Source organism: Peromyscus leucopus, chromosome 4 (assembly GCF_004664715.2).
Source record: "Peromyscus leucopus breed LL Stock chromosome 4, UCI_PerLeu_2.1, whole genome shotgun sequence".
NCBI classification, from domain to species: Eukaryota; Metazoa; Chordata; class Mammalia; order Rodentia; family Cricetidae; genus Peromyscus; species Peromyscus leucopus.
Genome location: NC_051066.1, coordinates 64,876,399 through 64,948,487, shown reverse-complemented (window position 1 = coordinate 64,948,487; position 72,089 = coordinate 64,876,399). Strand labels below are relative to the sequence as shown.

General features: G+C 39.0%; 2 protein-coding genes and 2 pseudogenes across 3 annotated transcripts; all 4 read left to right on the top strand.

Annotated features, from left to right (window-relative positions):
• Positions 1-21,248: 21,248 nt before the first annotated feature.
• On the top strand, positions 21,249-22,173 carry LOC114683696 (annotated as a pseudogene).
• A 15,484-nt stretch (positions 22,174-37,657) lies between these two features.
• On the top strand, positions 37,658-45,123 carry LOC114683669 (olfactory receptor 4C15-like). Of its 2 annotated transcripts, XM_028857980.2 has the most exons (2): positions 37,658-38,568; positions 45,026-45,123. In XM_028857980.2, the coding sequence occupies exons 1-2, from the start codon at positions 37,658-37,660 to the stop codon at positions 45,081-45,083; spliced, it is 969 nt and encodes a 322-aa protein (XP_028713813.1). In that variant the 3' UTR covers positions 45,084-45,123. The 2 variants fall into 2 exon arrangements, with proteins under 2 accessions (XP_028713813.1, XP_028713814.1); XM_028857981.1 differs by lacking the exon at positions 45,026-45,123 and having other exon boundaries at positions 37,658-38,593.
• Positions 45,124-45,404: 281 nt separating this feature from the next.
• On the top strand, positions 45,405-48,960 carry LOC114683711. The gene is given in 4 exon segments (XM_028858016.1): positions 45,405-45,582; positions 45,698-47,171; positions 47,173-48,668; positions 48,671-48,960. Coding segments are annotated over 4 exon segments (3,300 nt in total). The 5' UTR covers positions 45,405-45,542.
• Positions 48,961-64,258: 15,298 nt separating this feature from the next.
• On the top strand, positions 64,259-65,171 carry LOC114683709 (annotated as a pseudogene).
• Positions 65,172-72,089: the final 6,918 nt, after the last annotated feature.

Genomic DNA, 72,089 nt, shown 5'->3' with positions numbered 1-72,089 from the left:
GCATCACAATCCCTGACTTCAAGCTCTACTATAGAGGTACAGTAATAAAAACAGCTTGGTATTGGCATAAAAACTGACATGTGGACCAATGGAATCAAACTGAAGACCCTGACATTAACCCACACACCTATGAACATATAATTTTTGACAAAGAAGCCAAACGGGTACAATGGAGAAAAGAAAGTATCTTCAACCAATGGTGCTGGCATAACTGGATATCAATGTGTAGAAGGCTAGAAATAGATCCATATCTGTCACCATGCACAAAACTTAGGTCCAAGTGGATCAAGGACCTCAACATAAATCCAGCTACTCTGAACTTGCGAGAAGAGAAAGTAAGAAGGAGTCTTAACACATTGGCATAGGAGATCACTTCCTAAATATAACACCAGTAGCACAGACACTGAGAGAAACAATCAATTAATGGGACCTCTTGAAACTGAGAAGCTTTTTTAGAGCAAAGGATATGGTCAACAAGGCAAAGCGACAGCCTACAGAATGGGAAAAGATCTTCACCAACTCCACATCTGACAGAGGACTGATATCCAGAATATATAAGGAACTCAAGAAATTAGACATCAAAACGACCAACAGTCCAATTGAGAAATGGGCTTTAGAACTAAACAGAGAATTCTCAACAGAGGAAATTCAAATGGCTGAAAGACATTTAAGGAATTGCTCAACATCCCTAATCATCAGGGAAATGCAAATCAAAACATCTCTGAGATACCACTTTACGCCTGTCAGAATGGCTAAGATCAAAAACACTGAAGACACTTTATGCTGGAGAGGATGTGGAACTTGGGGAACTCTCCTCCACTGCTGGTGGGAATGCAAGCTTGTACAACCACTTTGGAAATCAAAGTGCTTTCTTAGAAAATTGAGAATCAATCTCCCCCAAGATTCAGCGGTACCACTCTTGGGCATATACCCAAGAAATGCTCAATCATACCACAAGAGCACTTGCTCAGCTATGCTTATATCAGCATTGTTTGTAATAGCCAAAACCTGGAAACAACCTAGATGCCCTTCAACTGAAGAATGGATAAATAAATTGTGGCACATATACACAATGGAATACTACTCAGCAGAGAAAAACAATGATATCATGAGGTTTGCAGGCAAATGGATGGATCTAGAAAAAATCATCCTGAGTGAGGTAACCCATACTCAGAAAGACAAATATGGTATGTACTCACTCATTGGAGGATGATAGATATGGAACAAGGATGACTGGACTGCTACTCACATCACCAGTGAGGCTACCTGGAAAACGGGACCGCAAGAAAGACACGGAGAAATGGATGAGATCTACATGAACAGCCTGGACATGAGTGGGAGCAATGAAGGGCAAGGGTTGAGGGAAAGAGAGTGGGAGATCCTTGCTGGATCAAGAAAAGAGAGGGAGAACAAGGAATAGGAGACCATGGTAAATGAAGACCACATGAGAAAAAGGAAGAAACAAAGAGCTAAAGAGGCCCACAGAAATCCACAAAGATACCCCCACAAAAGACTGCTGGCAATGGTTGAGAGACAGCCGGGACTGACCTACTCTGGTGATGGGATGGCCAAACACTCTAATAGTTGTGCCAGAAACCCCATCCAAGGAATGAGGAATCTGGATGCAGACATCCATGGCTAGGTCCCCAGGTGGAGCGCTGGGAGTCTAATTAGTGAGAAAGAGGAGGGTTTATAGGAGCGAGAATTGTTGAAACCAAGGTTGGATAATGCACAGGGACAAATAACCAAATGAATGGAAACACAGGAACTATGAGCCAAAGGCTGAGGGGCCCCCAACTGGATCAGGCCCTCTGAGTAGGTGAGACAGTTGATTGGCTTGATCTGTTTGGGAGGCATCTAGGCAGTGGTACCAGGTCCTGGGCTCATTGCATGAGTTAGCTGTTTGAAACCTGGGACTTATGCAGGGACACTTGGCTCAATGTGGGAGGAGGGGACTGGAACCTGCCTGGAATGAGTCTTTCAGGTCTATCCCAGTCCTGGGGGGGGGACCTTGATCTGGAGGAGGTGGGGATGGGGGGTGTGCAGGGGGGAAGGGGATGGTGGCAGGAAGGAAGAGAGAGAACAAGGGAATCTGTTGCTATTATGTAGAACTGAATAGTATTGTAAAATAAAAAAAATAAAAAAATAAAAATCCACTGGGGGGGAAAAAAACTCAAGAAATTAGACATCAAAATACCCAACAGTCCAAATACAAAATGGGCTATAGAGCTAAACAGAGACTCAACAGAAGAAACTCAAATGGCTGAAAGACATTTAAAGAATTTCTCAACATCCTTAGTCATCAGGGAAATGCAAATCGAAAGGACTCTGAGATACCATCTTACACCAGTCAGAATGGCTAAGATCAAAAACACTGAAGACAGCTTATGTTGGGGAGGATGTCGAGCAAGGGGAACAGTCTTCCACTGTTGCTGGGAAAGCAAACTTTTACAGCCACTTTGGAAATCAATATGGTGCTTTCTTTAGAAAATTGGGAATCAACCTTCCTCAAGACCCAGCTTACCACTCTTGGGCATATACCCAAGGAATGCTCAATCATATCACAAGGGCACATGCTCAACTATGTTCATAGCAGCATTATTTATAATAGCCAGAACCTGGAAACAACCTAGCTGCCCTATCTCGAATCTTTATTCTTGTCTGGGGAGGGCATAAGCTATAGAAAGGGACCTTCTAGTACCGTACCTTTTTGCTACATGCTCCTGTTGTCAAACTTTATTTTAATCATGTTTATATCAATAAATTAGAGCTGAGCTTGCCTTCCTCAAAAAAAAAATTAAAAACAATTAATGCTTAATTTTGAACTTTATTTTTTTGAGTTGGTTTTGTTTAGGCCTGATCATCTTGATATTTTTTTTAAAGTTTTGAGTCAATATAACTCATGATAAAATTCTCTTGGCTAATTTTAGCTACTAGAATCTTTTTCTCTTACTTTTTTTCTTTTTTGAGTTGAGGTTTCATTATATACATGACGAGTTTTATGTCAACTTTACATAAATTAGAGTCATCTGAGAGTAGGGAACATCAAATTAGAAAATGCCACCAGAAGATTAAACTGTAGTACAATTTTTTAATTAGTGATTCATGAGGGAGAACCCAGTCCACTATGGTGGTGCCATCCCTGGTCTAATGATCTTAGGTTCTATGAGAAAGCAGGCTGAGTAAACCATGGGTAGCAATCCAGTAAGCAGCATCCCTCCATGATCGCTGCATCAGGTCTTGACTTGAGGTTCCTGCCCTGTTTTATTTCCTGTCCTTGCTTCCTTCAGTGATGGACTACAATGTAGAAGTCTAAGACAAGTAAAGTCTTTCCTCCCTAATTTGCTTTTTGGTGATGGTTTTTCATCATAGCAATAGAAACCCCAAGATAACCCGCTGCTTTCCTGGAAGTGCCTATGTAGACCTGGCTGGTCTTGAAATCAGAAAGTTGTGCCTTTGTCTGCCTCTTGAGTATTAAGGTTAAAGAATTTGCCACCATAACATGTTTATAGTAATTTTGGAAAAAAATTGGTAGTGTTAAAATGAGAATAATGGTATGTATAGATATCCAAAGACCCCAGTAGATACTTCTTCCTAATTAAAAGAATAAAATTGTTTATAAAATGGTCTTAAAGTACAAATCAGATCAAAGCACTGTTTTTCTCAAAATCCTTTGTTTTTTTCTTCTAAACTATTGTGGTTTTACCATGGGTCATGAATCATCCTTAAACCCTCATAATCTCTCTCATCTACTAACTATCTTTCATCTCTGTCTCTTGGCAAAAATGTCATGATTTTCTTTTCTTCTTCATCTTCATACTTCAGTACATATATAAACTGTATAAATGATAACACCAATTGTTTTCCATAAATACACAAAATGAAATAAAATTTGGGACTGGGAAATTATTCAGTTGCTAGAGTTCTTGTTTCAAAGTTTGAGAATCCAAGTTCTGATTCCTAGCATGCATGTAAAAAGCCAGGAATGGTTCAGCATACCTAAAACCCTAGTGTTAGGAGTTGGAGACATGAAAATTCAAGTTCCTGGGGGAGATATAGGAATCAACAAATTAAGTAAGTAGCTGAATTGTTGGGCTTCAGAGTTAAGAAAACACATTAACTCAAAGAATAATGTGGAAATCTATAGAGGAAAGCACAGTCATGTTGACCTCTTACCTTTCAGTGCACACACATATCACACACATTCACAAAATAAATAAGTAAATGAATGAATAAAACATGAATATTGGGTTCATGATAAAAGAAAATAGAAGCAGAGAGACTTTAGTAATAAGAAATTTGCATTACAAGATATGAAAATGAGAAGTATGAGCATACTTTGATGAAAAAAATTAGCCCAAGCTTTAATGAAAACCCTAAAATGGTGTGTTTTTTTTCACCTTTATTCTTCTCATACATTGCATCCTGACTGCAGTTTTTCCTCCCTCCACACTTACTAGTCCCACCCCCACCTCCCCACCCCAAGATCAACTTCTCTTCTGTTTTCCTTCAAATAAACAAGACAAAATATAACCAAACAAAAATTATCGGGCCTCCAAGGTATACTCACCCAATGTTACCTAACAAAATGAACAAAATGCAATAAGTCATATTGTGGTTGGATATGGAAACCCAATAGGAGGAATAGAGTCCCAAGTGTAGACAGAAAAGTCAGAGACATTCCCCACTCCCATTGTTGGAAGTCCCACAAGAACATCGAGCTATACAACCCAAAGGTACATGCAGAGGGCCTACCTCAGACCCATACAGGGGTTTTGTGTTGGTCTCTTCAGTTACTGTGAGCCCCTGTGGGTTCTGCTTATTTGCATCTGTGGGATCTGTTCTTGTGTTGTGCTCCACCCTGTTGGGGATGTCTTTCTGTATACTGTAAATGTGTTGTTCTGATTGATTGATAAATAAAACACTGATTGGCCAGTAGCTAGGTGGAAAGTATAGTATAGGCGGGATAAACAGGGAGGAAAATTCTGAAAAATAATAGGCTGAGTCAGGAGACGCTGACAGCCCCTGCTGTCAGGAAAAGCAAAATGTAAAGAAACTGGTAAGCCACAAGCTATGTGGCAATGTATATATTCATAGAAGTAGACTAATTTAAGATATAAAAACTAGATAACAAGAAGCCTGCCATGACCATACAGTTTATAAGTAATATAAGCCTCTGTGTGTTTACTTGGGTCTGAGCGGCTGTGAGGTGGGAGGAACCAAAAAAAAAAAAAAAAAAAAAAAAAAAAAAACCACAACAACAATAGAAACAACAACAACAGCAACAAAAAAAAAACCCTCCATTTACAAATGGCACCCAATGTGGGGCAAATGTTTCCACCTAAAACCTGAGAGAGCTTTAAAAAAACAAAACAACAACAAAACTAAAACCAGCTTTCTAGTTGTCTCTCTAAAGTTAGTGACAGGACAGTCTGTGGCTTGAGCTACTCTATGGTGGCATGTGGCCTTGACCTACAACATGGCAGGAATGAGGCATCTACAAGCCACACATTACGCTGCATGATGGATTTATCCTTTGCTAGTACAGACAAAAAAAATTGAGGTTTCTGGGGCTACACACTGCTTTGATAGAATTGATAGAAGCACAGCCCACTGCTTCTGAGAGTTGATGGTATACATGGCTCCCAGACCCAGAGCTGGTGATAAATGTACCACTGCCATGTTGGAAAGCCAAGTTGGGCAGAGTCATTCAGTACTAACCACTGCAGTTTAAAACAATAGATTAACAATAGGACAGATTCAGATGGTATAAAGCTCTAAATGGTTTACAATGTGTGTAAAAATATATGTAGACATAAAAAATAATATATACCGTTATATAAAAAATAGATCATTCTAAAAAATAAAGTATTTAAAAAATAAAAGTAATATAAAAATGTCATATAAAGATAGATATGACACAAAAGAGTCTAGATTACTTTGTCTTTGGAATTTTTAACTACACAAAAACATTTGATTATAAAGGCTGCTCAATTAAACACACACACACACACACACACACACATATATATATACATATATATATATATATATATATATATATATATTTTAAAAGTACCTTGACTTCAAAATTTGGATCTAAGCATATGTTGCTTTGGAAAGGAGGCTCTGCTTTTGTTTCCACAGAAAGCAAGAGGCAATAGATTTGTTCCAGATTAAGATACATCAGGTTTGACAAGCCAAGACCCTCTAAAAGGCCTCCTATGACAGCATGGCCCAGATCATTCAATATCCAAAATCAATGTCATGACAATTGGCCCAGAAGATACAGCATCACTGGCTACTCCATTCAGGAATTGATCATAATCCTAAAACTTTCTTTATGTCGCCATAAAAATACAGTGTCCTCATCCAGCAAAATGTAGTATAAAAAGCTATGGCCAAATTCCCAAATATACCAAGCTTGCTTTAGAGATGAAACTGGCTCACTACTTCTTTAAACCCATGCATATTACTAAAAAAAAAAAAAAAAAAAAAAAAAAAAAAAAAGATTGAGAAATTCTTCTGTCCCATATAAAAAATCCCTCTGGTATGGACAAAAAAAAAAAAAAAAAAAAACTCAATATTTTAATTAAAACAGGTTGATTATAAATACAATCTCTTTCTAAAAATAATTGGTGGGGATAGTATAGATATAATAGGATAAAAAGGTAGAATAATGAACATTCTTTTAAAGAACAACAACTTGTTTAAAAATGTTTTACATTGCTATGGATTTTAGTTTACTGATAAAAATTTAAAGTTAATTTTGTTATACTGTTTTTATATTTCTACTCTTGTTTAAAGTGTTATGTTTATGCAGCTCATTGAAATTATACTAGATAATTAAAATACAGATTAATAATTAGTCTTCTATGATAGTCAAACTTATAGTCATGTTAAGTTTTCTAGGTATACATAGATATAATTCAATTAGGTAGGTAATCCTCAAACACTTCAAAGACCTACAAAATATGACATTTAAAATGTTCTAAAAATTTATAATTTCTGAACACAGAGATATGTCTGCTCCTGGCAGCGCTGATTTACTTCAGAGAGGAGGATGGGCATCAAAGACACTCTATATGGAATTTATCTTCTTCTTGACAAAAATAGCCATTTGGACAAAAAAAAAAAACTGTTCTTGCTTGATTGCCTGTGTATGCAAAACCCATAAGAAGGTGACCACTGAAATTTGCTTGGCAAAATGATCCTTCAGGTTCCTGCTTCACAGAGAAAACTGCCAAACATTCTCCAGAACACACACCCAGAAAATGGCTGAGAGACTCTAGGTCTGTGGGCTAAAGACAGACGCTCCAACTTTACAGAGGAACTTTGGATGATTGTCCAGGCTGTCAGCTGTTTCTGTCTACTCTCAAGACTCCCAAAAGTTGCTTGAGTCCCTCTCCCATTTCTCAAGTATTATTACATCCTTTTGAGGTCATTGATGTAGTTAAAGACTAGTTATAATTTCCTTAGTTATGGTAAAAGATAAGTTAGATATAAAAACTTAGATATCTTCTTTAATTTTTCCAAATACAAATAACAAGATATTGTAAATAAACTAGATATTGTAACTGTAATTCTTGCTTAATAATTGTTTTTGTTATATGTAATTTTACTATATAAAAGTTAAAACCTTCCTTTTTGAAAGAAAGTGGGGAGGAGTGCTAGGGATGACTTTCTGTATGCTATAAATGTGTAGCTCTGATTGATTAATAAATAAAACACTGATTGGCCAGTAACTAGGCAGATAGTATAGTATAGGCGGGATAAACAGAGGGAATATTCTGAAAAATAAAAGGCTGAGTTAGGAGATACTGCCAGACGCTGCCACCAGGAAAAGCAAGATGTAAAGAAACTGGTAAGCCACGAGCCACATGGCAAGGTATATATTCATAGAAAAGACTAATTTGAGATATAAAAACTAGATAACCAGAAGCCTGCCATGACCATACAGTTTATAAGTAATATAAGTCTCTGTGTGTTTATTTGGGTCTGAGTGCCTGCAAGCTGGCTGCAAACAAAAAATCTCCAGTTACACCACCCCACTGCCTCCAATCTTTTTGCCCCGTCTTCTGCAGGGTTCCCCTGGCTCCACATCATGTTGGGCTGTGGTTTTAACATGCAATTATATGATGAATGTGAGTCCACTAGTTACTCTGACTCCAAGTCACCCAGGGAAAGTGGAAAGGATTCCTTTTGACTGATGGTCATGAAAACAAGATTTGAAACTTAGCAAATTTCATTTGGTAATTATAAATTTGAAGATACAAAAACAATGCATTAACTTTTATTGTATGGTTTATCATTTTAGAACGAAAGACAGTGTGATATAACTAACTTAATCAATGTTCTGATTTCACTTTCATGCTCTAATAAAATCTTGGGAACAAAGCAACTTGGGAAGGAGAGTATATTTGGCTTAAAATTCCAGTGCAAAATCCTTTATTGAGGGAGGTCAGGGCAGGAACTCAGGGTACCAGAAACAGGGAGGGTGCTTGCTGCCTGTGTGTTTCACTTTCTTTCTGGCTTGAGCTAAGTTAGCTTCTTTTTTATTTTATTTTTTATTTTATTTTTTTATTTTACAACACCATTCAGTTCCACATAATAGCCACAGATTTTCCTGTTCTCCCCCTCTCGCCCCCCTCCCCCTCCCTCCAGCCCACCCCCTGTTCCCACCTCCTCCAGATCAAGGTCTCCCCCGAGGACCGGATCGACCTGGTAGACTCAGTCCAGGCAGGTCCAGTCCCCCCTTCCCAGACCTAGCAAAGCGTCCCTGCATAAGTCCCAGGATTCAAACAGCCTACTCATGCAACGAGCCCAGGACCCGGCACCACCACACAGCTGCCTCCCAAACAGATCAAGCCAAATGACTGTCTCACCCATTTAGAGGGCCTGATCCAGTTGGGGGCCCCTCAGCCTTTGGTTCATAGTTCATGTGCTTCCATTCATTTGGTTATTTGTCCCTGTACTTTATCCAACCTTGGCATCAAAAATTCTCGCTCATATAAACCCTCCTCTTTCTCACTAATTAGACTCCCAGTGCTCCACCAGGGGCCCAGCCATGGATGTCTGCATCCAGATTCCTCAGTCCTTGGATGGGGTTTATGGCACAACTATCAGGGTGTTTGGCCATCCCATCATCAGAGTAGGTCAGTTCCTGCCGTCTCTCGACCATTGCCAGCAGTCTTTTGCAGGGGTATCTTTGTGGATCTCCGTGGGCCTCCCTAGCTCTCTGCTTCCTCCCCTTCTCATGTGGTCTTCATTTACCATGGTCTCCTATTCCTTGTTCTCCCTGTCTTTTCTTGATCCAGCTAGGATCTCCCACTCTCTTTCCCTCGACCGTCGCCCTTCATTGCTCCCACTCATGACCAGGCTGTTCATGTTGATATCATCCATTTCTCTGTGTCTTTTTTGGGGTCCCCTTTTCCAGGTAGCCTCACTGGTGATGTGAGTAGCAGTCTAGTCATCCTTGTTCGACATCTAGCATCTTCCTATGAGGGAATACATATCATATTTGTCTTTCTGAGTCTGGGTTGCCTCACTCAGGATGATTTTTTCTAGATCCATCCATTTGCCTGCAAACCTCATGATGTCATTGTTTTTCTCTGCCAAGTAGTATTCCATTGTGTATATGGGCCACAATTTATTTATCCATTCTTCAGCTGAAGGGCATCTAGGTTGTTTCCAGGTTTTGGCTATTACAAACAATGCTGATATGAACATAGCTGAGCAAGTGCTCTTGTGGTATGATTGAGCATTTCTTGGGTATATGCCCAGGAGTGGTATAGCTGGATATTGGGGGAGATTGATTCCCAATTTTCTAAGAAAGCGCCATATTGATTTCCAAAGTAGTTTTACAAGCTTGCATTCCCACCAGCAGTGGAGGAGAGATCCCCTAGTTCCACATCCTCTCCAGCATAAAGTGTCTTCAGTGTTTTTGATCTTAGCCACTCTGACAGGTGTAAAGTGGTATCTCAGAGTTGTTTTGATTTGCATTTCTCTGATGATTAGGGATGTTGAGCAATTCCTTAAATGTCTTTCAGCCATTTGAGTTTCCTCTGTTGAGAATTCTCTGTTTAGTTCTAAAGTCCATTTCTCAATTGAACTGTTGGTCGTTTTGATGTCTAATTTCTTGAGTTCCTTATATATTCTGGATATCAGTCCTCTGTCAGATGTGGGATTGGTGAAGATCTTTTCCCATTCTGTAGGCTGTCGCTTTGCCTTGTTGACCATATCATTTGCTCTAAAAAAGCTTCTCAGTTTCAAGAGGTCCCATTGATTGATTGTTTGTCTCAGTGTCTGCGCTACTGGTGTTATATTTAGAAAGTGATCTCCTATGCCAATGCATTCAAGACTACTTCCTACTTTCTCTTCTAGCAGGTTCAGAGTAGCTGGATTTATGTTGAGGTCTTTGATCCACTTGGACTTAAGTTTTGTGCACGGTGACAGATATGGATCCATTTGCAGCCTTCTACACGTTGATATCCAGTTATGCCAGCACCATTTGCTGAAGATGCTTTCTTTTTTCCATTGTTCACTTTTGGCTTCTTTGTCAAAAATTATATGTCCATAGGTGTGTGGGTTAATGTCAGGGTATTCAATTTGATTCCATTGGTCCACATGTCAGTTTTTATGCCAATACCAAGCTGTTTTTATTACTGTAGCTCTATAGTAGAGCTTGAAGTCAGGGATTGTGATGCCTCCAGTTGTTTTATTGTACAGGTTTCTTTTAGCTATCCTGGGTTTTTTGTTTTTCCATATGAAGTTGAGTATTATTCTTTCCAGGTCTGTGAAGAATTGTGTTGGTATTTTGATGGAGATTGCATTGAATCTGTAAATTGCTTTTGGTAAAATTGCCATTTTTACTATGTTAACCCTGCCTATCCATGAGCATGGGAGATCTTTCCATTTTCTGACATCTTCTTCAATTTCTTTTTTCAGGGACTTAAAGTTCTTGTCATATAGGTCCTTCACTTGCTTTGTTAGTGTTACTCCAAGGTATTTTATGTCATTTGTGGCTATTGTAAAGGGTGATGTGTCTCTAATTGCCTTCTCAGCTTATTTGTCCATTGTATATAGGAGGGCTACTGATTTTTTTGAGTTGATCTTGTATCCTGCTATGTTGCTGAAGGTGTTTATAAGCTTTATCAGTTCCTGGGTGGAATCTTTGGGGTCACTCAAGTATACTATCATGTCATCTGCAAATAGGGAAAGCTTGACTTCTTCCTTTCCAATTTGTGTCCACTTAATCTCCTTATGTTGTCTTATTGCTCTGGCTAGAACTTCAAGTATTATATTGAATAAGTATGGAGAGAGTGGACAGCCTTGCCTCGTTCCTGGTTTTAGTGGAATTGCTTTGAGTTTCTCTCCATTTAATTTGATGTTGGCTGTTGGCTTGCTATATATTCCCTTTATTATGTTTAGGTATATTCCCTGTATTCCTGATTGCTCTAAGACTTTTATCATGAAGGGGTGTTGGATTTTGTCAAATGCCTTTTCTGAATCTGGTGAGATGATCATGTGGTTTTTTTCTTTGAGTTTGTTTATATGGTGTATTACATTGATGGACTTTCGTATGTTGAACCACCCTTGCATCCCTGGGATGAAGCCTACTTGATCATGGTGGATAATAGTTCTGATGTGTTCTTGGAGTTTGTTTGCCAGTATTTTATTGAGTATGTTTGCATCAATGTTCATGAGGGAGATCGGTCTGTAGTTCTCTTTCTTTGTTGCATCCTTGTTTGGTTTAGGAATCAGGGTAATTGTAGCCTCATAGAAGGAGTTTGTTAATGTCCTTCTGTTTCTATTATGTGGAACAATTTAGAGAGTATTGGTATTAACTCTTCTTTGAAGATCTGGTAGAATTCTGCACTGAAACCATGTGGTCCTGGGCTTTTTTTTTTTGTTTGGGAGACTTTTTTTTTTTTTGGTTTTTCGAGACAGGGTTTCTCTGTGTAGATATGAGCATTTCCTGGAACTCACTTCATAGCCCAGGCTGGCCTCGAACTCACAGAGATCTGCCTAGATCTGCCTCCCGAGTGCTGGGATTAAAGGTGTATGCCACCACTGCTGGGCTGTGGTTGGGAGAATTTTAATGAATGTTTCTATTTCCTTAGGGGTTATTGGACAATTTAAATACTTTATCCAGTCTTGATTTAAGTTAGGTATGTGGTACCTATCCAGAAAAATGTCCATTTCTTTTAGGTTTTCCAGTTTTGTGGAGTAGAGGTTTTTGAAATATGACCTTATAATTCTCTGGATTTCCTCAATGTCTGTTGTTATGTCCCCCTTTTCATTTCTGATTTTGTTGATTTGGATTCTCTCTCTCTCTGTCTTTTGGTTAGTTTGGATAAGGGCTTGTCTATCTTGTTGATTTTCTCAAAGAACCAACTCTTTGTTTCATTAATTTTTTTGTATTATTCTCTTAGTTTCTAATTTATTAATTTCACCTCTCACTTTGATAATTTCCTGGCATCTATTCTTCCTGGGAGACTTTGCTTCTTCTTGTTCTAGAGCTTTTAGGTGTGCTGTTAAGTCACTAGTGTGGGATTTCTCCAACTTCTTTATGTGGGCATTTAGTGCTATGAATTTCCCTCTTAACACTGCTTTCATAGTGTCCCATAAGTTTGGGTATGTGGTGTCTTCATTTTCATTGATCTCTAGGAAGTCTTTAATTTCTTTCTTTATTTCTTCCTTAACCCATTGGTGATTCAGTTGAGCATTATTCAGTTTCCATGAGATTGTAGGTTTTCTGTGGTTTTTGTTGTTGTTGAAGTCTAACTTTAAACCATGGTGGTCTGATAGAACACAGGAGGTTATTCGAAATGTTTTGTATCTGTTGAGATTTGCTTTGTGGCCAAGTATGTGGTCGATTTTAGAGAAAGTTCCATGGGGTGCTGAGAAGAAGTTTTATTCTTTCTTGTTAGGATGGAATGTTCTGTAGATATCTATTAGGTCCAATTGGATCATGACATCCGTTAAGTCCTTTATTTCTCTGTTAAGTTTCGATTTGGGAGATCTGTCTAGTGGTGAAAGTGGGGTGTTGAGATCTCCCACTATTAATGTGTGGGGTTTTATATGTGGTTTAAGCTTTAGTAATGTTTCTTTTACATATGTGGTTGCCCTTGTGTTTGGGGCATGAATGTTCAGAATTGAAACTTCATCTTGGTGGATCTTTCCTGTGATGAGTATGTAATGTCCTTCTTGATCTCTTTTGATTGATTTTAGTTTGAAGTCTATTTTGTTGGATATCAGGATGGCTACCCCTGCTTGTTTCTTAAGACCATTTGATTGGAAAGTCTTTTCCCAGCCTTTTATTCTTAGGTAGTATCTGTCTTTGAATTTGAGATGTGTTTCTTGTATGCAGCAGAAAGTTGGGTCCTGCTTTCATATCCATTCTGTAAGTCTATGTCTTTTTATAGGTGAATTAAGTCCGTTGATATTAATGGATATTAATGACCAGTGATTCTTCATCCCTGTTATTTTTGGTGGTAGTGTGTGTGTACTTCTCTTCTTTGGGGTTTACTGTTTTGGCTTTATCTATTTCATGTGTTTTCGAGTATGTATCTGACTTCCCTCGGTTGGAATTTTCCTTCTAGTGCTTTCTGTAGGGCTGTGTGTGTGAATAGGTATTGTTTAAATCTGGCTTTGTCTTCGAATGTCTTCTTCTCCGTCTATGATGATTGAAAGTTTTGCTGGGTATATTAGTCTGGGCTGACATCCATGGTCTCTTAGTATCTGCATTACATCTGTCCAGGTCTTTCTGGCTTTCAAAGTCTCCATTGAGAAATCGGGTGTTATTCTTTTTTTTTTTTTTTTTTTGGTTTTTTTCGAGACAGGGTTTCTCTGTGTAGCTTTGCGCCTTTCCTGGAGCTCACTTGGTAGCCCAGGCTGGCCTCGAACTCACAGAGATCCGCCTGGCTCTGCCTCCCGAGTGCTGGGATTAAAGGCGTGCGCCACCGGCTCGGGTGTTATTCTTATGGGTTTACCTTTATAGGTCACTTGGCCTTTTTCCTTGTCTGCTCTTAATATTCTTTCTTTATTCTGTACATTTAGTTGTTTAATTATTATGTGTCGAGGGGACTTTTTTTGGGGTCTAGTCTGTTTGGTGTTCTATAGGCTTCTTGTATCTTCATAGGCATTTCCTTCTTTAAGTTGCGAAAATTTTCTTCTATGATTTTGTTGAATATATTTTCTGTGCCTTTGAGTTGGTATTCTTCACCTTCTTCTATCCCTATAATTTGTAGGTTTCGTCTTTTCATGGTGTCCCAAATTTCTTGGACATTTTGGTTCATGACTTTGTTGGCTTTAGTGTTTCCTTCAACTGATGAAACTATTTCTTCTACTGTATCTTCAATGCCAGAAATTCTCTCTTCCATCTCTTGCATTCTGTTGGTTATACTTGCATCTGAAGTTCCCGATCTTTTACTCAGGTTTTCTATTTCCAGCATTCCCTCTGTTTGTGTCTTCTTTATTTTTTCAATTTCCCTTTTTAGGTCTTGGACTGTTTCCTTTGTTTGTTTCATTGCTTTTTCATGATTTTCTTTCAGTACTTTATTGTTTTCTTCCAGTACTTTATTGTTTTCTTCCAGTACTTTATTGTTTTCTTGCAGGACTTTATTGTTTTCTTCCAGGGCTTTATTGTTTTCTTGGAGGGCTTTATTGTTTTCTTCTAATTTGTTTGCCCTTTCCTCTAGTTGTTTACAGCGTTCTTCCAATTTTCTTGTCTTTTCCTCTACACAAGCCTCCACCTTCTTCCTGATGTTACTCATAAGGCTACTTTCTTCTGCTTCTTCCAATTTTTGATGTTCAGGTCTAGATGTTGGAGGCGGGCTAGGTTCTGGTGATGCTGTATTGCTCTTCATTTTGTTGTATGTACTTCTGCCTTGACGTCTGCCCATCTTCTTTTGGTTCCTTCTTGGTCTTATCAGTGTACTTGTTTCAGAAAGAGCTGACAGATTCAGGAAGTCTCTCTCTCGTCCAGATGGGAGTTCTCTTGTCCAAATGGGAACTCCGGGGCAGGATGGAAGCTCTTATCTGGAATGGAAATCTCTGGTCCAGAAGGGAGGTGGGGATCAGGATGGGAGCCAGATGGGAGTTCTCTTGTCCAAATGGGAACTCTGGGGCAGGATGGAAGCTCTTATCTGGAACAGAAGTCTCTGGTCAAGAAGGGAGATCAGGAGCAGGATGGGAGCTGGGGGCCGGTCTCTAATTCTCAGCAGGTGGCTGGGGTCTCGGGCAGATGGGCATGGGGGTCGGGCATGGAGATTACAGGGGCTGCTGGGGCACTTGGAGAAGGGGATCCCTCCTGGTGGGGCTAGAAGGGGACCTGCCCGGTGGCCAGAACCTAGGGCCAAGTTGGGCAGGTTTTCCCAGAGTGGCTGGTGCCCAGGGATGGTGTCCGGGTTGGGTGCGGATACTCACCTCTGGTCCAGAAGGGAAGTCAGGGGCAGGATATGTTAGCTTCTATAAAAATACCAGAATTGCCTGACTATGATTAATTTTGCCCACAGAGGTCTGGGGCTTTCCTCCATCAAGATATACCCCACAGACATGAATATAAGCCAATCATGTTCAGGGAATGTTTTAGCTAATATTTTCTGATGATGATACTGTACTGTGTCAAAATTACAATTGAAGCTAACCAGGACACCCATCTTTTTGTAAGGTATATCCCATACCAAGGGATTTCAGCTTCTCATAATTAAGAACACATTTCCTTCAGGTTGCCAGAGCTACTGTGTAATGTCTGATTCTGTTCTTACTACTTATCACTCAGCAATTCCACATTACATGCACAAGGGGAATCACCATTTCCACGATTGAATCTGGCTCCAGACATGTCAATTTGATTCCTATTGTTTGTCATTTTTGTTGATTTAGGACAAACTTCCTTCATGGACAGCACTGGTTAATCTTAAAGTCACCATTCTCCTTGACCTTCTAAGAACAGAGAATATAATCATGTGGCAACACAAATAGACATCAATTTATCTCTTACAGGATGCTTAGAAAGGTTTGCTCTCAATTTTTATTTTCGGGACATATAAATATTCAATGCCTTTCTTCATTTTAAAATGTTCACTTTAGATGGAAAATGGGAAACAAATTGTACATAGAATTTAGCACTCAATTATTAAATAAAATATCTCACAATGTAAAGGAACTGAACAATAGTAAAATTTGATTATATACTGTTCTGAATGTGAAAATTATTGGATCAGACAGACAAAAAATTCAGGCTGAGATTTCATGAGTACCAATATTATCAGTTACAATTGCAGAATCCTTTAAACAGAGCTTCAAAAGCCTTTATAGAGTTCATATCTTTACACAAGAAGAATGTTCCAAAGATAGATATGTCCTCTTCTCAAGTTTTCCAAATTCCCAACTTTTCAAAATTTATTTACTGCTTTTTTTTATTAAAAAAAATGGTGAGTATATAAAAATGTATAGTTTGGCATTGATAAAAAATGACAGCTATGGTTCATTAATGCAATGGATGAGTTACTGATTAAGAGTTTCAAAATCCCTAGCCCCATCTTACCCCTTTATTTCTGCTTCTTCTCCTAAGTGTCATGTTCCCCCATACTTCAGCCATGCTAACAATGGCTATGCCTTAAAATGTATCACAAAGTCTTATTCCCTAATGGTTCCCTATCTCACAGGTACTTGACATTTCCTCTATTCTGACTTCAGCTAGCCGTGTACATTGTAGACTAATAGACAAGGTCCAATACCGTCCTCATAAACAGCTACTTAAAACTGTGGTGGTAAAGCCTTGTGTCAATGGAGAAACAAGGTGCTGAAGAGAGCAGACCATGCAACATTGGCAGATGGAATTTCTGTCTATGGAATGGAGCCCAGACATGATATCCATTGCTGTGTTACAGTAGCAGTGCTGAAGCGATGCAGCTAACTAAACACTTTAGATCTCAGATATACATTGTAAGTCCAAGATACCAGATAAATTGGAGCTGAAGGATTTAGAGCTTACCGTTCTGACTTTTGCAAACACTTTTGAACAATCATGTTTTGCTATACACCATTCCCTTCTGGAATAGAAGTTTCGCTTGTGCAAATATATGTATAAGGCATCTATAACTTGTTTTTAATCTTTGTAAGCACTTACACTTAATAATTACTATATTCATCTCTGATGGCTAGATTTCATAGTTATAGAATATACTCTACAGTCAGTTTTTGAAGAAAACTCATAAAATATAAATATTTTAGCAAGCAACAGCATGGCATGCTGGATAATGTTCAAATAGGTAAGATATATTCACCGGTGCAGTAGAATCATGACTGTTTGGGGTAAAAATCCTTTGAGACTGAAGTTGAAGTATGGTCAATAGGAGGGAACACATACCTTGTACTGAAAACACACCCAAAAGCCTATGAAGAACAAGGTCACAAGCCCTAGGAGAGGATATATTACTATTGTTTTGCTAAATAAACATTGTGTCAGCTTTCTAAATATTCACATTAATATGGATAGTCTAGGGCCCATCTTAGTTATAAACAAAATAGCTCCTTTTTAAAAACTATTTCTTTATGCTTTGAGAATATAAAATAATTACATCTTTTTTACTTTCCCTTTCCTCCATCTGCAGGAAAGGCAGCTAAGTAATTCTGAGAATGGGAGAGATACTCTTCTCCAGGAAAAAACACACCAACTGGTTATCCTAAACCAATGATCATCCCAGACTAGCTTCTTTTTACAGTGTGTGGAAATTAGTGCATAGACTCACGTCTCTTCCAAGTACAGAAAATAAGTAACTCTTCAATGGTCAGTCCTAAATGGCACAGCTATATTACCTCCTCCAACATCTGGAAAATATTTTAAAGGGAGGCAGAAGGAATGAAAGACACTGGAAGCAAAAGGATGATGCTATGAAATGACTTGTACTGGATATGATAGAAAAATTGGAATCACACAATACTGGCACAAGATTCAATCCTGTAACATTGAATCATTGATAAGGAATGGACTCATGAGTTCTCTCCCTTCATTGAGGAGTTATTGACAGTTAAATGTTGCTTGATAAGAGGTATCACTTTCTTTAGGTATATAATAACATGAGTGAAGTTGAACAAACTCGAATAAATAATTCCTGGCCCAGGCTCATACAAGCAACCTTATAGTCTGTGGATCAGAAACAAAAGCAGCAGATACAGAAGGAGCAACTGAAAGGAAGTGGGGGGTTCATCAGAACAGGAAGGTAATATGTAGTCATATTATCATAATACCATATTTGCATTTTGACAATTGTGAAATTGTCAAAAAGCAAATAAAATAAAATATTCTTAGAGGGAATCAATACAGCTATTAATGAATGCAAACCTTGCTCATATTTTCCTAAAGCTAGACAAATTATCCTCATGAATTAATTGGTTGATTCCTCACGACAAAAATAGACTTTTATTTTTGTTAGTACACAAGCATTCTACTTAAATTCTGCACAGAGATGCTGCATTCCACACATTATATAATAGTGTTTTATTGCTTAGAGTAATAGTACCTTAAAGATTATCAGCTAGAAACATCTCCACCCCAATATTTTAAACATGATTTTGGTTGAGAAATGAAGTTTTTATAAACAATCAAATGAAAAAGTACATGAAATTGTGCCTTGGATACTCCTGGGACCATAAATTGTACAAACCCTGAGGTAGCCAAGAATAGGTCTCAAAGGTGGATCAGACACTCAAGAAACCCATATTAAATTCTATTCATTATTAAAGTGGAGCATTGGCTTTTATTTTGCTTTTATGCTTAAAACACAATGCAAAAAAATGTTAGAGAAGCATTGGTAACATTCTCTTCTGACACTGTGAGATTTGCTCTTCTCTATTACACATGGCAGGAAGCACTGGATACAAACTGCGTTTTGATGACCAGTGAATAGATTGCACTCCTCAGAAAATGGGGCATTGCTATCTTCAGGATTTTCATACAACTGACATAAGGTTAGACATATAAAGTAAACTTTTACATCTCCAGAGATGATTTAAATTGTGATAAAGCAATTTATAGTTTTGGTGTTGTGGTCAAGACTCTGTGTTTAAAAAAAAAACATTGATTTTTTTCATTTTATGAGTGTGTTTTTGAGAGAGTAATATAAACTCTAACGATCAATATCCTTATTCTAAATTGGAAATTTTATTATGAAAATTAGAGCATATAGAATGCAATAAAATGATACACATGGACTCTAGAAAATAAAAATACACATAAATATATCCACAAATATACACTTAATTGTAATAGTAATAGCCCACAAATATATACTTAAAGGTAATAATGACTCACATGTCCATAAAATACAGTCTCCAGATTGTACATTCTTTCCAGCCCTTCTTCCTCCCTTCCTATCCTACATGCACCATTTCTCCTCCTCCTCTATGTCTCTCCTTTCTGTGTCTCTGTCTCTGCTTCTCTCTTTCTCTCTCTCTCTCTCCTCTGCATTCTGTCTTCCTGGGCAGTTCTTACTTCCTTGTATTCCTGTCCTCTGATGATCATGCATTTCGTCAAGTTTACTGTAATCAATTATAATTTCACATTTCCACCTTTGTGGTGAAACCATATAATATAAAAAGACACCATATTTTGTGTTGTCTATTATCCATTCAATCATAATTTATTTTTTTCTAAATACATGATTATGATTATGTATGTATTATGTATACTCACCATTCTGATATTTGTATGTAAATGTTGTATGCTTTGAGGTTTTGTAAGGAATGCTGATAGGGTTAAGGCAGATTGAGGCTTTGTTATTCTCTATATAATATGGCAAATGAATATTAAAAAATGTGTACTATATCCACGACCTAACACTAAAACACGGCCCCACAAATAACCTTATGTTCAAAGTTACCTATGTTGCAAAACAAAGAGGCTTGTGATTTATGTCTACTTAAGTTCCCACAACATTAGGGTTTTTGCCTCAGAAATGTTTTAGGAAAATCTAAATTGAAGCTTTGAACTGCTTTAGGGCTGGTAGTCTGGCTTGATCATTCTTCCAAAATGAGCTGATTCACCGAAGTCATCAAAGAGGAGTTTCAGAAGTCCATTAGGAAGGATAGGAGAGGAAACAGAGAAAAGTGCTTTCTCCAATGTTTCAAAAATAGTAAAATAAGAAAGTTGAGACATTTAAGGACAATAGTAGATCAATACTGAGGGGAGAAAAAGAGGATTAGTTGTTGTTGGAGAGCATCTTTTCCAGAGAGCTGTAGAAAGAAATTTCCATTGACACACAGACAAGTAATACATCTTTTATTGGTAGCCTGAAAGTCTACATGAAAATATGGTGGATTGATGGACTTTAATAAGAGCAATTTCAATTAATATTAGAATTCAATGATTATCACTTGTAATAACAGTGTTTATTTTTTGAAATACATTTCAAAACAATCTCCTAGAATAATAACCAATGGCCAAGAGACAGCTGGGCCTGACTCACTCTGGTGATGGGATGGCCACACACCCTAATAGTTGTGCCAGAAATCCCATCCAAGGACTGAGGAATCTGGATGCAGAGATCCATGGCTAGGCCCTGGGTGGAGCACTGGGAGTCTAATTAGCGTGAAAGAGGAGGGTTTATATGAGCGAGAATTGTTGAAACCAAGTTTGAATAAAGCACAGGGACAAATAGCCAAATGAATGGAAACATATGAACTATGATCCAAAGGCTGAGGGCCCCCAACTGGATCAGGCCCTCTGAATAGGTGAGACAGTTGATTGGCTTGATCTGTTTGGGAGGCATCTAGGCAGTGGTACTAGGTCCTGGGCTCATTGCATGAGTTAGCTGTTTGAAACCTGGGATTTATGCAGGGACTCTTGGCTCAATCTGGGAGGAAGGGACTGGACCTGCCTGGACTGAGTCTATCAGGTCGATCTCAGTCCTCAGGGGAGGCCTTGTTCTGGAAGAGGTGGGAATGGGGGGTATCCTGGGGGGAAGGGGAGGGGGCAGGAAGGGAGAGAACAAGGGAATCTGTGGCTATTATGTAGAACTGAATAGTATTGTAAAATAAAATAAAATAATTAAAAAAAGTAAAAAACAAAACAAAACAAAACAAAAACAAATATTGTGTTACTAATAGAAATGAATTAAGATAATTTTGCATAAAGGCACACCAACTTGTTAGTAGTGATTCAGTAAACTGCATCAAGTATTTATTTCCTTCCAATTATAGATGTACTAGAAGACATCTTACTTTCTCATTATCTTGTGATCATGGAAAACCAGAGCTGTGTCACTGAGTTCATCTTCCTGGGCCTTTTACAGAACTCAAAAGTTGAGAAAATATTGTTTGTTGTATTTTCTTTGGTCTACCTTGCAACTCTTGGGGGCAACATGATGATTGTGGTGACCATAATCTCTAGTCCCACACTGCTGGGCTCCCCCATGTACTTCTTCTTGATATTCCTCTCCTTACTGGATGCATGCACTTCTTCTACTGTCACACCCAACATGATTGTAGACTTCTTCTATGAGAAGAAGACCATTTCCTTTGAATGTTGCATGACACAATTGTTTGCAGTCCACTTTTTTGCTGGGGCAGAAGTGATCATCCTGTCTGCCATTGCCTATGCCCGCTATCTGTCCATTTGCAAGCCCCTTCACTATTCTTCCATCATGAACAGGAGGGTATGTGGCATTCTGGTGGGAGTAGCCTGGGCAGGAGGCTTCTTGCATTCTATCATACATTTTGCACCTGTCCTTCTGTGGACCCAATGTCATTGATCATTACATGTGTGACTTGTTCCCATTACTGAAGCTTGCCTGAACTGACACACACATATTTGTCATTTTGGTATTTGCCAACAGTGGGTATATCTGCATCATAATCTTCTCTATTTTGCTAATCTCCTATGGTGTCATATTGTACTCTCTGAGATCCCACAGCTCTGAAGGGCGACTTAAAGCTCTCTCCACCTGTGGATATCACATTAGTGTTGTGGTTTTGTTCTTTGTCCCATGCATATTAACATATGCAAGACCAACATCTGCATTCTCCTTTGAGAAAAATGCTGTTGTATTTACTGCAGTCTTGACACCATTGCTTAATCTTATGGTTTACACTTTCAGGAATAAGGAAATGAAAAATGCCATCAGGAAAGTGTGGAAGATATTAATAGCAATTTCTGACAAATATTAAATATTACTCTTACTATGCTGTGGAAGTGGATTAGTGGATAGGAGCACTTCATGCTGTGCTAAAAGAAGGACATCAGTTCTGATTTCCAGCACCCATGTCAGAAGCTAGGCATCACAGGGCCCTTTAAGTTAGTGTTTGGTTAACAGAGATAAGTAGATCCCAGAAGTTCAGAGGACTGGTAATCTACTCAAACACAGAAATCTGAAAGTTCATTCCAAGCTTATGCCAAGGCAAGCAGGTAATGTGCAGTAGATGAACATGGTCAATGTGGTCCTATGTAATTGCACATATGTGCACATGCACAAACATTGTACTCTCCTCTTGTGTACAAACATGTATATGCTACACACCCACTTATTCATCCTATACAATTATCAACAAAAAGGGGCATAATTCAAGGATAATGGAATGATAAAGAAGTCAATATTTACCTACACAGCTATTATGTTATTTAGGTAATATACAGAATGAATTGACATTATTCTTTAGAGGGTTCTTCAATGTTCTATGTGAGAAAACATTGTTTTCTCTTTTTTGTGATTATAATTTAATACATTTTTTCTCTACTTTTTCTCCCTTCAAACTATCTCACATAAACCTCATTGTTCTCTTTCAAGGTTATGGCCTTTTTCAATAATTATTACTGTGTGCATATATGTACATGCATGTATTTTCCTACATATAACTGCCTCAATCTGTATAATGTTACTCATATGTATGTTTTCAGTGCTGAATATTTCATATTGGGTAACCAATAGGCATTCTCTTTCCTGAAGACTATTTCTCCCCCAGCCCCTGGTTATGGTGACACACACTGGTAGCATATGCTGAAGAGGCAGAGACAGGAGAGAACCAGGCCCTTCAGCCTTTCTGCCTGATGTCATCTTCTCTTTGGTCTTTGACCTCAAAAAAAATTTGTTTTCTGTAAAACAACAATGATTTGGGTTTGTTGTTTGGGGTTTTTATTTTGAGGCTGTGCAAGAACCTTTCATTGTCAGAACCAGTGAAGCTCCAGGTCCCTTATGGCAGTGTCTTGGACAAAGCTGGTAGGTGTTCAAGCTCCATGAGACAGATAGCTACCTTGTGGATGCACAGTAGCCTCTCATAGGTCCCTTTGAGTGGCTGTGGCAAGAGCTCGGCTATTCTGTGTGGATTCACCAAACTGTGAGGGTGGAACTGCCCCATGCCCACCTCCCAACCCCACCAGTTCCTGATGTTCCCTCCAGCACAGCCCATGTGTGAGATTGAAATTTTTGGAACTTTTTACAAATACAAGCAGAATGCCTCTTTGTTCTAATAAAAATAATACCCTCCCAAAAAAAAATAAAAACTAGAACTTCAAGTACTATATTGAATAAATATGGGTAGAGTGGACAGCCTTGTCTTGTTCCTGATTTTGTTGGAATCACTTTGAGTTACTCTCCATTTAATTTGATGTTGGCTGTCAGCTTGCTGTAAATTGCCTTTATTATGTTTTTGTATGTTCCTTTTATTCCTGATCTCTGTAGGACCTTTATCATGAATGGGTGTTGGATTTTATCAGAGGCTTTTTCAGCATCTAGTGGGATGGTTTTTTTTTTTTTTTTCAGTTTATTTATATGGGGTATTACACTGACAGATGTTTGTATGTTGAAACATCCTTACATCTCTGGGATAAAGTCTACTTGGTCATAGTGAATAAATTTTGATGTGTTCTTTCATTCAGTTTGCCAACATTTTATTGAGTATTTTTGCATCAATATTCATGAGGGAGATTGGTCTGTAATTCTCTTTCTTTATTGCATCTTTGTGTGGTTTGGTTATCAGGGTAATTGAAGCCTCATAAAAGGAGTTTGGTAATGTTCTTTCTGTTTCTATTGTGTGGAACAGTTTGAAGTGTATTGGAATTAGTTCTTTCTTGAAAATATGATAGAATTCTGCATTGAAAACATCTGGTCCTCGGCTTGGTTGGGAGACTTTTAATGACTCTTTCTATTTCCTAAGGGGTTATTGGTCTTTTTAAATTGTTTATCTGGTCTTGATTTAATTTTGGTATATGGTGATATTTTATTTGTACTGAAATGTGGTTTTACTTGTATGTTAATAAATAAAGTTGCCTGGGGTCAGAGCTAATTTAAGCCATAGCAGAAGTCTGGCAGTGGTAGCACATGCCCTTAATCCCGATCACATGACAGGCAGATCTCTATGTGTTCAAGGATATCACCAGCATGGAGACACATGCCTTTAATCTCAATAATAACCATAGAAGATCTGGAGGTCTTACAGATGGGCATCGATGAGGAGGTCATGTGGTTGGGTTTACAACCAATGAGAAGGCAGAATAGAAAGTCAATAAAAAGGACAAACACACAGGAAGTAGGTCTCTTGCAGAGAGGTAGGACAGCAGCGGCAGTGAAGGGTAGATTTTTAATCTCAGCTCTTAGCTATTGCTCTGACCTCCTGGCTTTTAACTCTGTTTGGCTCTGTGTTTCTTATTTAACAAGATGGTTACATTTACATTGGTATGTGGTACCTATCCAGAAAACTGTCCATTTATTTCATATTTTCCAATTTTATGGAGTACAAGTTTTTGAAGTATGACCTGATGATTCTGTGGATTTCCTCATTGTCTGTTGCTATATCTTCCTTTTCATTTGTGATTTTGTTAATTTGGATGCTCTCTCTCTGCCTTTTGGTTAATTCGAATAAGGGCTTGTCTATCTTGTTGATTTTCTCAAAGAACCAACTGTTTGTTTCATTGATTCTTTGTATTGTTCTCATTGTTTCTATTTTATTTATTTGAGCCCTCAATTTGATTTTTTCCTGGTATCTATTCCTCCTGGGTGAGTTTGCTTCTTCTTGTTCTAGAGCTTTCAGGTGTGCTGTTAAGTCACTAGTGTGAGATTTCTCCATCTTCTTTATGTGGTCATTTAGTGCAATGGATTTTCCTCTTAGCACTGTTTTCATAGTGTCCCATAAGTTCGGGTATGATGTACTGTCATTTTCATTGAATTCTTGGAATTCTTTAATTTTTTTTTTTATTTCTTCCTTTACCTATTGGTGATTCACTTGGGCATTATTCAGTTTCCATGAGATTGTAGGCTTTCTGTCATTTTTGTAATTGTTGAAAACTAACTTTATGCCATGGTGGTCTGATAAAATACAGGAGGGTATTCCAATTTTATTTTGTATCTGTTGAGACTTTCTTTGTGACTGAGCATGTGGTCAGTTTTAGAGAAGATTCCATGTGGTGCTGAGAAGAAGGTGTATTTTCTTTTTTTGTTAGAGTGGAATGTTCTGTCCTATCTATTAAGTCCATTTGAGTCATATTATCTTTCAGTTCCCTTATTTTTCTCTCAAGTTTCTGTCTGGCAGACCTCTCCATTTGGTGAGAGTGGGGTATTGAAATCTCCCACTACTTGTGTGTAGGGTTTGATGTGTGCTGTAAGCTTGACAAATGTGGTTCCCCTTATATTTGGTGCATAAATGTTCAGAACTGAAACTTCATCTTGTGGATTTTCTCTGTGATAAATATGTAATATCCTTCCTGATCTGTTTCAATTGATTTTAGTTTGAGGTCTATTTTATTGGATATTAGGATAGCTACACCAGCTTGCTTCTTAAGTCCATTTTATTGAAAATTCTTTTCCCAGACTTTTACTCTGAGGTAGTGTCTGTCTTTGAAGTTGAGGTGTGTTTCTTGTATTCAGCAGAAGGATGGATCCCGTTTTTGTATCCATTCTGTTGGCCTGTGTCCTTTTATAAGTGAGTTGAGACCATTGGTATTAATGGATATTAATGATCAGTGATTGTTAACTCCTGTTACTTTTTGGTGGTAGTGTTGTGTGTTTCTCTTCTTTAGTATTTGTTGGTGTGGGACTATTACCTGTGTTTTCATGGGTGTATCTAACTTACCTAGGTTGGATTTTTTTCATTCTAGTGTTTTCTGTAGGGCTGGATTTGTGGATACGTATTGTTTAAATCTAGTTTTATCATGGAATATTTTGTTTACTCTATCTATGGCAATTGAGAGTTTTGCTGGGTAAAATATTCTGGGTTGGCATCCATGGTCTCTTAGTGCCTGCATGCCTATCTGACTTTAAGAGGCTCCATTGAGAAGTCAGGTGTTATTCTTTTGGGTCTGCCTTTATATGTTATTTGGCCTTTTTCCTTTGCAGCTCTTAATATATTTTTCTTTATTCTTTATGTTTAGTGGTTAGATAATTATGTGGTGAGGGGCTTTTTTTTTTTTTTTGATCCAGTCAATTTTGTGTTCTGTAAGCTTTTTGTATCTTCATAAGCATTTCCTTCATTAGATTGGGAAAGTTTTCTTCTATGATTTTGTTGAATATATTTTCTGTGCCTTTGAGTTGGTATTCTTCTCCTTCTTCTATCCCCATTATTCTTATGCTTCGTCATTTCATTGTGTGACAAATTTCTTGGACGTTTTGTGTTATGACTTTGTTGGATTTAGTGTTTTCTTTGACTGACAAATCTATTTCCTTATCATATCTTCACTGCCAGATATTCTCTCTTCCATCTCTTGCACTCTATTGGTTAGCTTGCATCTGTAGTTTCTGTTCATTAACTCAGATATTCCATTTCCAGTATTCCCTCAGTTTGTATTTTTTTTATTGTGTCTATTTCATTTTTCAAATCATGAACCTTTTCCTTCACCTGTTTAATTGCATTTTCTTGTCTTTCTTTAAAGGGTTTATTGATTTCTTCCATTTTTTTCTTTTCCTTGATTTCTTTTTATTTTCTCTTTTATTTTATATTATTTTATTTTATTTGAGACAGGGTTTCTCTGTGTAGTTTTGGTGCCTGTCCTGGATCTTGCTCTGTAGACCAGGCTAGCCATGAACTCACAGAGATCCACCTGGTTCTGCCTGCCAAGTGCTGGGATTACAGGCATGTGCCACCACTGCCAGGTTAATCCTTGATTTATTTATGGGAATTTTTTATTTCCTCTTTAAAGACCTCTATTATCTTCTTAAAGTCATTTTTAAGGTCAATTTCTTCTGCTTTTTCTTCATTGGGCTATTCAGGTCTTGCTAATGTAGAACCACTAGGTTCTGATTGTGCCATGTTGGTATTTATGTTGTTGACTGTATTTTTGCACTGGCATCTACCCATTTCTTCCTCCACTCAATGTAAGCAGTGATTGTGTCTAAGGAAGCCTCTGTTGGTCTGATTGATACTCTTTGTCAAAAGGGAGCTCTTGGTCAAATCAGGACTCTTGGTACAATCACTGCTGATGGGCTCTGTGTTTCAGGAAACAGCCCTTAGTCCAATTGGCCCTAGTAGGGCTTGTCTCAGGGAGCAGCTATTCCCAATTGTTATAGGATGGGCTTATGTCTCTGGTGGTCACTTGTGCCACAGGGGATGGTTGGCTTGGCAAGGGAGTGGAGGAAGTGGCAGCTACGTGGTCCTTGGGTCTCCAATGGATGGGGTGAGGGCACAGAATGTGTCCCCCAGGCTTAGGGGCCAGAGACCTATTCGGCCCAGTCCAGAGATGGGGCCAGTTCCTGATTGCTACAGGGTAGGGTTATGGCTCTGTTGGTCACTGTTGCCACAGGGGATGCCTGGTTTGGTGAGTGGAGATGGGGGAGACTCTACTGCCCAGTCTCTAGGGCTTCACTGCCTGGGGGTTGGGAGGAGGGGCACAGAATGTGTGCCCAGGGCCTAGAGGACAGAAAACTGCCCTGCTCAGTCTGGAAATGGGGCATTACCTATTCCCAATCAGTGCAGGCTGTAGTTTAATTCTTATGATGTTTCTATCTACCAAAAATATTGTTACTTTTACCTTGGCCATGAATCATTTTCACAACTTCAAACTTTCTATCTGCTGATTATTCTTCTCTCTGTCTCTGTGTTAAAATACCATTTTCTTTTTCTCCTGGTTCTCTAACTTCAATAAATATAAAAACTATAAAAATAATAGCACCAAGTAATTTGTATAAATATACAAAATAAAATGAAAGCTGAGGTCTGCAAGATAGCTCAGTTGCTATCATACCTGTTGGTATTTCTGGGACTTTTAAGTTCAAATCCCTAGTAGCCATTTAAATACCCAGGATAAGAACAATAGCCATGCCTATAACCATAGTTCTGGGAAGACTGGATTCAGAAATACATGGAATACACTTGCCCGTGAGTCAAGCTAAATAGTAGAGGTACATGTTCAGTAAAAGACTCTGCCACAAAAGTTATAGGGGAAAGAGGAAGAGACACTAAGGAATACCTCTTGCCAATGCATGCATGTGTTGCCCAAACACACATTATACATTACACAAATTAATTAATTATATTATTTGAGTCAATGAGGAGAAGAATTAGAAGCAAACAATCTTTAATAATAAAGTATCTGAAATGACAAGCATGAAAATGAGAGGCATGAGTGTCTTTGTAATGAGAAAAATTAAATCAAACTTTAATGCAAATAAGAAGAAAGGTGTTCAAGTAAGAAGATGTGAAATCAGTGTCAAGCACCTATTACTCAGCTCTAAGTCATCCAGGAAAATCTTTTTTTGTTTGTTTTTTGTTTTTTTGTTTTTTGTTTTTTTTTTTTTTTTTTTTTTTTTTTTTTTTTTTTTTTTTGAGACAGGGTTTCTCTGTGTAGCTTTGCGCCTTTCCTGGAACTCGCTTTGGAGACCAGGCTGGCCTTGAACTCAAAGAGATCTGCCTGCCTCTGCCTCCCGAGTGCTGGGATTAAAGGAGTGTGCCACCACTGCCCGGCTCATCCAGGAAATCTTGAACAGAAGTATTCCACCTGGCTGAAGGACATGAAAACAAGATTTGAAACCAAGAACTTTTTATTTGGGAACTTCTGAAGTTTGAAGGTATAAAAACAGATATCAACTTTTATTAATATTAATTTTATCACTTCATAAAAAAGTCATAGAGTCTTGTTTCACATTTCCAGATAAATACAGAGCTTTTGTAAAGTATGGAAGGGCTGGGATCCTTACAAAGAGTCCCTGAGAGGCTGCTGTTTAAAGATATGTAGCTAATCCTTAGTTGCAATGAAGACACCAGTGTGCTGAACATGCCAGACAATGGGGCATAACAGAAGAAGAAGTTTCCATGTAGTGAGTAGATACTAATCAGGAGAAAGGTTGCTTGTAAAATAAGCAGTAGACCTAGAGATATTGTGGTACATAGTACCTCCAGATCACTTGCATGAATGCTTTATAAGTCCTAGAAGGCAGAGTATATAGAACTATAGGATTTGGATTTTATCCTATTGGGTTTTTGTAACACAAAATGATAAATGGTCTTATTAATAAAAATTCAGAGCCAGATACTGGGTTGAATACTGAACGATCAGAGAAACAGAACAAGCCACAGTCAACATCACCTTGCCAACTCCTCAGCTGATCTTCTTTCCTCAGGCAGAAAAACTCTGATCCTCATCCAAATGGATCTCAGCTGAAGAGCTGTTAAACGCTTCTCGTTCCTGGTCCTCATGCCTTATATACCTTTCTGCTTTCTGCCATCACTTCCTGGGATTAAAGGAATGTGTCCTTCCCAAGCCATGAGAGCTCAAATCCTGGGATTAAAGGTGTGTGCCAACATACCTGGCTCTGTTCCCAGTATGGCCTTGAACTCACAGAGATACAGATGAATCTCTGCCTCCCAAGTGATAGGATTAAAGGCATGTGTGCCCCCACTGCCTGACTTCTGTGTCTAATCTAGTGGCTGTTCTAGTCTCTGATCCCTAGGTAAGTTTATTAAGGTACACCATTAGGGTACACAATATATTGGGGTGCACAATACATCACCACAGATTGTGCTGTCATTTTCATTATAGCATTCTGTCTATGTCCTTTTTCTTCCCTTAGGGAATGAGAATATTTATTCTGCATTCTTACATATGGAAAGTATGTAACTTGTTTTTAATATCTTAGGGTTTCACAGTGGAGAATTTTTAAAGAATGTTTTTCACTCTAGCAAGTGTTCATAGACAAAGAAGGTGCTATTCAATGTGTTGATGGAGATTCACTAATCCACTTCCCATTCCCTCCTGAAATGTATGAGGAACATGCTACATTTCCAAATTTCTCTTGCTGTATCTCCATCAGAGTCCATGCTTCTTTCTACCCCAGCTTTTCTATACACATTTGTCATTTCTTTATTCCCTTTCAGCCAATTCATATCATATCAAAGCCCTGAAGATAATAGATAAAAGCTTATCAAGAAGTTCAAGGACCTAGGGCAGAATCTACTATTCTTTTCTTTTCTTTTTTTTCCTGAATAGACATGATGGAAGCCTTGTATACATTTGTGTTTGTACCCCCAGTGCACTTCTTAGCCTAGTATAGAATAGCTTCTTTTTGCAGTGTGTGATGCTTAATGCAAAGAACTATATACAGTTTCCAAGTGTAGAGGATAAGTGACTTTCGAATGGTCATCCCCAAATGGAACAACTCTATGATCCCCTCCCTAGATCCAGGATATATCTTGAAAAATATATCTTGGAAAAGAAGACAGGAATATCATGAGAACTTGAGGATGATGAAGATTGCAATGAAACATTGTTTTCAGGAACTAGCGTGCTCATTTCCATCATGAAACAATCAGCACCTGTTGATTCTTGCACTGGACTGGCACAAGTTCCATTATGCATAGGGAAGGGAGTCATGAATTCCCAAGTCTCCCTGAGGAGCCACTGACAATTAAATTTCCTGTTAAGGAGTACAATTTCTTTAAGCATGTAACCACAGACATGTTGTCTATGATCCATCAAATAATCCACAATTCATAATCCTTAAAGCCAGGAGGTCAAAATCAATAGACTCATATATAGGAGGAAGAATAGTTGGGAAGAAGGAAGGGGTCAGCATAAATGGAATGGCTATAAGAAAGTGTACTGTGTAGTCAATGTGGTCATAGAACACTGCATAAACACACATTCACTCTCAGGCACACACATATAAGCATATACATATAATATATATGCATATATATGTACATATATACATGACCTTGTAAAAAAAAAACAAAAATACTCTTTAGGGAATGAGTATTTTTATTAGTGTATACATTCTTACATATTTATATATGAAATTCCAGATAGGGTTTCTCTGTGAAGTTTTGGGCCTTTCCTGGAACTCAATCTGTAGCCCAGGCTGGCCTCGAACTCACCTGCCTCTGTCTCCTGAGTGCTGGGATTAAAGGCGTGTGCCTCCATGGCCCAGCGAAATGTTTTTTCTTTAATGAACAGTCCTTGCTAGTGTTTTCCAGAACAGTAGATATTATACTTAAGATTGATTGATAAATCCCTTGAAACAGAGCTCAGCTCTTATCATGCTTGTTGAGCTTGTGAGTATTTTACTTAAATTACACTCAGAGACATTACAAACTATTCACTATATAACACTTTCTTAATCCTGAAACTGAAAATGTTTCAGATAAAACCAGCCCTCTAATTTCTAAAAACTTTGAAAGGAAGTGAAAATATTACAATTTCTCAAGCAAGTGACAATGTCCTCAGAGTTATGTCTCTGATATCTTTGAGCCAGAAATTGTCCAAACCCTAGGAGAGCTGTTAGGAAGTCTCACAGGTAGATGACCTCTCAGGGAACATCCATTAATTCCAGTTGCAATTAGGGAGTGAATTTGGCTCCTTCAATTTTCTTCTATTATTAAATCACGTTGACTATGGCTTGAAGGAAGTTGACTACTGCTACCTTCACTACCAGACCTGGTCTTCTCTTTTCTGTGCAGAAGAGACATTGGCTAAAACATAGCATTTTGGTCAACATTACATGAACTGATTTCAGTAGAAAAGAAGAGATAGATGTCTTTAGGATTTACACACAATCAACACAAGGTGAGACTCAGAGGCACATTTCTGAATTTATGAAGATGTTTTTAAATTGTGATAAAACACTCTAAATTTGGATGCTGTAGCCAGGCTACTGTGTGTTTAATGCAATAATTTACTTTTCAGTTCATAATTGTGTTCTTGAAATTTTCTGTCAACTGTGATGCACAGATTCCTTATCTTTAATGAGGACTTTTTACGATAAATGTTAGGGCACACAGAAGTGAATGAAATAATACTCTAAACACCAGAAAATAGCAGTTTAAAGTAATAACTCCTCAAGTGCCCAATGCATTAGTTGCTGGTGTGCAAATTCCTTTCTTCCCTTCTTTCTTTTTTTTCTGTCAGCCCTCTGTTCCTTCCTCCCTTTCCTTCTTGCTTTCTTACTTCATAGGCTGTTTATTCTATCCCTTCTTATATATTTCCCCAATTTATTGAAATGAAAATGATTTTCAACTTGTCATCTTCAAATTGAAACAAAATAATCTAGGAGACAGCATGTTTTTCTAAAGTGTCCAATAAAAGTTGCCAATTTTCTTTTTTTTTAAACATTAGAGATTGTGCTTTATTTAATACTTTAATTATTTTTCTATTGTGACTTTAGATTATTATATAGTCCTTTAAGAGAACAAACATTTGCTATCTCATTGCTCCTTAGGTCACAAGTCTGAAACAAGTCTTCTTTAGAGGCAATCAACTAAGTCAGCAGAATTGGTGTTTCATGGAGGTATTAAGGGAGATCATTTTTGTTACATTTTTTAGTACCATTAGCTTCTTGTATTCATTTTGTGCTATTTCATTAAATTTTCAAGACAACAATGGATTATTTAGAGCTCACTTATTCTTTGTTTTCTTAAAAAAACAAAAAAAAAAGAAAAAATAACAAGAAATACCAGGTAGTTTTTATATATGCCATGCATACAATATTTGTTTTATGTTTAAAGCCTTAAGACTTATTTTTATATTATTCACTCCCATTCTTTAACCCTTCCCAGATTCATTTCTCCTTTCCTACTTACTCAACCTTGTTTTCTCTTTGTTTAATTTATTAAACCTATCTAGTCCAATTTGAATTGCCCATATAATCTTGAATGAGTAGACTCTCACTGGAGCATGGCCAGTTTAGCCGGGACTACACCATTAAAGAAAACTGACCCTTCCTTCCCAAGAAGCTATTAGTTTTCAGTAGCTATTCAACTAGGAATGAAATTGTATTCTCACCTCTCCTTTCTTTCTTTTTTTTCCTTTTATTTTATTTTATTTTATTTTATTTTACAATACCATTCAGTTCTACATATCAGCCACGGATTCCCTTGTTCTCCCCCTCCTGCCTCACTCCCCTTCCCCACAGTTCACCCCTCATTCCCACCTCCTCCAGGGCAAAGGATCCCCCAAGGACTGAGATCAACCTGGTAGACTCATTCCAGGCAGGTTCAGTCCCCTCCTCCCAGACTGAGCCAAGCATCCCTGCATAAGTCCCAGGTTTCAAACAGCTAACTCATGCAATGAGCCCAGGACCTCTTATCACTGCCTAGATGCTTCCCAAACAGATCAAGCCAATCAACAGTCTCACCTATTCAGAGGGCCTGATCCAATTGGGGGCCCCTCAGCCTTTGGTTCATAGTTCATGTGTTTCCATTCGTTTGGCTATTTGTCCCAGTGTTTTATCCAACCTTGGTCTCAACAATTCTTGCTCATATAAACCCTCCTTTTTCTCGCCAATTGGATTTCGGAAGCTCCACCCAGGGCCTAGTGGTGGATCTCTGCATCTAGATTCCTCAGTCCTTGTATAGGGTTTCTGGCAAGACTATTAGAGTGTTTGTCCATTCCATCACCAGAGTAGGTCAGTTCTGGCTGTTTCTTGACCATTGCCAGCAGTCTATTGTGGGGGTATCTTTGTGGATTTCTGTGGGCCTCTCTAGCACTTTGGCCATGGATGGCCAATTTTCTAAATACACATTCAGTTACACACTAGTCTAGTTTCCATTCTAATGCTTGAATTAAAGGTATTTGTGAAAAATTAAAATGCCTTGCTGTTTGTGAAAAATGCTGATAAAGGGTTATGACAGACAAACTGCTGCTAAACTCTATACAACATTGAAAATCAATATAAAATGTTCTAATTGCAAAACTACACACTAAGATGGGGCACAGGAAAGGACATTATTGTCAGAATAATTAACCTCATGAACTGAAGTTGTCTGATTTAAGTTTATCTCATCCTCTTAAGTGTCTCTCAGTATTAAGATTCTACCTCTGGTCTGTTTAGAAAATTATGTGGTTGATGCACTGAACTGCTTGAATGGCAGTAGTCACAGCCTGGGCTGTCCCGTAAAATGTGATGAATCACCTAGGTATCAAAGGAGAAGTTTCAAAAATCCATTAGGAAGGAAATGGGAAGAAATAGAATTCCCTCAGATTACAGAAATTGTATCACCAGTGAGTTGAGCCATTTAAAAAAATCAGCAGAGCAACACTGAGGGCAGAGAAAAAGGATTAGGAATCTGAAATGTACTCTTTGTCCTGACAACCATAGACATTTGCTTAGCTACACACACAAAATCAAATTTTATTTGTAGATAATTTTATATTAAAATAAGATTGACTTATGGAATTTAACATAAATTGTAATTTAAAATAACATTTCAACTCCAACTTATTTTTATTGATAATATTTTACTTGTTTGAAATATATTTCAAATAAGCTACATAGAGTGACAAACTTTCTGTTTATTTCCTCTGTAAGTTTTAAGTATATACATATTTTGCATTAACAAAAATGTTCTGGTGTCTGCAGATAGATTGATGCTACAATGAGCTTTTTTTGCTACAGCCAGTGTGAAGGAAATAGTAGTCAATATAGGGAGTTGCGATAGGGAGGAACATACCCCATGATCACCATTCAAAGAAATGACTCGGTTACCAATTTTTACAGTGAGAGGTCCCTGAACAAGACTGGAGACCACTCTTTAATATTCAAATTCATGAATGTTGGGGATTAGCCATTTATGTAAACCATTAAACCAATTATGTTAACCCTTAAATGAAAATGTAGACTTGAAATCTAAGAGTATTTAGAGGTGAGAGGGCATTAACTCAGCAGTTTGACCATTTATGGAAAGAGTATAATAATTTAAACATGTTATTATATATGATGCTGTGCTCTTTTACTCTGAGTTCCATTTTTGATAGTGTAAAAAATGATCTGACAGTACATCATTCTTTTCAGAACTTTAAATGAAAATTGATTTTGTAGTTTAAATATTGATGTATATTATAAAATATTTTGAAAACAGTAACAAAATTTATATTAAAATATCTACACTTGTATTCTATAAAATCAATAAATGGAGACTTAATTTTCTTTAAACTAATGTACTATGAAAATGCTCTGTAGTTGAGATCTTCATAGTATTAGTGTTTCATTTATGTACTGTGTGATTTTGCAAGTCATATTTATATATCATTCTTATTATGGATATTTTAGGTATTCCTGCATTCAATGTTTCTTTATTTTAGATATCTGAATTAATTTTAATAACAAGGAAGGAAAATTTATAATCACTAAATGTTAACTTTATAAACTAATAGAAAATATTTTGACATTGTGTCATATCCTAAAGTAAAATATTCTAACTTAATTCTTAGCATAAATTTTAAGAGTGGATATACTAGTATAAAGAATATAAACATGGTTATAATTTGAAGTTATTTCTTATATGTTCAACAAAAGCACTGCCTGAATAAATTTCTTCTAATTGGTATAACTTTTAAAGTGAGACTTTTTTCATAACATTTTTACATAAATATGTTGCATGTTTCCTTCTACCCAAACTTCTCCCAATACCTTCCCAACTCCCTACTCCTCAATTTTATGTATTTTTCTCTCTAAACACACATACACATGCACAGTGACATTCCTTTAATTTTTGAGTGCTTCAGTTTTCACATCAACATATGCATGTGGTTGTTGTTAGAAATAATGCTGTCATTAATACTCACATGCTCTTGTTGACTTACAGTGTGCATAATAGCTTGATAAAACTATTGATGTGGCAGGTTGTGGTGGCACATCTTGTAATCCTAGCACTTGGAAGTGGAGGAGTGATGATCAGGAGATTAAGGTCATCCTGATGTAAATGGTTACTTTGAAGCCAACTTGAGCTACATCAAGCTTTCTCAACACCCCCTTTATGATAAAGAGCCATGTGTTTGTCTTCTGTGGACCTGAAACCTTGATGTCTGACAGTTCATCTCTTGGTACGTGAGTCTTACACATAAAGCTGTGTTCATACTATTTGACAACAGAAAGTGAGCATTTTTTCTATCTACATAATATTTTATTTTGCCTGGTTGATATTCATTAATATTTGCTTTATAGATGAGATTTTCTTACTGTATACAATGAAATGTATCAATATATCAACAGCAAAGACCTCCTCTCTACTTTATTTTTGTCATTGTAGCTGAACCCACTAAATCAATTAGTGCTGCTTCTATGGGTATGGTGCCTTTCAGTGGAACATTGGAAACCTACTAGTGGCCCTATCTTCAATAGAGTGATTTTCCCTCCTCAGGAACAATGCATTGTCAACTGTAAGCAACTTCAGAGGATAGATTTACTTACATGTAAAATATGTTTGTTACTTCTACATGATAGTCATTAATATCAATCATCATTTTGCTTTTCCATATAGACACAGTATTCTGTTACTCACTTTTTGCTATATTGATATATATGTACATATATGAAGTTAAACAAGTATATATACACATATATAAATATATGTATTTTTAAAACCACAGAAAAACATTTTATGAATATATTTCTATTGTACATATAGAAAAAATAAATCTATAATATTTTAAAGCTGCATCTACCTAGGAAAAATGAATTCAAGAGCTAGAATATTTACATATATGTTTTATTAAAGAGTATTCTATTGAAAGAGTTTTCAAGTGGAAGAATTAATGGTATGTAAATTTGAGTCTTATTTAGACATTTTCAACTTGATCCTCCTCTTGTTCTTTGGTGATATGAATGTAAGTGTTTTAGTCAACATGTTTTATAGAAAAATCATATGAATTTCAAGCCATATGTCTTACTCTATCAAATTTTTATTGTATAAATAATTGGTAAGTAATTAAGTCTCAAGACCAGACATTATATTCAACATGAAATTTCTCTTTTTCACCAATGTGATTTTCACCAATTTTCATTTGTAGGTCATTGATCCATTGGCTTCTATTCCTTCGTCATCTACCCTCTTGTCTTATCAAGATTCCTCCTGCATAAAGAAAATAATAGATACTTGAATGATTATATAGAGAAGTAGACTTTCGAAAAACAATCATTACTCCGAAGTTCTCACTGAGATAAAATATCTCAATCATCATCCTGTTCAGTCTATTAAATAGTCATGTGTGCTGGGACCTGTGTTTCAAAGTCACCAGGTTAATGATAGTTTTGTTCATTTGATCTTAATATTCTTATTAACATTTGCACAAAAATTAGTTATACTATCTACTGCCACATACCATTGACAAGAAAGTTGAGTATGGAGCATTTTTGCATTATTTTATTTGCTGTTGATAATATTAAAATACATGAAGAAATTCTTTCTCATATTTGCAGGTTTATGTAAAGTCATTTATTTAGTCTTTTTCTCAAGAATCATGCTGAATCAAAGCTTTGTCACTGAGTTCATACTTCTGGGACTTACACAGAACCGAAAAGTTGAGAAAATATTGTTTGTTTTCTTTTTGTTGGTCTACCTTTTTACTCTTGGGGGCAACATGATAATTATGGTAACAATTGTGTGCAGTCCCACACTCTTTGGTATCCCCATGTACTACTTTTTGTCTTTTCTATCTTTCTTGGATGCATGCATTTCTTCTGTAACGACACCCAAGATGGTTATAGACTTCTTCTTTGAGAGGAAGAGCATCTCCTTTGAATGTTGCATGATACAGCTATTTGGTGTCCACTTCTTTGCTGGGGCAGAAGTGATTGTCCTGGCATCCATGGCCTATGACCGCTATGTGGCCATTTGTAAGCCCCTTCACTATACTTCCATCATGAACAGGAGGGTGTGTGGCATTCTAGTGGGAGTAGCTTGGGCAGGAGGTTTCTTGCATTCTATCATACAAATTATCTTCACATTGCAGCTACCCTTCTGTGGACCCAATTTTATTGATCATTTCATATGTGACTTGTTCCCGTTACTAAAGCTTGCCTGCACTGACACACATATTTTTGTCATTTTAGTGTTTGCCAACAGTGGGTCTTTCTGCATCATTATTTTTTCTTTATTGGTTGTTTCTTATGGTGTCATCTTGTACTCTCTGAGATCTCACAGTTCTGAAGGGCGGCGTAAAGCTCTCTCCACCTGTGGATCCCACATTACTGTTGTGCTTTTGTTCTTTGTCCCATGCATATTAATATATGCACAAAATACTTCTCCATTATCATTGGAGAAAAATGTTTTTATATTTTCTCATGTGTTGACCCCATTGGTGAATCCCATAGTTTACACTTTCAGGAATAAAGAAATGAAGAATGCTATTGGGAAAATGTGGAGGAGATTGTTTAATTTTCCTGGTAGACATTAAGTCATTTAATTTATAGGGATAGGAATATGGCTCAGTTTGTTCCAGAAGTTGGTGTGTGTTCATGAGGACCTGAGTTGGGATCTTGATGTGCCTTTCCATCTTGGAATTTCTGATTCCATTACAACTAAGGCAAATCTTGGACAACACTTTTAATGGCAACACTAACTTAAGAGTCTGTGGTGATATTTTAATTGTGCTGAAATGTGATTTTTTTTTTGTATGTTAATAAATAAAGTTTGCCTGGGGATCAGAGGTCACATAGTGAGGTCATATAGCAAGCCATAAGCAGAATTCTGGGCAGTGGTAACACACACCCTTAGTCTGATCAAATGGCAGGCAGAGTCTATGTGTGGTCAAGGACACAGCCAAGATTGGTGACATGAGCTTTTAATCCCAGTACCAAACATAGAGACCTAGGGGTCTGTATAGACAGGCAGTGATGAGGAAGTCATGTGGCTGGGCTTAGAGCCAATGAGAAGGCAGAACAAAAAGGCAATGAGAACACAAGTCAGACAGGATGAAGCTCTCTCTGGGGAAGACTGCAGGTAGTCTGGCTCTTCCCTAGTTGCTCTGATCTCTTTGGCTATTACCTCTGTATGTGGCTCTCTGTTTTTTTATTTAATAAGACTGTTTAGAAAATCATCTACAAGAGTCGGTGCTTTAGATTACTTATGACACTTTATTGGACAACATCAGCTAGGCCCACTCTTTCTACCCCATAAACCCGATTCTCTAGGAACTTGTTCCCTTGACACTGCTGTCTCCATTTATGTTCTATACCCTTTATTCTGTGAACCGCTGAGAAAGCATAGCTCTTCCTCATCCCATAGGCTTCGTGGCTTTCCCTGGATGTCCTCATAGTGCTTCAATATTATTAAACTCCTTTCAGAACTCCCATAAGCAGCCTACTCCTAAGTCATCTAACTCCCTAGCACTTCCAGGTAGGCCTGAGCCTACAGAATCCAATTTCCCACGCATTCCTGTGCATAGTGAGTCAGGTATACAGAAATTGTTAGGGTCTGATGATTCACATTAATTACCAAATGTCAGCAGATACAGGTTATAATTCATGTAAAATTATTCTTCTGTGTTAGAACACAAATGTGAAATTTACATAGAAAGAATATATCTTTTGTATCTTGAATTTATGTATACTTACATAGTGCTTCTTCTGGGTAACATTATCCTAAAATTTCAAGAATTATTTAAAATTTTCATGTCCTGTAGTGTTTGAATTAATACAGAATGAATATGAACCAATGTTTAAGAATATACTGTACCAAACTGTTTGGTATTTTCCCTTTCTGAATAGGTCTAATGTGCAACATCTAGGTTTTTTTTCTTTATCAAGAATGGACTCAATGCTCAGTCCTCTTATATTAAACATGCTTTCAAATTATCTTACAGATGTTATGAAAGGAATTAATATCCTCTGATGTCTAGAGTCTACATTTTTAGAATTTTTTTCATTTTTAAAATTTATTTATTAAATTTAATTTTACATATCAGCCACAGATTCCCTTTTTCTCTCCTCCCCTCCCCCGCCTTCCCCCTAGCATACTCCCCATTCCCATCTCCTCCAGGGCACAGACTCCCCCGAGGATTGAGTTCAACCTGGTAGATTCAGTCCAGGCAGGTCCAGTCCCCTCCTCCCATGCTGAGCCAAGTGTCCCTGTATAAGCCCCAGGTTCCAAACTGCCAGTTCATGCACTGAGGACAGGAACTGATCCTACTGTCTGGATGCCTCCCAAGCAGATCAAGCTAATCAACTGTCTTATTTATCCAGAGGGCCTGATCCAGTTGGGGGCTCCTCAGCTATTGGTTCATAGTTCATGTGTTTCCTTTCTCAACAATTCTCACTCATACAAACCCTCCTCTTTCTCGCCAATTGGACTCCTGGAGCTCCACCCGGGGCCTGGCAGTGGATCTCTGCATCCTGTTCCCTCAGTCTTTGGATGGGGTTTCCAACATGATAATTAGGATGTTTGGCCAGGTGGCCTTCGAATACTTCAGAGATCTATTCAGAGGGCCTGATCTAGTTGAGGAATTACTCAATCATATCACAAGAGCACTTGCTCAGTTATGTTCATTTTTAGAATTTTTAAACTCTGATAAAAACCAGAATTAGAGTCTCATACCTTAAATCCACTACCTGATAGGCTTTTTGGTAAACACTGCTGCAAGTTCAAGGCAAGCCTGGTCTAAAGAAAGAGGCAGTTCTCAAAAATAACAGAAAATTTATGCATTCTCAAGATGAATTTTCTGAAAGAGCAGTAAATTTAAATCAGTCAACTAAAATCAGGAACAACTCATAGGTGTCCACTTTCAGTCCTATTCAATACAGTGCTTCATATCTTAGCTAATGCAATAAGACAAGGCAAAGAAATAAAATGGATACAGTGTCAGATAGTTTTGATACTCATCTTCACATAATCTTCAGTCACTTAGGAGACAAGCTTGCAGGCACATATGTGAGGGATTTTCTCAATTAGGCTAGCCTCTAGAAACACCATTGAGGGTTCCTCTTGAATAATTTATCAATGTGGGAAGATCCACCTGACAAATGGAAGCTCTTCTCTTAGCTTGTGTCATGAATGCTCCAAAAATAAAGGAAGCTAGCGAAGAAAAGATATTCCTTGGTCTGTGTGGTGATATTTTATTTGTGCACCCCAACTGGATCTCTGTAAGTTCATGGCTATCCTGGGAACAGAGCCAGGCATGGTGGCACATACCTTTAATCCTAGCACTAACCATGGAGGTTTGGAGGTCTGAACAGACAGACAGGAAATGATAGAGCCCTCTTTCTCTGGGCAGAAAGAGGAAGTGATGTAGCTGGGCAGAGAGAGGAAGTAAGAAGGCAGGGACAGAAAGGCAAATAGATGTGGGTATACAGGAAGCAGGTCTCTTTTTGCCTGAGGATTTCCTAGTGGTAAGAACATGGCTGGCTTCTTTCTGCTTCCCTGACCTCTCAGTTTCTACCCCAATATCTGGCTTCAGGTTTCTTTTCTTATTAATAAGATCATTTAACAATTTTTCTTACAGCTCTGCTTTGAAATTATGGTTGCACTGTGACCAACTACTTCAACCTCCTGGTATCATAAGCACCAACCATGATGAATTAATTGCCCAATGGAAGTGTATAACCCAATATACTTTTCCTTCTTTAGATTGCTATATCAGGAATTCTGTTGCTGCAATGAATAACATAACTGATACAAAATTTAGTATAAGGAATGAGGTTATTGTTCTAATGAACATAATCATAGGTTTCTTAGGCTTTCAGAACTTGTGTGTGGTATATTAGTCTAGAAAATCCTTAGCATGCCAGAGACAGTGTTTCATGGGCCACTCTGGTAGGAGCTTTGAAAATAAAAATACTGAGAAAGTATGGACAGTGAAAGCTTTCATCATCAGATTTCAGAATCAATGAATGATTCTACTAGAAAATATACCAGGGGTCATTTGAACAGTATTTGCTGAAAAGTCTGGATTCATTTTTGCCTCTGTTCTGAGACTGTGACTGAAGTTGAATTTAAAGGCAATGCTTAATTTATTTGGTGGACAAAATTTCAGGAGAGCAGAATGTTCATTCTGTGGTTTGGCCCCCCTTTTTTTTTTTAAAGGGCAATGAATTTATTAAGAGGGAAACTCACTGTACAGAACAGAATTGATGATCATAGACAGAACAGCTATAGTATTCTATTTCTGCTCCTTTGAAACAGCCCCCTCTTCCATGGCTCCTTGCTAACTTTATGACATCTATGGGGATTCCAAACAAAACACACATGATTCAAAGTTAGCATCCATATATGAAAGAAAAAAAATCAATGTCATATCTTCCTGGGTCTGTGTTACTTCACTTAGAATAATGGTTTCTATCACCATTCATTAACATTTCATTTATCACAAATAAAGATGATTGCTTTCTGAAAGCAAGTTAAATAATGAAAGACCCCCACTCCATTATGAGGACATGGGGCATTGAGCCAATGAAATGCCCCCCCCCCGTCCCAATAACTTAGCCTAAGAAACGTCATTCTGAAAGGCAAGAACCAGAAAAACAGGGGTTCACAGCTGTGGCCAGCAACCTGGCCTTGAGAGAGATAACTGTGGTCGGCCACCGGCCTTGGGAGAAAAACCGTTGAGTCAAAACAAGATATTAATGGCCGGCCACCCAGCCTTGAGAGAGATAACTGTAGTCGGCCACCGGCCTTGAGGAATAAGCAGCTGGGCTAGAAAAACACCCACTGTACCCTAGGCAAGCCAAGTCAGCCACACACATCAAATTTCCGAGAATTAAAAATATGTCCCCAAGTTCACCCTGGCCTTCTTTAAAACAACCAATAGGAACCCTGTAACTATGCTTCTCGCTTCTGTAACCGTGCCTCTGCCCCTGGGATCCTATAAAAAGTCCCCCTTGCCCTAGGAAGGCGCGCAAGTCCTCCGAGAGACTTCGTCCCAGGTACCTGTGTATCTTAATGAACCCTCTTGCTGTTTGCATCTGATCTGGTTTTGGCGTGTTCCTTGGGTTTGGGGTCTCTCCTGAAGGAAGATCCGCCCTGGGGGTCTTTCATTTGGGGGCTTGTCCAGGATAGAGACCCCTCCCTGGGACCACCGACCCACCGTCAGGAGGTAAGCCGGCCGGCCTCGGTATATGTCATCCCTGTCCTGTCTGAGTATTGCCTGTTTGTCTGCGTGCATCTGGTAATCTGTCTGTGGTGGTGAGGGCTGAAGGAGCTGACAAGCTCGGACTTTGCCCACCGTAACCCTGGAAGATGTTCCACGGGTGTCTGAAGTCCCCTCTGGGGCCCAGTTTTTCGGGGCCACTCACGTATCTGAGGGATACATGGTGTTGGTCGGAGACGAGGGGTCCGGACCCTCGCAGTCTCCCTCTGAGGTTTTGCTTTCGGTTTAGAACCGAAGCCGCGCAGTGCGTGTTAGTCTTATTTGTGTTTGTCTGTCGTTCTTTGTTTTCTGTTTAACCGTTCTCCTCCTAGAAACAGCCATGGGACAGACTGTCAACACCCCCCTGAGCCTCACGCTTAACCACTGGTCAGACGTGAAGGCATGAGCCAACAACGAGGGAGTTGTAGTCAAGAAGAATAAATGGATCACCCTTTGCGAGGCCGAATGGGTCATGATGGATGTAGGATGGCCTCTCGAGGGAACCTTTAACCTCAGTCTTATTTCACAGGTGGAGGGAAAAGTTTTCGCTCCGAGTCCCCATGGCCACCCGGACCAGGTCCCATACATCGCCTTATGGAGACTCCTGGCGACAGTACCCCCTCCATGGGTTAGGCTGTTTCTTTCCCCTCCAGCGCCGGCAGCAGTGCTTGCTGAATCCCGGGGCCGGGGGAGTGGGGAAGATGGCTCGGGGGTGGCGTCACCTGTGGGCGCCCAGCCACCCTGCCCTGAATGTTACAGCCCCTCCACAGCACCACTGCTTCCTCTCTCCCGTCCTACCTCCTCCACAGCACCACCGCTCCCTCTCTCCCCTCCTACCTCCTCCACAGCACCACCGCTCCCTCTCGCCCTCCTACCTCCTCCCTTTACCCTGTTCTCCCATGAAAGGATCCCCCTAAGGCCCCTGTCCTTCCCCCAGACCCCAATTCACCTCTTATTGACCTCCTGACAGAGGACCCACTGCCATACCCGGGGAATAGGGCACCGGAGGGACCGGCGGCCCCTGCAGTGGCACCGGAGGGACCGGCACCCCCCCCCCCGAGGCCCCCGAACAGCCTCTACAGAGAGAGCGGGAGGATGAGGCTCCGGCTCCCTCCCCAATTGCCGGTCGCCTACGAGGAAGGCGCGATGAACCAGCCAAAGAATCCAGGGCCTTCCCCCTTCGGGAGGACCCCAATCACCAACTCCAATACTGGCCGTTTTCGGCCTCTGATCTTTACAACTGGAAGCAGCATAATCCTCCTTTCTCTAAGGACCCTGTTGCCTTGACTAACCTGATTGAGTCCATTTTAGTGACCCACCGGCCCACATGGGACGATTGTCAGCAGTTACTGCAGACCCTCCTGACGATGGAAGAGAAGCAGCGAGTCTTCCTGGAGGCTCGGAAGCAGGTTCCAGGAGACGATGGAAGACCCACCCAATTGCCTAATATCATTGATGCAGCCTTTCCCCTCACCCACCCGAACTGGGACTTCACGACCCCAGAAGGTAGGGAGCACCTACGTCTCTATCGCCAGTTGCTCTTAGCGGGTCTCTGAGGGGCCGCTAGATGCCCTACCAATTTGGTTCAGGTTAGGAATGTGATCCAGGGAAAGGAGGAGACACAGGCAGCGTTCTTGGAAAGACTTAGAGAGGCTTATAGGATGTATACCCCGTACAATCCGGAAGATCCAGGACAGGCGCCGGGTGTTATCTTGTCTTTCATCTATCAGTCAAGTCCAGATATAAGGGCCAAGTTACAGAGACTAGAAGGATTGCATTCATTCAGTTTGTCAGATTTATTGAGAGAGGCAGAGAAAGTGTTTAATAAGAGAGAAACTCCCGAAGAGTGGGAGGAGAGGATGTGGCAGAGGCAAGAAGAGAGAGATAAGAAACGTCATAGAGAAATAAGTAAAGTCCTGGCCACTGTAGTGTCTCAGGGACAGGTCAGAGAGGGAGTTAAGACGGGAGATCGAAGAAGGACACCGCTTGACAAAGACCAGTGTGCTTACTGTAAAGAGAGAGGACATTGGGCTCGTGACTGCCCAAAGAAGCCTCAAGGGTCTCGGGGAACTAAGCCAAGGGCCACGGACCTCCTCAATCTGGAGGATTAGGGAGGTCAAGGCCAGGAGCCCCCCCAGCCTAGGATAACTCTCAAGATTGGGGGGCAGCCAGTGACCTTCCTAGTGGACACCGGGGCTCAACATTCAGTCCTGACCCACACCGGAGGCTCTCTCAGTGACCGCACAGCTTTGGTCCAGGGGGCCACAGGTAGCAGGAGGTATCGATGGACCACCGAGAGAAAGGTTCAGCTGGCATCTGGACAGGTAACCCACTCTTTTTTGCATATACCCGATTGTCCTCACCCATTATTGGGCCGAGATCTGTTGACTAAGCTCAAGGCTCAGATCTATTTTGATGACAAGGGGTCGACCGTTACAGGACCCAAAGGGACCCCCCTACAAGTCCTCGCCCTAAAATTGGAAGAGGAATACCTGCTGTTTGAATCTGAGCCCTCTAAGGGGCCACCACAAGGGATGCAGGACTGGTTGAGGGAATTTCCCTCGGCATGGGCAGAGACTGGAGGCTTGGGGCTGGCTCACAACCAACCCCCACTTGTTATTCAGTTAAAAGCCTCCGCCACTCTCGTTTCAATCAAACAGTATCCCATGTCCCGGGAAGCCCATGAGGGCATTAAACCACACATCCGGAGGCTCTTGGACCAGGGGGTACTTGTGCCCTGTCGATCCCCTTGGAATACCCACCTCCTGCCTGTAAAAAAACCTGGGACAGGGGATTACAGACCGGTTCAAGACCTAAGGGAGGTTAATAAATGGGTTGAAGATATACACCCCACGGTGCCAAACCCTTACAACCTCCTCAGCACTCTTCCACCAACCCACATTTGGTATACGATACTGGACTTGAAGGATGCCTTCTTCTGTTTGAGATTGCACCCCCAGAGCCAACTGCTGTTTGCTTTTGAATGGAGAGACCCAGAGATGGGACTTTCAGGACAGTTGACCTGGACTTGGCTCCCCCAGGGGTTTAAAAACAGCCTGACCCTCTTTGATGAAGCCTTACACTCAGATCTGGCCGAGTTCCGGGTCGAACATCCAGCCTTAATCTTGCTCCAATATGTGGATGACCTCCTCCTAGCGGCCAGAACCCAGGCTGAATGTTTAAGAGGCACTCGGGCCCTTTTGGCTAAACTGGGACAGAAGGGCTATCAGGCTTCAGCCAAGAAGGCCCAGATTTGCCAAAGCAAAGTCATTTACCTGGGTTACACCCTAGAGGGAGGACAGAGATGGCTCACGAAAGCAAGAAAGGAGGCCATACTCTCCATACCCCCTCCAAGGAACCCCCGCCAGGTGCAGGAGTTTCTAGGTACTGCCGGCTACTGCCGCCTCTGGATCCCAGGTTTTGCCGAGATGGCTGCCCCTCTGTATCCTCTCACCAAGCCCGGGGTCATGTTCCACTGGGGAGAGGAGCAACAACAGGCCTTTCAACAAATTAAGAGAACCTTACTTGTGTCACCAACTCTTGGCCTACCAGATCTGACTAAGCCCTTTGAACTGTTCGTGGACGAGAACTCAGGCTTTGCGAAAGGAGTGCTGGTACAGAGACTGGGGCCATGGAAGAGACCTGTAGCTTATCTATCCAAGAAGTTAGACCCGGTAGCTGCAGGATGGCCCCCCTGTCTGCGCATGGTAGCCGCCATTGCTGTTTTGCTCAAGGATGCAGGGAAACTGACTTTGGGACAGCCATTAACTGTGTTATCCTCCCATGCAGTGGAAGCTCTGGTCCGACAGCCCTCAGATAGATGGCTCTCAAATTTCAGGATGACCCACTACCAGGCTCTGTTGTTAGACACAGACCAAGTGGTGTTCGGACCAGTTGTCTCCCTCAACCCCGCCCTTGCCAGACCCATCCGAGGAGCACGATTGCCTCCAGATTCTGGCGGAGGCCCATGGCACCTGCTCCAACCTAACAGATCAATCGCTGTCAAACCCAGATTTTATCTGGTTCACGGATGGGAGCAGCTTCCTCCAAGAAGGAGAACAGAGGGCCGGAGCAGCCATCACCACTGAATCAGAGGTAGTTTGGGTCTCACCGCTGCCGCCTGGAACATCAGCCCAAAAAGCAGAGCTGATCGCGCTGACCCAGGCCCTCCAGATGGCGGAAGGTAAGAGACTCACGGTCTATACCGATAGCAGATATGCCTTCGCCACTGCCCATATACATGGAGAAATCTACAGAAGAAGAGGCCTCTTGACCTCAGAGGGTAAGGAAATTAAGAACAAAAAGGAAATTTTAGACCTCTTAAGGGCATTGTTCCTCCCACATCAGCTCAGCATTATACATTGTCCCGGGCACCAAAAGGATGACTCTGTCGTAGCACGGGGAAATCGGCTGGCTGATCTGACAGCCCAGACAGTCACCTTACAATTCCCTAGGGGCGACCAGCTGCTGGTCTTGCAGGACCAACAGCCAAGCAGAGACCCCATGCCCTACAGCCTGGAGGACCAGGAACTAGCAAAGAAAATGGGGGCGGAATGGAGCCCCGAGCGACAAGCTTATATAATGGATAACAAATTAGTTATGCCAACCTCCCACACCAAATACATGCTCAAGTTTCTCCATGCGCTAACCCATTTAAGCAAAAACAAGATGAGGGCCCTTCTGGCTGATGAGGCTTCGGACACTGTATTATTGAATCAGGAACAGGTCCTCCAACAGGTGACTTCCAGCTGCCCTGCTTGTGCCCAAGTTAATCCAGGAAAAGCCCATCTGAGCAGAGGGAGCCGCCTGCGAGGCCACCGCCCCGGAGTCCATTGGGAACTTGACTTCACCGAGGTGAAACCCGGACTGTATGGGTATAAATACCTTCTGATTTTTGTAGACACTTTTTTAGAGTGGACAGAGGCCTTCCCTACCAAGAAGGAGACCGCTAACGTGGTAACCAAGAAACTCCTGGACGAAATTTTTCCCAGGTATGGAATGCCCCAGATATTGGGGTCAGACAATGGGCCCGCCTTCATCTCCCAGGTAAGTCAGAAGGTGGCCAGGCTACTGGGGATCGATTGGAAACTTCATTGTGCATACTGCCCCCAGAGCTCAGGACAGGTAGAACGTGCAAATAGAACCATTAAGGAGACTTTAACCAAATTAACGCTTGCAACTGGCACTAGAGATTGGGTGCTCCTACTCCCATTAGCCCTTTACCGAGCCCGGAATACTCCTGGGCCTCACGGCCTAACCCCGTTTGAGATTATATATGGGGCTCCCCCACCAATTGTAAATTTCCTTCACCCTGATATCTCCTCTTTTGCCACTAGCCCTACTCTGGAGGCACACCTCCAAGCCCTCCAACTGGTACAAAAGACGGTGTGGAAACCCCTGGCCGATGCCTACCAGGAGCAACTGAATCGCCTGGTGGTGCTCACCCATTCAAGATTGGGGACTCTGTCTGGGTCCGACGCCATCAATCCAAGAACCTAGAGCCGAAGTGGAAAGGACCATACACTGTCTTGTTAACTACTCCCACTGCACTCAAGGTTGACGGGATAGCGGCTTGGGTCCACGTGTCGCTTGTGAAGGCTGCCAAAGAACCTGACGGAGCTGAGAACACTGAGACATCTACATGGAAGGTTCAACGCTCTCCAAACCCACTAAAGATAAGACTCACCCGGGGGCCCCCTTAATCCCCCTTATAGTCCTCCTGACATTAGAAGGGGCATCACCAGAGAGCCCTCACCTGGTTAAGAAAGTTACCTGGCAGGTCATTTCCCAAACTGGGGAAGTAGTCTGGTCAACGACTGCTCAACACTCTCCTAACACATGGTGGCCGACCCTTACCCCTGACTTTTGTCAACTAGCCACAGGGTTAGATACCTGGGATATACCTGAGGCTGAACATACCCTGACAGGAATGGCCCCAAGACCCACCTTTGGGGTCCCACCGACCAAGGGGCCCGGATGTGCGACCCCTGCCGCTCGATGCTTGTTGTCCTACTATGATTTCTATGTTTGTCCTAAAGATGGTAGAACCCGCAGCCAGGCAGTTTTTGTCCTTGACATCCCTATCAGAAGTAGTACTGCAAAATAGGAGAGGGCTGGATATACTCTTCCTACAAGAGGGCGGGTTATGTGCTGCCCTCAAAGAAGAATGCTGCTTCTATGCAGATCATACTGGAGTAGTCAGGGATAACATGGCTAAATTGAGAGAAAGATTAAAACAGAGACAGCAATTATTTGAGTCTCAACAGGGATGGTTTGAAGGATGGTTCCAAAGATCACCATGGTTTACCACCCTTGTCTCCACCATCATGGGCCCCCCTAATCATCCTCCTGCTCATTTTATTATTTGGGCCATGCATCCTCAACAGATTGGTGCAATTCATCAAGGATAGGGTTTCTGTTGTCCAGGCTTTGGTCCTAACCCAGCAATTTCAGAGGCTCAGACAGTCAGAGATGGAGCTGACCCCTTATTCTCCATCCTAAAATGAAAGATTCCATTTGGTACAAAAGAAAATGGGGGAATGAAAGACCCCCCACTCCATTATGAGGACATGGGGCGTTGAGCCAATGAAATGCCCCCCCCATCCCAATAACTTAGCCTAAGAAACGTCATTCTGAAAGGCAAGAACCAGAAAAACAGGGGTTCACAGCTGTGGCCAGCCACCTGGCCTTGAGAGAGATAACTGTGGTCGGCCACCGGCCTTGGGAGAAAAACCGTTGAGTCAAAACAGGATATTTATGGCCGGCCACCCGGCCTTGAGAGAGATAACTGTAGTCAGCCACCGGCCTTGAGGAATAAGCAGCTGGGCTAGAAAAACACCCACTGTACCCTAGGCAAGGCCAAGTCAGCCACACACATCAAATTTCCGAGAATTAAAAATATGTCCCCAAGTTCACCCTGGCCTTCTTTAAAACAACCAATAGGAACCCTGTAACTATGCTTCTCGCTTCTGTAACCGCGCCTCTGCCCCTGGGATCCTATAAAAAGTCCCCCTTGCCCTAGGAAGGCGTGCAAGTCCTCCGAGAGACTTCGCCCAGGTACCTGTGTATCTGAATAAACCCTCTTGCTGTTTGCATCTGATCTGTGGTTTTGGCATGTTCCTTGGGTTTGGGGTCTCTCCTGAAGGAAGATCTCCCCTGGGGGTCTTTCAATAAACCATTTCCACGATTGAATCTGGCTCCAGACATGTCAATTTGATTCCTATTGTTTGTCATTTTTGTTGATTTAGGACAAACTTCCTTCATGGACAGCACTGGTTAATCTTAAAGTCACCATTCTCCTTGACCTTTTAAGAACAGAGAATATAATCATGTGGCAACACAAATAGACATCAATTTATCCCTTACAGAATGCTTAGAAAGGCTTGCTCTCAATTTTTATTTTCGGGACATATAAATATTTAATGTCTTTCTTCATTTTAAAATGTTCACTTTAGATGGAAAATGGGAAAAAAATTGTACATAGCATTTAGCACTCAATTATTAAATAAAATATCTCACAATGTAAAGGGACTGAACAATAGTAAAATTTGGTTATATACTGTTCTGAATGTGAAAATTATTGGATCAGACAGACAAAAAATTCAGGCTGAGATTTCATGAGTACCAATATTATCAGTTACAATTGCAGAATCCTTTAAACAGAGCTTCAAAAGCCTTTATAGAGTTCATATCTTTACACAAGAAGAATGTTCCAAAGATAGATGTATCCTCTTCTCAAGTTTTCCAAATTCCCAACTTTTCAAAATTTATTTACTGCTTTTTTTTAATTAAAAGAAAAGGTGGGTATATAAAAATTTGTATTTTGGCATTGATAAAAAAATGACAGCTATGGTTCATTAATGCAATGGATGAGATACTGATTAAGAGTTTCAAAATCCCTAACCCCATCTTACCCCTTTATTTCTGCTTCATCTCCTAAGAGTCATATTCCCCCGTACTTCAGCCATGCTAAGAATGGCTATGCCTTAAAATGTACCACAAAGTCTTATTCCCTAATTGTTCCCTATCTCACAGGTACTTGACATTTCCTCTATTCTGACTTCAGCTAGCCGTGTACATTGTAGACTAATAGACAAGGTCCAATACCGTCCTCATAAACAGCTACTTAAAACTGTGGTGGTAAAGCCTTGTGTAAATGGAGAAACAAGGTGCTGAAGAGAGCAGACCACGCAACATTGGCAGATGGAATATCTGTCTATGGAATGGAGCCCAGACATGATATGCGTTGCTGTATTACAGTAGCAGTGCTGAAGCGGGGGGGGGGGGGGGGGCTAACTAATCACTTTAGATCTCAGATATACATTGTAAGTCCAAACAAATTGGAGCTGAAGGATTTAGAGCTTACCATTCTGAATTTTGCAAACACTTTTGAACAATCATTTTTAGCTATACACCATTCCCTTCTGGAATAGAAGTTTCGCTTGTGCAAATATATGTATAAGGCATCTATAACTTGTTTTTAATTTTGTAAGCACTTGCACTTAATAATTACTTACTATATTCATCTCTGGTGGCTAGATTTCATACTTCTAGAATATACTGTACAGTCAGTTGTTGAAGAAAACTCATAAAATATAAATATTTTAGCAAGCCACAGCATGGCATGCTGGATAATGTTCAAATAGGTAAGATATATTCACCGGTGCAGTAGAATCATGACTGTTTTGGGTATAAACCCTTTGAGACTGAAGTTGAACTATGGTCAATAGGAGAGAACACATACCTTGTACTGAAAACACAGCCAAAAGCCTATGAAGAACAAGGTCACAAGCCCTAGGAGAGGATATATTATTATTGTTTTACTAAATAAACATTGTGTCAGCTTTCCAAATATTCACATTTATATGGATAGTCTAGGGCATCTCTTAGTTTTAAACAAAATAGCTCCTTTTTAAAAACTATTTCTTTATGCTTTGAGAATATAAAATAATTACAATTTTTTGCTTTCCCTTTCCTCCATCTGAAGGAAAGGGAGCTAAGTAATTCTGAGAATGGGAGAGATACTCTTCTCCAGGAAAAAGCACACCAACTGGTTATCCTAAACCAATGATCATCCCAGACTAGCTTCTTTTTACAGTGTGTGGAAATAAGTGCATAGACTCACATCTCTTCCAAGTACAGAAAATAAGTAACACTTCAATGGTCAGTCCTAATTGGCACAGCTATATTACCTCCTCCAACATGGGAAAATATTTTAAGGAGAGGCAGAAGAAATGAAAAACATTGAAAGCAAGAGGATGATGCTATGAAATGACTTGTACTGAACATGATAGAGAAATTGGAATCACACAATACTGGCACAAGATTCAATCCTGTAACATTGAATCATTGATAAAGAATGGACTCATGAGTTCTCTCCCTTCATTGAGGAGTTATTGACAGTTAAGGATTGCTTGAGAAGAGATATCACTTTCTTTAGGTATATAATAACATGAGTGAAGTTGAACAAACTTGAATAAATAATTCCTGGCCCAGGCTCATACAAGCAACCTTATAGTCTGTGGATCAGAAACAAAAGCAGCAGATACAGAAGGAGCAACTGAAAAGAAGTGGGGGGTTCATCAGAACAAGAAGGTAATATGTAGTCATATTATCATAATACCATATTTGCATTTTGACAATTGTGAAATTGTCAAAAAGCAAATAAAATAAAATATTCTTAGAGGGAATCAATACAGCTATTAATGAATGCGGTTCTTGCTAGTATTTCCCTAAAGCTAGACAAATTATCCTCATGAATTGATTGGTAGATTCCTCATGACAAAAACTGGCTTTTATTTTGGTTAGTACACAAATATTCTACTTAAATTCTGCACAGAGATGCTGCATTCTATACATTATATAATAGTGTTTTATTGCTTAGAGTAATACTACCTTAAAGATTACCAGCTAGAAACAACTCCACCCCAATATTTTAAGCATGATTTTGGTTGAGAAATGAAGTTTTTATAAACAATCAAATGAAAAAGTACATGAAATTGTGCCTTGGATACTCCTGGGACCATAAATTGTACAAACCCTGAGGGAGCCAAGAATAGGTCTCACAGGTGGATCAGACACTCAAGAAACCCACATTAAGTTCTATTTATTATTAAAGTGGAACATTGGCTTTTATTTTGCTTTTATGCTTAAAACACAATGCAAAAAATGTTAGAGAAGCATTGGTAACATTCTCTTCTGACACTGTGAGATTTGCTCTTCTCTATTACACATGGCAGGAAGCACTGGATACAAACTGCGTTTTGATGACCAGTGAATGGATTGCACTCCTCAGAAAATGGGGCATTGCTATCTTCAGGATTTTCATACAACTGACATAAGGTTAGACATATAAAGTAAACTTTTACATCTCCAGAGATGATTTAAATTGTGATAAAGCAATTTATAGTTTTGGTGTTGTGGTCAAGACTCTGTGTTTAAAAAAACATTGATTTTTTTCATTTTAAGAGTGTGTTTTTGAGAGAGTAATATAAACTCTAACGATCAATATCCTTATTCTAAATTGGAAATTTTATTATGAAAATTAGAGCATATAGAAAGCAATAAAATGATACACATGGACTCTAGAAAATAAAAATACACACAAATATATCCACAAATATACACTTAATTGTAATAGTAATAGTCCACAAATATATACTTAAAGTTAATAATGGCTCACATGTCCATAAAAAATAGTCTCCAGATTGTACATTCTTTCCAGCCCTTCTTCCTCCCTTCCTATCCTACATACACCACTTCTCCTCCTCCTCTATGTCTCTCCTCTCTCTGTCTCTGTCTCTGCTTCTCTCTCTCTCTCTCTCTCCTCTGCTTTCTGTCTTCCTGGGCAGCTCTTTTTTTAAATTTTTTTTTTTATTTTACAATATTCAGTTCTACATGACAGCCACATATTTCCTTGTTCTCCCCCTAACTGCCCCCTCCCTTTCCCCCAGCCGACCCCCCTTTCCCACCACCTCCAGATAAAGGCCTCCGCCGAGGACTGAGATCAATCTGATAGACTCAGTCCAGGCAGTCCAGTCCCTTCCTCCCAGATTGAGGCAAGCATCCCTCTATAAGTCCCAGGTTTCAAACAGCCAACTCATACAATGAGCACAGGACCTGGTAACACTGCCTAAATGCCTCCGAACAGATAAAGCCAATCAACTGTCTCACCTATTCAGAGGGCCTGATCCAGTTGGGGGCCCCTCAGCCTTTGGTTCATAGTTCCTGTGTTTCCATTCATTTGGTTATTTGTCCCTGTGCTTTATCCAACCTTGGTTTCAATAATTCTCGCTCATATAAACCCTCCTCTTTCTCACTAATTAGACTCCGAGTGCTCCACCCGGGGCCTAGCCATGGATGTCTGCATCCAGATTCCTTAGTACTTGGATGGGGTTTCTGGCAAAACTATTAGGGTTTTTGGCCATCCCATCACCAGAGTAGGTCAGTCCCGGCTGTCTCTCGGCCATTGCCAGCAGTCTTTTGTGGGGGTATCTTTGTGGATTTCTGTGGGCCTCTTTAGCACTTTGTTTCTTTCTTTTCTCGTGTGGTCTTCATTTCCCACGGTCTCCTATTCCTTGTTCTCCCTCTCTGTTCTTGATCCAGGTGGAATCTCCTGCTCTCTTTCCCTCGACCCTCGCCGTTCATTGCTCCCACTCATGTCCAGGCTGTTCATGTAGATCTCATCCATTTCTCCGTTATTGGGTGATGCCCATGTCTTTCTTGGGGTCCAGTTTTACAGGTAGCCTCACTGGTGATGTGAGTAGCAGTCCAGTCATCCTTGTTCCACATCTAGCATCCTCCTATGAGTGAGTACATACCATATTTGTCTTTTTGAGTCTGGGTTGCCTCACTCAGGATGATTTTTTCTAGATCCATCCATTTGCCTGCAAACCTCATGATGTCATTGTTTTTCCCTGCTGAGTAGTATTCCATTGTGTATATGTGTAACAATTTATTTATCCATTCTTCAGTTGAAGGGCATCTAAGTTGTTTCCAGGTTTTGGCTATTACAAACAATGCTGATATGAACATAGCTGAGCAAGAGCTCTTGTGGTATGATTGAGCTTTCTTGGGTATATGCCCAGGAGTGTTATAGCTGGATCTTGGGGGAGACTGATTACCAATTTTCTAAGAAAGCACCATATTGATTTCCAAAGTGGTTGTACAAGCTTGCATTCCCACCAGCAGTGGAGGAGAGTTCCCTGAGTTCCTCATCCTCTCCAGCATAAAGTGTCCTCAGTGTTTTTGATCTTAGCCATTCTGACAGGCATAAGGTGGTATCTCAGAGTTGTTTTGATTTGCATTTCCCAGATGATTAGGGATGTTGAGCAATTCCTTAAATGTCTTTCAGCCATTGGAGTATTCTACTTTCTCTTCTAGCAGGTTCAGAGTAGCTGGATTTATGTTGAGGTCCTTGATCCACTTGGACTTAAGTTTTGTGCACAGTGACAGATATGGATCTATTTGCAGCCTTCTACACGTTGATATCCAGTTATGCCAGCACCATTTGTTGAAGATGCTTTCTTTTTTCCATTGTACACTTTTGGCTTCTTTGTCAAAAATTATATGTTTATAGGTGTGTGGGTTAATGTCAGGGTCTTCAATTTGATTCCATTGGTCCACATGTCGGTTTTTATGCCAATACCAAGCTGTTTTTTATTACTGTAGCTCTATAGTAGAGCTTGAAGTCAGGGATTGTGATGCCTCCAGAGGTTGTTTTATTGTACAGGATTCTTTTGGCTATCCTGGGTTTTTTGTTTTTCCATATGAAGTTGAGTATTATTCTTCCAGGTCTGTGAAGAATTGTGTTGGTATTTTGATGGGGATTGCATTGAATTTGTAAATTGCTTTTGGTAAGATTGCCATTTTTACTATGTTGGTCCTGCCTATCCATGAGCATGGGAGATCTTTCCATTTTCTGACATCTTCTTCAATTTCTTTTTTCAGGGACTTAAAGTTCTTGTCATATACGTCCTTCACTTGCTTGGTTAGTGTTACCCCAAGGTATTTTATGTCATTTGTGGCTATTGTTAAGTGTGATGTATCTCTGATTTCTTTCTCAACTTCTTTGTCCATTGTATATAGGAGGGCTACTGATTTTTTTGAGTTGATCTTGTATCCTGCTATGTTGATGAAGGTGTTTATAAGCTTTATCAGTTCCTGGGTGGAATCTTTGGCCTAACTCAAGTATACTATCATGTCATCTGCAAATAGGGAAAGCTTGACTTCTTCCTTACCAATTTGTATGCACTTTATCTCCTTATGTTGTCTTTTTGCTCTGGCTAGAACTTCAAGTACTATATTGAATAAGTATTGGGAGAGTGGACAGCCTTGCCTCGTTCCTGATTTTAGTGGTATTGGTTTGAGTTTCTCTCCATTTAATTTGATGTTGGCTGTTGGCTTGCTATAAATTGCCTTTATTATGTTTAGGTATGTTCCCTGTATTCCTGATCGCTCCAAGACTTTTATCATGTATGGGTGTTGGATTTTGTCAAATGCCTTTTCTGCATCTAGTGAGATGATCATGTGGTTTTTTTTCTTTGAGTTTGTTTATATGTTGTATTACATTGATGAACTTTCGTATTTTGAACCACCCTTGCATCCCTGGGATGAAGCCTACTTGATTATGGTGGATAATTGTTCTGATGTGTTCTTGGAGTCTGTTTGCCTGTATTTTATTGAGTATTTTTGTATCAATGTTCATGAGGGAGATCGGTCTGTAGTTCTGTTTCTTTGTTGCATCCTTGTTTGTTTTGGGAATCAGGGTTATTGTAGCCTCATAGAAGGAATTTTGTAATGTCCCTTCTGTTTCTATTATGTGGAACAATTTAGAGAGTATTGGTATTAACTCTTCTTTGAAGATCTGGTAGAATGATGAGCTGAAACCATCTGGTTCTAGGCTTTTTTTGCTTGGGAGACTTTTAATGACTCTTTCTATTTCCTTAGGGGTTATTGGACTATTTAAATAGTTAATTTGATCTTGATTTAACTTAGGTATGTGGTAACTATCCAGAAAATTGTCCATTTCTTCTATGTTTTCCAGTTTTGTGGAGTAGAGGTTTTTGAAATATGACCTTATAATTCTCTGGATTTCCTCAATGTCTGTTGTTATGTCCCCCTTTTCATTTCTGATTTTGTTGATTTGGATTCTCTCTCTCTGTCTTTTGGTTAGTTTGGATAAGGGCTTGTCTATCTTGTTGACTTTCTCAAAGAACCAACTCTTTGTTTCATTATTTTTTTGTATTATTCTCCTAGTTTCTATTTTATTAATTTCACCTCTCACTTTGATAATTTCCTGGCGTCTATTCTTTCTGGGAGACTTTGCTTCTTCTTGTTCTAGAGCTTTCAGGTGTGCTGTTAAGTCAATAGTGTGAGATTTCTCCACCTTCTTTATGTGGGCATTTAGTGCTATGAATTTCCCTCTTAGCACTGCTTTCATAGTGTCCCATAAGTTTGGGTATGTGCTGTCTTCATTTTGTTGATCTCTAGGAAGTCTTTAATTTCTTTTTTTATTTCTTCCTTAACCCATTGGTGATTCAGTTGAGCATTATTCAGTTTCCATGAGGTTGTAGGTTTTCTGTTGTTTTTGTTGTTGTTGAAGTCTAACTTTAAACCATGGTGGTCTGATAGAACACAGGAGGTTATTCCAATTGTTTTGTATCTGTTGAGATTTGCTTTGTGGCCAAGTATGTGATCGATTTTATAGAAAGTTCCATGGGGTGCTGAGAAGAAGGTATATTCTTTTTTCTTAGGATGGAATGTTTTGTAGATATCTATTAGGTCCATTTGGGTCATGACATCAGTTAAGTCCTTTATTTCTCTGTTAAGTTTCGATTTGGGAGATCTGTCTAGTGGTGAAAGTGGGATGTTGAGATCTCCCATTATTAATGTGTGGGGTTTTACATGTGGTTTAAGCTTTAGTAATGTTTCTTTTACATATGTGGTTGCCCTTGTGTTTGGGGCATAAATGTTCAGAATTGAAACTTCATCTTGGTGGATCTTTCCTGTGATGAGTATGTAATGCCCTTCTTGATGTCTTTTGATTGATTTTAGTTTGAAGTCTATTTTGTTGGATATCAGGGTGGCTACCCCTTCTTGTTTCTTAAGACCATTTGATTGGAAAGTCTTTTCCCAGCCTTTTATTATTAGGTACTGTCTGTCTTTGAATTTGACATGTGTTTCTTGTATGCAGCAGAAAGATGGGTGCTACTTTCGTATCCATTCTGTATGCCTATGTCTTTTTATAGGTGCATTAAGTCCATTGATATTAAGGAATATTAATGACCAGTAATTGTTCATCCCTGTTATTTTTGGTGGTAGCGTGTATGTACTTCTCTTCTTTGGGGTTTACTGCTGTGGCTTTATCTATTGCCTGTGATTTCGAGTGTGTATCTGACTTCCTTTGGTTGAGTGCTTGGTTTGTGGATAAGTATTGTTTGAATCTGGCTTTGTCTTAGAATATCTTTTTCATTCCATTTATGATGATTGAAGGTTTTGCTGGGTATATTAGTCTGGGCTGACATCCATGGTCTCTTAGTGTCTGCATTACATCTGTCCAGGTCCTTCTGGCTTTCAAAGTCTCCATTGAGAAATCAGGTTTTATTCTGATGGGTTTGCCTTTATAGGTCACTTGGCCTTTTTCATTTGCTGCTCTTAATATTCTTTCTTTATTCTGTACATTTAGTTGTTTAATTATTATGTGTCGAGGGATCTTTTTTGGGGGTCTAGTCTGTTTGGTGTTCTATAGGCTTCTTGTATCTTCATAGGCATTTCCTTCTTTAAGTTGGGAATGTTTTCTTCTATGATTTTGTTGAATATATTTTCTGTGTCTTTGAGTTGGTATTCTTCACCTTCTTCTATCCCTATAATTCATAGGTTTGGTCTTTTCATGGTGTCCCAAATTTCTTGGACATTTTGCTTCATGACTTTGTTGGCTTTAGTGTTTTCTTTGACTGATGAATCTAATTCTTCTACTGTATCCTCAATGCCAGAGATCCTGTCTTCCATCTCTTGTATTCTGTTGGTTATACTTGCATCTGAAGTTCCTGATCTTTTACTCAGATTTTCTATTTCCAGCATTCCCTCTGTTTGTGTCTTCTTCATTTTTTCTATTTCCCTTTTCAGGTCTTGAACTGTTTCCTTTATTTGTTTCATTGCTTTTTCATGATTTTCTTTCAGTACTTTATTGTTTTCTTGCATGACTTTATTGTTTTATTCTAATTTGTTTGCCCTTTCTTCTAGTTGTTTACAGTGTTCTTCCCAATTTTTGTCCTTTCCTCTACAGAAGCCTCTAACTTCTTCATGATGTTATTCATAAGGCTGTTTTCTTCTGCTTCTTCCAATTTTTGATGTTCAGATCTAGATGTTGGAGGAAGGCTAGGTTCGGGTGATGCTGTATTGCTCTTCATTTTGTTGTATGTACTTCTGCCTTGACATCTGCCCATCTCCTTATGGTTTGTTCTTGGCCTTATCTATGCACTTGTTTCAGACTGGCTGACAGATTCAGGAATTCTCTCTCTCTTGTCCAGATGGGAGCTCCCTTGTCCAAATGGGAACCCTGGGGCAGGATGGAAGCTCTTATCTGAATGGGAAACTGGGGCAGGATGGGAGCTTTTGTCCAGACAGTAAGTCAGTGGTAGGATGGGTGCTCTTATCCTGAAGGCAATTCCAGGGCAGGATGTGCACTCTTGTCCAGAAGGGAAGTCCCGGGCAGGATAGGAGCCCTCTCTGGTCCAGAAGGGAAGTCAGCGGCAGGATGGGAGCTTGGGGTCGGACTCTAAGTCTCAGGAAGTGGCTGGGGTCTCAGGCAGATGGGCATGGGGGCAAGGTGTGTTGATTGCATGGGCTGCCGGGGGCTTGGAGAAGGGGATCCTTCCCCATGGGGCTAGAAGGGGACCTGCCCGGTGGCCAGAACCTGGGGCCAAGTTGGGCAGGTGTTCCCAGGGGTGGCTGGAGCCCAGCAATTGGGTCCGGGATGCCTGGGCAGCTCTTACTTCCTTGTTCTCTTGTCCTCTGATGATCATCCATGTCTTCAAGTTTAATGTAATCAATCATTATTTCACATTTCCATCTTTGTGGTGAAAGTATATAATGTGTATAGACACCAAATTTTGTGTTATCTATTATCCATTCAATCATAATTTATTTTTTTTCTAAATACATGATTATGATTATGTATGTATTATGTATACTCACCATTCTGATATTTGTATGTAAAGGTAGTAGGCTTTGAAGTTTTGTAAAGAATGCTGATAGGGTTAAGGCAAATTGAGTCTCTGTTATCCTCTATATAATATGGCAAATGAATATTAAAAAATATGTGCCATATCCACAGCCTAACACTAAAACATGGCCCCACAAATAACCTTATGTTCAAAGTTACCTATGTTACAAAACAAAGAGGCTTGTGATTTATGTCTACTTTAGTTCCCCCAACATTAGGGTTTTTGCCTCAGAACTGTTTTAGGAAAATCTAAATTGAAGCTTTGAACTGCTTTAGGGCTGGTAGTCTGGCTTGATCATTCTTCCAAAATGAGCTGATTCACCAACGTCATCAAAGAGGAGTTTCAGAAGTCCATTAGGAAGATTAGGAGAGGAAACAGAGAAAAGTGCTTTCTCCATTGTTTCAAAAATAGTAAGATAAGAAAGTTGAGACATTTAAGGACAATAGCAGATCAACACTGAGGAAAGAAAAAGAGGATTAGTTGTTTTTGGAGAGCATCTTTTCCAGAGAGCTGTAGAAAGAAATTTCCATTGACACACAGACAAGTAATACATCTTTTATTGGTAGCCTATAAGTATACATGAAAATATGGTGGATTAATGGACTTTAATAAGAGCAATTTCAATTAATATTTGAATTCAATGATTATCACTTGTAATAACAGTGTTTATTTTTTGAAATATATTTCAAAACAATCACCTAGAATAATATCCTTTCAGCTCATCCTTCTGATATTTTTCGATTTTACAGACATTTTATATTAACAAAGAAATTCTGTTCCTTGTAGATATCCTGGTGCTACAATTCACCTTGTTGCTAAGATAGTGGGCCATGTGGATAGTTGGGCACAGGGCGACAAATTTTCCAAATTTATTGCTCAAGGAAATGACTAAAGATATCCTGTAGCTCTAGAATTTTAAAGACTATAGCTATTTAAAAAAAGGCATGTACTGTTTCTCCTGTCTTTCAGGTACACAGCATTGTTTAAAATAAAGAGAATGTCAGTATTCACAAGTTCCTTTTGACTTAGAGCTTATAGAATATATGATAAAAGCTGTGAAGCTGACCTAGTGTGGTGTCACATGTTTATAATCCTAGTACTTTGGAGGTGGAAGCACAATAATCAGGAGTTTAAATTCATTCAAGCTAACTGGTAAGTTTGATTTTAGCCTGGCCTCTATAGGACCATGTCAACCCCTATTTAAACAAACAAACAAACAAACAGAAAAATTCAATCAATTTTTTATTTTAATGGAGCAGAGAGCTTGGGATGTGGTACTGCACTCACTAATGCATGGCTATTTTGACAACAACATGCTTTGTTACCTGTTTTCAAAATACATTTTTATTTATTCTTTGAGAAATAAATACACATAAAAAACATATTGTGATCCTATCATGCTTCCCCCATGCTTCCTAGACTCTCAAATGGCAGAAAGCAAACAATTTTTAAATTTCTAGTTGACTTTGTATTTAGTCTAATTTTAGATTTACACAAATAAGATAGAACGGAAGCCTCCAGAAAAACACTGACATTGATTCACTTGACATGGCCACACAGCTTTACTTATGCATTTGTCAAGATAGTGAAGAAAAAAATGCAAACATTTGTCTTATCTAAGTAACAGATTCTACTTATATTTAGATTAATTTTCAATTATTATTCTTTCTATCACACAAAATTCAATTTAGAGTAAAATTTGTTTTAACACCTTATGTTAATCTTCTCCTAAATGATGTAAAATCATAACCCTTGTGATCACAACTATATAACTATACTGTAGTCTCCATTTTTGTGTTTTAACTTGTTTTATTGGAAAAATGATATTGCCATTTTTGTTGAAATTAATCTTACATAGAATGTCAAAAGATGATGCTAATGTTTACTTATTTTAAAATTGACATTAAACCTATATACTTTGGAACATACCACTCAGGGCTTTTTTTTTCTGTAAGATGGTCTTTATAATATACCATTAATTATTCAGAACCTTAGAAAGTACTGTGGCTTGAAATCATCATATCTTGCAACTATGAAATTAATCATTTTTCTTTGTGAATTATTATAAATAAATTTACTTGAGAGCTTTTGTCATGCAAAGCAAGAGTGGTATGTAATATTGGATTCTCTGGTGCAAGTAATTGTCTGGGTTGTCTGGGGCCACTTATTCTTAGTCTTTAATATCTCTTCCTACAATTTTTGGTTCCATAACTTTTACTATTGTTTATTTTTTTAAATGTGCATTGGTGTTTTGCCATGGGTGTCTAGTCTCCTGGAACTGGAGTTATAGACAGTGGTGGCCTCTCATGTGGGTGCTGGGAATTGAACCTGGTTCCTCTTGAAGAGCAGTCAGTGCTCTTGACCACTGAGACATCTCTATAGCCCCTTCTTATAATTATTTTTATATGATCAAAATAAAAACTTTGATTTTTTTTAAATCTTTCTGTGCAAGTGGAATACATGAAATAACTAAAATGAGTGATATTTTAACATTTTCATTTGACCTTCTGTAACCTTGGAGAAGAGTAATAAGTAGGCTGTTTACGAACATATTTTAGAGTTATTTCATATATATTTCAAATTATATATATTGCCAAACTATGTTTTCTGAAAAAAAAAGTCATATTGTATTAAAAACTAGCAGGACCTTAAGCCTCAAGAGTCAAATCTTATTCAAAGAGTAGTTTCTTTTTCAGATATATGCTTCCACCAGACTTCATGTTTAGCTGATGGGATGCTCCCTTCTGATTCCTCACCATATACTATTCTGTTACCTTTATCCAGATACCATTCCCACAGGGAGAAAGTAATAACATTATTTAACCTTTGCAGAAAGAGGGAGATAGCAGAAAAAAAATGCTACTCTAAAGTTTTCACAGAGGAAAACACTCTTTACCCAGTTGACTGTGTGGTGACTTCCTGGGTGTTGGCATTTGGGTCTGTTAAGATCCAGATTAATCATTTACTCTTCATTTTATATCTTAACAACTTTGTTATAAAATTTGAGGAAATAGAATCAATAACCTTTGCCACATACTTTTGACTAGGGGATGAGTCTTGAAGCTTACAGTAGCTTGTAGTCTCACTAATTTCACTTAGTTTTCATGACAGCATTCTGATTTTTTTAATCAAGTTTTGGTCAGATTTTAAAATGATAATTTTAAAGTAAAATTTCAACATTTTCAAACATACAACAGATAGAAATTTCTTTAAAGAAGTACAAATTTTTTTGATGCAAAAATACTGATCATAGTTGTAAAAGAATCCACAGTGCAGCCAGATTTTCAAGTGAACAATTTATTACTTCTCTTGTTGTTAGAAAAGGTAGAGTTCTGGTTCATCACTAAAGATTAGTCATCCTGGTCTAATTCATGCAATGTCATACAATATTATTAAGTTATTATCCTTTGTTCCTATATAAAATACAGTTCCAAGTGCTTTTTTACATTTCACTTCAACAATATTAAGATAATGATATAAGATGACTGTTCTAAGATATATTATTTCTCTCCTCCAACATATAGAAGATTCTTTCATTTCAGTATTTAAAATGTGTCCATTATAAGGTATTTAAAATTTTATTCTCATCTCAATTCTGCATGTTATATCTAGACACTTTACTAATATTGTGTTACTAATAGAAATGAATTAAGATAATTTTGCATAAAGACACACCAACTTGTAAGTAGAGATTCTGTAAACTGCATTAAGTATTTGTTTCCTTCCAATTGTAGATGTACTAGAACACATCTTACTTTCTCATTATCTTATGATCATGGAAAACCAGAGCTGTGTCACTGAGTTCATATTCTGGGGCATTTTACAGAACTCAAAAGTTGAGAAAATATTCTTTGTTGTATTTTCTTTGGTCTACCTTGCAACTATTGTGGGCAATATGATAATTGTGGTGACCATTATCTATAGCCCTGCATTGCTGGGCTCCCCCATGTACTTCTTCTTGATATTCCTGTCCTTACCGGATGCATGCACTTCTACTGTCACACCCATCATGATTGTAGACTTCTTCTATCAGAGGAAGACCATTTCCTTTGAATGTTGCATGACACAACTGTTTACAGTCCACTGTTTTGCTGGGGCAGAAGTGATCACCCATGGCTTATGCCCGCTATCTGCCCATTTGCAAGCCCCTTCACTATTCTTCCATCATGAACAGGAGGGTGTGTGACATTTTGGTGTTAGTAGCCTGGGCAGGAGGCTTCTTGCATTCTATCATACATTTTGCACCTGTCCTTCTGTGGACCCAATGTCATTGATCATTACATGTGTGACTTGTTCCCATTACTGAAGCTTGCCTGAACTGACACACACATATTTGTCATTTTGGTATTTGCCAACAGTGGGTATATCTGCATCATAATCGTCTCTATTTTGCTAGTCTCCTATGGTGTCATATTGTACTCTCTGAGATCCCACAGCTCTGAAGGGCGACTTAAAGCTCTCTCCACCTGTGGATCTCACATTACTGTTGTGGTTTTGTTCTTTGTCCCATGCATATTAACATATGCAAGACCAACTCTGTGTTCTGCTTTGAGAAAAATGCTGTTGTATTTACTGCAGTCTTGACACCATTGCTTAATCCTATGGTTTACACTTTCAGGAATAAGGAAATGAACAATACCATCAGGAAAATGTGTAAGATATTGACAGCAGTTTCTGACAAATATTAAATATTACTCTTACTATTCTGTGGAAGTGGATTAGTGGATAGGAGCACTTCATGCTGTGCTAAAAGAAGGACATCAGTTCTGATTTCTAGCACCCATGTCAGAAGCCAGGCTTCACAGGGCCCTTTAAGTTAGTGTTGGGTTAACAGAGATAAGTAGATCCCAGAAGTTCAGAGGACTGCTAATCTACTCAAACACAGAAATCTGAAAGTTCATCCGAAACTTATTCCAAGGCAATCAGGTAATGTGCAGCAGATGAACATGGTCAATGTGGTCCTATGTAATTGCATATATGTGCACATGCACAAACACTGTACTCTCCTCTTGTGTACAAACATGTATATGCTACACACCCACTTATTCATCCCATACAATTATCAAGAAAAAGGGGCATTCTTCAAGGATAATGGAACGATAAAGAAGTCAATATTTACCTACACAGCTATTATGTTGTTTAGGTAATATACAGAATGAAATGACAATATTCTTTAGAGGATTCTTCAATGTTCTATGTGAGAAAACATTGTTTTCTCTTTTTTTGTGATTATAATTTAATACATTTTTTCTCTACTTTTTCTCCCTTCAAACTATTCCACATAAACCTCATTGCTCTCTTTCATGGTTATGGCCTTTTTCAATAATTGTTACTATGTGCATATATGTACATACATGTATATTCCTACATATAACTGCCTCAATCTGTATAATGTTACTCATATGTATGTTTTCAGGACTGAACATTTCATATTGGGTAACCAATAGGCATTCTCTTTCCTGAAGACTATTTCTCCCCCAGTCCCCGGTTATGGTGACACACACTGGTAAGATATGCTGAAGAGGCAGAGGCAGGAGGATTCTGAGATACCTCTTTTTGAGATTACATTTTATAATGAATTGACAATTTACTATTGTCACATAAGAACACTAGTTCATGTGACAATAAAATTACAACTTTATACTCTCATAAATCTAATGAAACATTGGAAGAGGTTTAAGTATTAAAATGTTTGCCCACTTAAACAATGCCAATAATATGAAAGTAGGTTGATAACTTGAATGGGTATTGAAATTAATAAAAATACTAAAATTATTCCAATGAGAAAAATAAGATTCTAAGTTACATTGTGAGACATCATATCCAAAAAATGCATCAAAAGAAACATGCAAATTAGCCAAATTCACGATGTTTCTGTATCATTTGACTTCATTTTTTAAATTAGTCCCATTCTTGTCTCTTATAATATTTGAGTAAGTTATTTTATTTCTTGACAAATAAGCATAAATAACCAATCTTGAGTTTCTCTTAGTTGATGTCACTAACTCATCCCAATGAGCTCTGTAATCTAATAACATAGGGAAAAACTCATAAACTCTTTCTCTTCCAATTCATGGAGCAGGCATTAAGCATCCCTTTACTTGCTAAGATGCTGACAGCATATTTCTCCCACTCATTACAGGGAAAATAAAACCCAAAGAAACCAGATTCAAGATTAGCTGTCATAAAAGTATATATTTCAAATTATTGACTGATTTTATCATTCTAAATCTTTTCTTTTTAATATATATATATATATGATTATCAATGAAAGTCATTGAAATTTAAACATATTCTATATTACTTATGTTACACGATCTGTAGTTTGTTCAATTAAATTTACAGGAAAATAATTTAATACAGCATGCTTTTTCTTCAGTAGTACTCACAGGCCAATTAAATTTTATGGGCAAAATTACTAAATACTCATAGTATCATACTATATACATTATAAATGGAAAACCCAAAGTATTAGAGCCTGCAGAAGATATATAACATCGTATTGTATTCCCATTGGAGAATTTATAATAATTAAGATGTAGATCTAAACAATATCTGAATAAAATGTGTAATGATATCAGACTACATACGTATTTAAAAGTTTAGACATTTTGGGGTGATTTGCCCACATAATCTCTGTTTGTCTTTAGACTCAGAGGAAATGCATCTTCTTGATGTCCTTGCCCTACAAAGAGGATATTTTACCCCAAAGTTGTTAATTTGTCCCCAAGAATTATCATAGAAAATGAACACCCAATATCACAGGCTCAACTGATTTATGAAGCTGCTAATCCAATGTTTAAAATAAAATCATGAAATAGATTATTTTCATTACAATATACTATTCAAAACATGTTTATTTTGTTCCATCACATATCAAAACCAAATGTTTTCCTTTTTATTTTAATTAAAAATATTCCATTGTAGATTCTGGTAATGTGTCAGGAGAAAAGTGTGAGAGGTTGGGTAAATCACCTCTCCTGATGGATGTGGAAGAACTGAAATGGGAAACTCAGAACTCAAGACAAGAGACCACAAGAGGAACACTGCACCCCAAGTTCATTCTTGTTGTTACAGCTCCATTGTAACAATTGCAAGTTCACAGTCAAGTGGAGAAGCATAGTTTACAGGCCACTGTGTTCAAGAGTATGTAACAAACTTTTTTTTTCTTCAGAAAGACATCTGAGGTATGTCTTAAGTGTTCTTTAGAAACTGAGGAAAATGACAAGCATTCTTGTGTTCCTTCACACACTTGTTGACAATTTTCCCTCTTGATAAGTATCCACATCAGGTGGTTGTTTCTGTGTTTGTGTCACTGATTCATTATATCCTTACATAAACTTAACTCAAACTCCAACAGAAAGGAAATTATATTTTTAAGTCAAGAGTTAAATACTGAAAACCTCTGACCAGTTTTTATTTACGCGAAAGATAAAAGTTTCCCGAGACTACCCTAACAGTTGTTTCAGCTTTCTATTTCATTTTCTGTGTTCAATTTGCTTAAGCTTGACAAAACTCATCAAAAGGATAACTTTCATGCTAATACTCAATTGGCTTTTTTGTCTAATGTATTTATTTAAGGATTTTTTTCCTTTGAGACCAGGTCCCACTGTGTACTCTTGCTGGCCTGTATAGAAAATACTGTGTTTGAACTCAATGGGATCCAGTGTTTGCCTCTGCAATGCTGATCACTTGCTTTTCCATAGCTGGCCACATTCAATAACTTTTTAGAAACACATTTTTAGTATTAAGACTGAAAAATGCTTATTTCTTTGTCTAGCCTATGAGTGGAGGTGCCTAGCCTTATTGCAACTTGATATGCCATATTTGGCTAATAGCCCTGGGAGGCCTCCCTGTGGTGGGATGGTCTTCCTGTATTCTGTGACGGTGTGTTGCTACAATTGGTTGATAAAGAAGCTTCCTTGGACTATGGAAAGATAGGTTATAGTCAGACGAGTAATCCAAACAAACTTATAGCAAGAAGGAAGGCAGAGTCAAGGAAGGTGCCACAAGCCACCAAAGGAGCAAGATGTAATAGAAAACAGGTTAAGCCACTGTCCATGTGTTGATACATATTAATAAAAATGGGTTAATTTAAAATGTAATAGCTAGCCAGCAATAAGCCTGAGCCATAGACAAAACAGTTTGTAATCAATAACAATCCCCTATGTATTTATTTGGGACCAAGCAGCTGTGGGACACATGAAAACTTGTGGCTACATTTGGCACCCACCATTGGGCATTGATCCACATGGACCTGAAAAATCTTACAAATGTTTCTAAACACACAGCAATGGAACCATACTGGGTTTCCTAGTCTCATGTTTCATGCCATCATCAGGACCAAGAAGTGTCTCTAGACAGCTGCCTTGGAGATGGAGCTGGCCACCAACTGCCATGAGGTAAGAGCTATCACTCCCACAGGTCATAGTACAGAAAGAATTCTCCCTATCTCTGCCTGCTGACTTGAGAACATAGCCTTGTTGAAAAGCTGAGCTGGGCAGATCCTGCAGCCAGGGTTGCTGCTTCAGTCCTAGACATGCAATTTAGCAGTTTAAAGGCTCTACTGGTCAGAGTAGGATTACAGATACACAATAAAAAAGGTTAAGATTGGAAAAGACCTCTAGATGGGTTCAATTTTTTAAAAAAATATACCTAGGCTTGGGAGATAAAAGAAGTCCTTAAGAAAGAAATAGAATTTTTAAAAAGCCATGTATTTGATTGTAGGGGCTGCTAAGTTAAACCAACGCACATATCTTAAAGGTATCTTGACTTTGGAAAAGAGGTACTTCTTTTGTTTCCACAGAAAAGGAGAAGCTGTGGATTCATTCCAGGTTAATATGGTTCCATCAAGAAAGACTCCCTGTGAGGTCTCCAATGGGAGTGATGGGCCCCAGTGATTTAACATTCAGAACAGCTTCAAGACAGCTGGCTGAGATGTTGCAGTCTCACAGAGACTACTACTCCAGTTATGACTTGAGCTTAATCTGAAGTGTTCTCAGGATACCCATGAGATGGCCAACCCACCTTCCTCTTCCCATTTAAGAGGTCATGTAGGCAGGCAAGAAGCGCTGCCTCTATCAGGCCAGCTAGCCCAAGGTCATGGACAGAATGAATACCCACTACATCTCTCTTTTTTTTTTAATGCAAAGAGGAAGAATGGAACAGGACTGGGAAAAGAGTTGGAAGAGAATATTGCAGTCAGGATGTAATATATATTAAAGAAGAAATTATATATATTCACCATAAATAGTGAAATTCAAATGGTCATTGCTATCTGGAAGCAGGCAATACAGAGCTAGTTTCCAACTAAAAGAATACAATGATGATTCAGAAACAATATTTTCTTAAAGTTTAACTGCAATATAAGTACTGAGTAGCCCAAATCTTATTTTCATTCATTTTTTAATTATTAAGATTCTTTCTATTCATTTTACATAACAACCACCGATCCTCCTCTCCTCCCTCCTCTTGCTCCTCTGCCTTTCCTCCCCTCCAATCTACCCCCCATTCCCACCCCCTCCAAGGCAAGGTCTCCCATTGGGACTCAGAACAGCATGGTACACTCAGTTGAGGGAAGTCCAAGGCCTTCTTCCCTGCACCAAGTCTGCACAAGGTGTCCCACTATAGGCCCTGGGCTCCAAAGAGACAGCTCATACACAGGGACAGATCCCAATCTCATTTCCTGGGGGCCCCCTAAACAGTTCAAGCTAAATAACAATCTGCCTATCCAGAGGGCCTAGTTCCATACAATGGGGACTCCACAGCTATTGGTTCACAGTTAATGCATTTCCATTAGCTTGGCTGGCCATCTCTGTACATTTTCCTATTATGATCTCGATGTCTCTTGTGTATAGAATCCCTCCTCTCTCTCATAGATTGGACTTCTGGAGCTCTGCCTGACACCCGGCCATGGGTCTCTGCATCTGCTTCCATCAGTCACTGAATAAAGGCTCTATAATGACAGTTAGGGTATTCACCCATCTTATCATCAGAGTAGGCCAGGTCAGGAACCCTCTCGACTCTTGCCAGTCATCTGAGGTGGGGTCATAATGGTGGTATTTTATTTGTACTGAAATGTGATTTTCATTGTATGTTAATAAATAAAGTTGCCCGGGGTCAGAGTTATTAGAGCCATAACAAGAGCATGGTGGTCGTGGCGGCGGCGGCGGCGGCGACACACACCTTTAATCCCAGCACTTAGTAGAAGTGCTAGGTAGATTTCTCTGTGTTCAGGGATACAGCCAGCATTGGAGACATACACCTTTTAGACCTGGAGGGCTGTACTTACAGGCAGTGACGAGGCAGTCAATGGGTTGTGGGTTTACAACCAATGAGAAGGCATAACAGAAAGACTATTTAAAGTCATACACACAGGAAGTAGCTTTCTTTCAGAGGGGTAGGAGGACCGCAGGAGGCAAGATTTTAGCTCTGAGCTCTGACTTCTTGGCTTTCTCTTTTACATTGGTTCTGTGTTTTTTATTTTAATAAGACGGTTGGTTACATCTACATCTGGTGCCCAAAGTGACAAGAATACATATTGAGAAGAAGTATAAAAAAAAAAAAAAAAAGAAAGAAAGAAAAAAAAAAAAAAAAAGAAAGATTTATCTGGCTCAAAAAAAAAAAAAAAAAAAAAAAACTGCTTGGCTTGGAGTCAGGTCAGGTTCCTGCAATGGCGGTCAGCTGCCTAGCCTGGGCCCAGGTCTGCTTAGCCTCAGGCCGGCCTAACTGTGAACTGCTTGCTTAAAACCTTTGCTACAAACAACTCAGACCTACCCTGCCACACAGGGCCCATGCCTTTAAAGCCAACTTACGTGGTTGGAGCTTAAGGAAGCCAGAGCCAAGCCTTGATTCGGCTCAAGAGGGAGCAAGTGGCTGAATTTAAGCTCTTAGCCAGAACTTGTGGCTAGGCTTTCTCTCTCTCTCTCTCTCTCTCTCTCTCTCTCTCTCTCGATTCACAACTGGGACACTAGGTGGCTGTTTTGAAATTCCCTCGGATTTCTACTCTTCTACGCAGATTGTGTAAGTCATAACATATCAGATATTTTAAAGTAAACTATTTAAAAGACAAAATTTTTCCACACTAAAAAAATGGGTTTTATGTGTTCATTATTATATTGGAATGGATATTTTTACCAAATAAACCAAATAAAAAATTAAAAACTTATGGGGAAAAAATCTCTGACTTGATTTGGAAAGGAAAATTGAGAATTCGTCAATTAGCAGGAATAGACCCAGCAAAAATTGTCGTACCTTTAACTAAGGAGGACATTGAAAAATTATGGACAGAAAGTAAATCTTGGCAAAGAGCTTGCAGTAATTTCTTGGGAGAAATTAACAACAAATATCCCAAAAGCAATAGAATTGATCTCATAAAGAGAGTTGATTGGATTTTGACTCAAATTGTATGGGAAAAACACATAGCAGGAGTTCGTACATTTTATACAGATGCCAAAAAACAAGGAAAGATAGGTTACAAATCAAAAAATTTAAATAGAATGGTTCAAAGTCCTTATAATTCAGTTAAAAATCAGAATTGTATGTTATTTTGTTGGTATTAATGGGTTTTTCAGAACCTCTCAACATAGTAACTGATTTTCAGTATG

Excerpts from the sequence above, each read along its gene's own strand:
- LOC114683669 (XM_028857980.2), top strand. The coding sequence starts at position 37,658 with ATGCTGAATCAAAGCTTTGTCACTGAGTTCATACTTCTGGGACTTACA. Across the intron at positions 38,569-45,025 it reads GGGAAAATGTGGAGGAGATT|AAGGATTGCATTCATTCAGT; the intron begins GTTTAATTTTCC and ends TACAGAGACTAG.